Source organism: Xyrauchen texanus, chromosome 8 (genome assembly GCF_025860055.1).
Source record: "Xyrauchen texanus isolate HMW12.3.18 chromosome 8, RBS_HiC_50CHRs, whole genome shotgun sequence".
Classification (NCBI taxonomy): domain Eukaryota; kingdom Metazoa; phylum Chordata; class Actinopteri; order Cypriniformes; family Catostomidae; genus Xyrauchen; species Xyrauchen texanus.
Window position 1 is genome coordinate 49,631,735 of NC_068283.1, and position 72,089 is coordinate 49,703,823.

The 72,089-nt window shown below is 39.0% G+C and overlaps 2 protein-coding genes across 3 annotated transcripts; both read left to right on the forward strand.

The window, feature by feature from the left end:
* Positions 1–2,431: 2,431 nt before the first annotated feature.
* LOC127647593 (GTPase IMAP family member 7-like) lies at positions 2,432–57,303 on the forward strand. Of its 2 annotated transcripts, none has more exons than XM_052131950.1 (3): positions 2,432–2,533; positions 2,949–2,987; positions 55,283–57,303. In XM_052131950.1, the coding sequence occupies exons 1-3, from the start codon at positions 2,518–2,520 to the stop codon at positions 56,578–56,580; spliced, it is 1,353 nt and encodes a 450-aa protein (XP_051987910.1). In that variant the 5' UTR covers positions 2,432–2,517; the 3' UTR covers positions 56,581–57,303. The 2 variants fall into 2 exon arrangements, with proteins under 2 accessions (XP_051987910.1, XP_051987908.1); XM_052131948.1 differs by having other exon boundaries at positions 2,495–2,533; positions 2,946–2,987.
* A 3,034-nt stretch (positions 57,304–60,337) lies between these two features.
* On the forward strand, positions 60,338–64,897 carry LOC127648215 (uncharacterized). The gene is made up of 11 exons (XM_052132795.1): positions 60,338–60,722; positions 60,878–60,984; positions 63,015–63,130; positions 63,274–63,315; positions 63,391–63,462; positions 63,551–63,616; positions 63,817–63,905; positions 63,996–64,104; positions 64,193–64,301; positions 64,633–64,703; positions 64,877–64,897. Exons 2-11 carry the CDS (start codon positions 60,948–60,950, stop codon positions 64,895–64,897), a joined length of 732 nt encoding a protein of 243 aa, XP_051988755.1. The 5' UTR covers positions 60,338–60,722; positions 60,878–60,947.
* The last annotated feature ends 7,192 nt before the right edge of the window (positions 64,898–72,089 follow it).

Consider the following 72,089-nt stretch of genomic DNA (forward strand, 5'->3'; position numbering starts at 1 on the left):
TCCAAGCCTCAACTAATCCAATTCTTGCACAGAATCTCTTATCAACCTTAATTTCCCCAAATCATATACATGTAGAATAAACCACAAAACAACTATTGCATGAAAAGTTTATTTTTGTATATAAAAAATGAGGTCCTTTAGAAAATGAGAGTTTTGTTAATTTTGTGTTTTTTGTCCAGTGCACAGACAATGATCATAACTAAAAGTAAAATAAACTAAATTGAGCTCAAATAAATAAAATTAACACCTGCAACAGATAAAATGCAAATAATTAAATGTTTTCCAATTATCACAGTTATACATTTGCAGAGGAGACTCTCAGTCTTGCATTAATGTACGTTCATATTCTAAACAAATTAAAAGTTTAACAGATAAACAGATAAAAACGAAACATTTGTTTGATCACAGTAGCGATTTTATTGCCCACCCTAATAGCTGTATTTGTCTGTGTGTGTGTGTGTGTGTGTGTGTGTGTGTGTGTTTGTGTGTGCAGTGTTGGGGAGTAACTAACTACATGTAGTGATGCTACTAACTTAACTACATTCGTCAGTAGCTCAGCTGCTTTTAAAACAGAGCATATTTTCCAGTAGTGAAATACTTTTTCCAGTAAGCAGCGGTGTAGCGTGATCAAACTCTACATATTGTTGGTCAGATTATAACTAATAGTCTTTAGTTCCTTATTGCGTAGAAGCCAAACGTCAGACGATCTGGCAGCATGTTTCTGTCTGCTGATCAGAATCAGGCAGCGTCGTCTTCTTCTTTTGTAATGGCAGCACAAACAGAAACAGTGAATTACCGTCATCTACTGAGAGCTTATTACAGCTCACTTGGATAAGAAGAGATTGTCTGATGGTCATGTAAAGTGAGAAACCACAGTTTGTTTACCTTTATAAGATGTACAGGGGCGGGTAAATCTGAAAATGATAAAAGAACACCATTTTATTCTTCTATGTAATAAAGAATGTTTCAGACTCTTTGTTCTTAATAGATCACACGACAGCATATTTACATTTACTATTTTAAATAAAATCATTCAAAAAGTTATTATTGGCTTTTGAGGGATTTTGTTTCTGTTCTTAATATGTTTATTTAGTTTCTCGTCATCTGTGCGTTATAGCAGCGAGTGAATTATTATTATAATATTTATAAATATACAGTTTATATTATTATAATAATCACTATCAGCAGAACTATTTGATTTCTCCATTTAATTAACTTTATTATTTATTATTATTTTCATGTAAAATAAATAAACTGATTGGTAAATTAAATAATTCACGGAGACATAACTCGTCTGGAGGCTCATGCCATGCAGTAGTAGTTGAGCATGCTAGCTCAACTCACCACGTGCTCCCCGCCGAGAATGAAGCACATTATAGCGACCGCGAGGAGGTTACATCATGTGACTCTACCCTCCCTAGCAACCGGGCCAATTTGGTTGCTTAGGACCCTGACTGGAGTCACTCAGCACGATTCAAACTTGTGAACTAGTGAGCTCCGGTGGTGGTGTCTTTACCACTGAGATACCCAGAGCCTATTGACTATTCGTGCACATCCCTACATCTATACATAAATTCAACAGTAATATAAATGTATTTTTAAGATGTAGTTCAAAATACACAATTACTGAGCTGTATGGTAAGGACACACAATAAATACTTCAGAAGAAAAGATGATCTTTACCTCATTTTTCTGGATCTTGTGAGTGACCTAGTGTGGGAACCTGTCAGTCATGTGCACACACCCTTACGTTTCCATAGAAACTAGATTTACTATGACATTTGTTCAGTGTTGCGGTAGGGACTCAAAATGTGGGACAGACACATTTAGATAAAAAAAAATATATAAATGATCAGTAAAAAAAAAAGAAATAAAAAAATTATTTTATTATTTATTATATTTTTTTGGACTAACCAATACATTTTCGTTTCTGAAATGTACAGTATGTTTTAATAGTGTCATATGTCAATATATCATGGTAAGTTTGATTTTCAAATTCATGACATCTTTAAGGATGAAGGGAGATTACGTCATTCTCAGTGCGTCATGGGCGCTTACTCCGAGTCACGTGTCGTGGTTTACGTTCTCTGATTGGTGGATCTTTTTCTGCTGTATCATGGGTAATGTAGTTGTATACTATGAATTTCGCTATCAAACACAATTTTTTAACAATGAACCTGAAATAATGCAGACAGATAGATTCAACAGAAGCATATTATACCATCGATGAATCTCGTAGCTCACTGTAGGTCTGCCTTTGAAGGTTTATAAGTTATCATTAAAGTTCGTCTATGGGATAAATTAATGGGATTTTAACTTCTGGAACAGACTGTTGCGCTCTTTGTTTTTCTGTCACCAGATGTGGAAGAATAAGTCGCTAAAATGATCATTAGATGGTTATTTTAGGGACAAAACGTCGCTAAATTGGCAACATTGAGTGACGCAGGTGAGCTTCTTCATCCAGGAAACATTTCTGTTGTTTATTCTTTCGATTTCGAAACTTCAGAGTGCTGAAAAATGGCGTCCAGTTCAGGTAAGAATCACTTTAGACGTCTTCTCTTCAGTATTTATGAAATATAATCACCTTTGTTCATTCGTATAGTTCATCATTATATTTCACCATGTTTATATGTAAGAATTGCATATTGAATAATCGTTAAAAAGAGATAAAATATATTGCTTAGCATTGTGCTTTTATTTTACTAAGAGTATGCTTGTGTTTGGACATATGTATAAACATCGATGTATTTTGTGTTGATTTTTTGTATTTGTTTTTTCCACTTTAGAGAGTTTTAGAAGTCTATTTTTATATTAACTATAACTATTAAAAGTGAAAAATGATTACTTAATGTTTACATTATAATACGTTGGAGTATTTTTTTCTTAAATGAATATTCTGAAAGTATAATCACAGTAATTTCACTTATGTCATTAATGTCTTTCAGCAGCAGTTGGCAGACACAGTCCAGAGCTTGAGCGTCCCAACAGTAAGTGCATTAAATCACAGACAGTGTGTGATGTTAATACAGTATGTAAAATATGACGTATTTACAAGAGAGTCTTATATGATTGGCGTATTATTTATAGGGATGAACCGATAACAATTTTCTCTTCCGATATCGGAAATCTCAGTATTTACCGATCCCGATCCGATACCAGTGTTGTTGTTGTTTTGCATAATCAGTTTATGATATCTTTACATTATTGTGTGTAACTCAAATTGAAAAATGATTGACAGGCAGAAAGCGTCTGTTAACAGAGTCTAGAGCTGTCCCAGAGATTGTGAGATATCTCAACACGCTTATTTCATCAGTATCTTTTAGCGAGTAGAAAATATGTTTATTAATGTGTACAGACATGGAAGAATAAAGGTGAATCTTAAACAATATTCATCAGTGTTTACTTGTTGCATCAATGACATCACATTGTTGGTTATTGGATCGATAAATTGATCCAGATCGATGGATTGTCACACCCCTAATCAATGCAGCAAGTCCTACAGATATGAAAATGAACTATATTACAGTTCATTATGTTTATTTTTAATAATACATTGAACTGTTGTTATCGTTTTACAGTTGCTGCAATTTAATAAAAATAAGCCACTTGAGTTCATGTGTAACAGAGATAAAGACTTTGCTAAAATCACTATTGATGGGAAGATCGATTCTTTCTGACAGTTTCAGTGAATAAATACAAAAAACCAGTTCAGCAATTCTTTTACATCATTACATAATGACGTCACTAGTATGCATTGCTAACATCATCGTGGACTACACTTTCAAACATATTCAAATAAAGACATTTAAAAATGCAAACGGACGATTATATATATATATATATATATATATATATATACTGTATATATATCATAAAAAGCTTTATTGCCAAGTACGTTTTTTACGCATACAAGGAATTTGTTTTGGTGTTGTAGGCGCGTGTCACACATTCTCTAAATATAAGAAAGTTAAGAGAATCAAGTATTAAAATATAAGCAATATAAATATGTATACACAGTATATATTTTAAAGTAAATATAAAAAAAGAGAGCAGATACAGCATATATAAGTAAATAAACTAGAATCAAATCACAATTTGTACAGAAAGCATGATCCAGCTCTGCATAAAATCTGCAAGACTCCATAGTAACATTCATTTGCATCTCTCGGCTGAAAGGTTTTAAAGCTTACTAAATTGTGATCCAAGATGGTGGTGCGGTAGCACACAGCGGCCACTCCGTATCCAAAATGGTGCTATTTTTGTTACTTAGCCGACTTTTATGGCACATGGAGATCAGAGCAACGTGTGTTCATGTCTACAATCGCCAGACACTGCTCAAATATAAGACTCATGCAACAACCAAGCTGAAGGATGATCTGCAGGAGAAGCTACGCAAACTCTGCTTGCTGCAGAGACCAGACCTCCAATCCTTGGTGTCGCCTGATGCTGGTGGCCGGGGGAGGGGACGTCGTAAGCGGTGTGTGAGGAAGCAGAAGCTTGGTAAGAGGGCGGGGTCCATGCTAGGCTAAAAGCAAACCCTAGCCGGCCGGCTCTCCCGTCTATCCTGCTCTCAAATGTTCCTTAAACTGGACTACACCCGACTCCAGCAGGCTACGCAGCGTGAGTTTAGAGACTGCTGCGTCTTTGTTTTCACGGAAACGTGGCTCACCTACAGAGTTCCGGACGCCGCCATTCAGCTAGACGGGCTCGTCTCGTTTCGTGCCGACAGAAATGCTGCTCTGTGTGGTAAGAATCACGGTGGTGGCTTGTGTGTTTACATCAACACGGAATAGTGCAATAGTAACTCTTATGCTAGTCTCTAGTTACTGCTCATTGCTGGTGAAGCTTGTGACTGTTAGATGCAGACCTTTTTATTTACCACGGGAATTCACCACTGTTATTATAACCAGCATTTACATTCTCACCAGCCCTAATGCTAAGGAAGCACTCTGTGAACTGTATGGGGCTATTAGTGAATTGCAGAACGCTCACCCTGATGGACCGTTTATTACCGACGGAGATTTCAATCATGCAAATCTCAAGACAGTGCTCCCTAAATTCCATCAGTATGTGGACTTTGCAACGAGATGGGCGAACACGCTTGATATTTTTTACACAAACATCCCAGGCACGTACCGGGCGGAGCCCCGCCCCACCTCGGCTACTCAAACCACATCTCTGTTATGTTAATCCCAGCATCAAAACCGCTTCAGAAGCAGGTGAAAACCTGGCCAGCAGGAGCCATCTCTGCTCTTCAGGACTGTTTTGAGTGTACTGACTGGCACATGTTCAGGGAGTCTGCAACATATGGCGTCTCTACCAACTTGGAGGAATACACAGCATCAGTGACCAGCTACATCAGCAAGTGCATTGATGATGTCACTTTCTCCAAGACCCATCACCAGAAGCCGTGGATGATTGGGGAGGTGCGTGAGCTGCTGAGGACCCGAGACTCTGCCTTCAGAGCAGGTGACAAGGCGGCCCTAACAACAGCGAGGGCCAAACTGTCCCGGGCCATCAGAGAGGCAAAGCACGCACACGCCCAGGGAATCCACAGTCACTTCCAGGACAGCTTCGGCGCATGTGGCAGGGCAGCCTGGCCATCACCAACTACAGGATAACATCAGTTGCCTGTGACAAAGATGCCTCCCTTCCATATGCGCTGAATGACTTCAACGCTTGGTTTGAGGCGCAGAATGACATGGTAGTGAGGAAGACCACCCCTCCTTCTAACGACCATGTGCTCGGTCTTGCCACAGCTGATGTGAGGAAACTCTACGTAGAGTCAGCCCACGGAAGGCTGCTGGACCAGACAACATTCCTGGCAGAGTGCTCAGAGGATGTGCAGACCAGCTGGCAGATGTTCTTACCGACATCTTCAACATCTCTCTGAGCAGCGCCGTCGTTCCAACGTGCTTCAAGGCCACCACCATCATTCCCACGTGTCAAAGTCCTGCCTCAATGACTACGTGAAGATGCTTCGAGAGGCTCATCATTAGGCACATTAAGACCCAGCTGCCCCCCACACTAGTGCCCCCACTGCATTTTGCACATTGTCCAAACCGTTCAATTTACGATGCCATCGCCACCACCCTCCATCTGGCCCTCACCCATCTAGATAAAAAGGACTCATACTATTAAATGCTGTTCCTAGACTTCAGCTCAGCATTCAACACAATAATTCCTCAGCAACTGATTGGAAAGCTGAACCTACTTAGCCTGGACACCTCCCTCTGCACCTGGATCCTGGACTTCCTCACTGGGAGACCTCAGTCAGTCCAGATCGGGAACAGCATCTCCACCACCACCACACTGAGCACTGGGGCCCCCCAGGGCTGTGTGCTCAGTCCACTGCTGTTCACTCTGCTGACTCACGACTGTGCAGCAATGCACAGCTCGAACCACATCATCAAGGCCTCCCGAACAATGAAGTGAGTTTAATCAACAACGCACTCAATGCTCCAAGGTATGACACCTCTACACTACTTCCTAGTCATTCTACAAGAGTAAAAGAAACACCAATGTATCATGGAAACGCTTACCTGTGCCGAAATCCTGCAGTAAAAAGGCAGACATCATGTAAGATATTTCAGACTGCTAATCATGCGAAGGTCCTATGGGATCCGAAAGTGAAACCGAGAGGACTCTTTGGCGGTCACTTGAATATAAGAAGCATTGTTGCAAAGAGTGAACAGTTGTCTCATTTAATATCCAATTCAAACTTGGACTTCCTTTGTATCTCTGAAACGTGGTTGCAGCAATCATCATCTTCTAGTGTTTTTACTATGCCTGGATATCAATGTTTTAGACGGGATAGATCTTCTGGAAGGAGGGGAGTGTTAATTTATGTTAAAGATAGCATTAAGTGTGAACGTCTCATGTTTAACTCCGCTAATGATTTAGAATTTGTGGGGTTGAAAATGATTCTATCTCCTCAAATGTCATTTATTGTTTTATGTGTATATAGGCCCCCTTCTGCTAACAATACATTCTATGATCAACTTACAGGAATTTTAAAAGAATGTAATCTTAACAAAGAAATAATTCTTATGGGTGATTTTAATTTGAATTCGGAAGATAAATTAAAGAGGAAAAAATTAAATTTATCTGCGACAATTTTGAATCTAAATCAGTTAATTAAAGGGCCAACTAGAATTGCTAAATCTTCAAAGACACAGTTAGACTTAATATTTGCTAATAAACCTGAAAGGATAATCAAGAGTTATAATTTGATCACTGGGTTATCTGATCACAATTTAACCTTAGTTGCACGGAAACTAACGAAAAACAGATTTAAAAATAATATAGTAACTCCTACTAATGTTTTTCATTGTATACCTAAAGGAAAATTAGCAGCATTTGATGAAGAAATAGCAGAGCTAGAGTGGAATGATATTCTATCCTCCAAGGATATAGATTACGGTTGTAATACATTTTATAATATAATTAATTCTGTAAGAGAGAAATTTACTGTTGGTGTTCAGAAGAAATTCAAGCATAAGAATGTTTTACCGTGGTTCAATGAGAATTTATGGACGCTAATGAAGAGTAGGGATTCAGCATTGAAGAAAGCTATTAGGACTGGAAGAGACATTGATAGGCTTTGTTACAAGGGTCTGCGTAACAAAGTTATTCGAGAGCTGAGAGTAGCCAAATCTAATTATTATCTTCATCAAATGAGTGAGGCTAAAGGGAATAGTAAGCTAATTTGGAAAAACATAAATACTCTTTTACGAAAGGAACCAAATTTTATAGGAGATATCAATCTTAAAGTTGAGGGAAAGTTAATTGAAGATGATTCTGCCATTGCTACTATTTTTAATAATTAAGTTGGCTTGTGAAAGCCAACTTACTGAAATCCTATTTAAACTTATTATTATTATTAAGTTGGCTTGTGAGAGCCAACTTACTGAAATCCTACTTAAACTTATTATTATTCCGATTCTTCTTAGCGGTGAAATTTCTATATCTATCTCCTCCTAGAGCTTTAACTCCACATACTCCAAACTCGGCTCAGACACTCAAACTGTTCTGACTCGAAGTTGCTATATCTTTTCTAACTGATCGGACTTACGGTTTTCCTAAAAATGACGATCAAACTCGAAAAAATTCCCATTGACTTAACATTGCGGAATGTTCAGAAATTTAAATCTCAACTGACATTTTCACACACACAGACAAAAAGGGCCTGTCAGCCCTGCATCTCTCCCTCTCTCTCTCCCTCAGAGGATTTATTTTATCAAGCAGCCAAAAAGTAATGACCTAAAATCTTCATAGCCACACGCTTAAAACATGCTAAAAAATGCTATCATCATGCTAACACATGCTTAGCATTGACTAGCGAAGTGTTAAAACAAGCTAAAAATGTGCTAGCATCATGCTAAAATCGCCTAGCGAGTCGCTAAAACATGCTAAAAGCGTCGCTAGCATCATGCTTAACACAAGCTAGCATCGCCTAGCGAAGGGCTAAAACATGCTAAAAGCGTCTAGCATCGCCTAGCGAGTGCTAAAAAATGCTAAAAGCGTCTATAGCATCATGCTAACACATGCTAAGCATCGCCTAGCGGCGCTAAAACATGCTAAAAGCGTGCTAAGCATCATGCTAACACATGCTAGAATCGCCTAGCTGAGCGCTAAAACATGCTAAAACGCGTCTTAGCATCGCCTAGCGAAGTGCTAAAAAATGCTAAAAGCGTCTTAGCATCATGCTAACACATGCTAGCATAGCCTAGCGGCGTCTAACACATGCTAAAAGCGTCGCTAGCATCATGCTAACACATGCTAAGCATCGCCTAGCGAGTGCTAAAAATGCTAAAAACGTCTTAAGCATCATGCTAACACATGCTTAGCATCGCCTAGCGAAGTCGCTAAAACATGCTAAAAGCGTGGTAGCATCATGCTAACACATGCTTAGCATCGCCTAGCGAAGTGCTAAAACATGCTAAAAACGTCGTTAGCATCATGCTAACACATGCTAAGCATCGCCTAGCGAAGTGCTAAAACATGCTAAAATCGTGCTAGCATCATGCTAACACATGCTAGCATCGCCTAGCGGAGTGCTAAAACATGCTAAAAACATGTTAGCATCATGCTAACACATGTTAGCATCACCTAGCGAAGTGCTAAAACATGCTAAAAACGTGTTAGCATCATGCTAACACATGCTAGCATCGCCAAGCGAAGTGCTAAAAGATGCTAAAAACGTGCTAGCATCATGCTAACACATGCTAGCATCACCTAGCGAAGTACTAAAAAATGCTAAAAACGTGCTAGCATCTATCTGTCTGTCTTTCTATCTATCTATCTATCTATCTGAGGGTCAATATCTATCTTTCTATCTATCTATCTGAGGGTAAATATTTATCTATCTATATCTATCTATCTATCTATCTGAGTGTCTATCTATCTATCTATCTAGCAACTAAGTTAAACTTTTAACTACTTTAAACTACAAACTACTTTAAACTTTAAACTTATTTAAACTTTAGACTACTTTAAACTTTGAACTAATTTAATCTTCAAACTACTTTAAAATTCAAACTAATTTAAACTTTAGACTAATTTAAACTTTAAACTAATTTAAACTATAAACTACTTTAAAATTCAAACTAATTTAAACTTTAGACTAATTTAAACTTTAAACTACTTTAAACTTCAAACTACTTTAAACTTCAAACTTTCTGGTCCAAACTTTCACAAGCCAACTTAAAGTTTGTCTCGACGAACTTTTTCTAGTTAAGTTGGCTTGTGAAAGCCAACTTACTGAAATCCTATTTAAACTTATTATTATTATTAGTGGTGCTTGCAAAGCATCACTATTGTAATCTCACATACTTATTTTTATTTTTATACTTTTTATTATTCTATCTCCGTACAAAACTTCGGCACCTAACTCGTCCCGCACCGTTTGGCGTAGACCCACGAATGAGGTGTCAAATCGAACGACCTATTGAGGACACGTGTGCTATGACTTTTATAAGCGATCGGGGTACGGTAATTGCCCCAGGGGCAAAAAAGCGGCCGAAAAATCCCATAGACTTAACATTGCGACAAACTTTGACGCGTCACAGCTCCGAGCGAGGATTTCGCAGAAACGTGTGATTTGCCACATTTGAAGAGGCTGGCAGGCTCTGTAAGAGCATACCTCAAAATGGGGTAAAAGTTGCACCCCTGGGGGCAGGAGCTGCCCAAAAATGCCCCAATTGACTTACAATGGTGTAGGACGGCCCATGAAATGAAATGGCATTGGGATTTGTATTCAACATAGCTCTGGATCACAGTGTCATAGAGACAATGGGGCGGGCTCATTTTACTCAGACGACCAATCAGTATCTCAGGATCATTTTGAATCTATCAAGCCACGCCCTAGCAACAATTTAGAGCACCTTAGCAACAAGTCCCATACACTTCTAATGAAAGACATCAAAGGGATATCTCCGGATAGAAGTTTCATAGAAACACAAGGGTGGTCTCGTTTCACTCGGGGCAGCAAACAGCCAATCATGAATCACCTCAACACTTCCTAGCCCCTCCCTAGCAACCATTGTCGAGCACCTTAGCAACCAAAATCCATAGAGGATATCTTCCATTCTGAATGTCACAGAGGCATGGGAGTTGGTTTATATCATTCATACTGACAAGCAGCCGTTGGAGATTAATGATTGGCAGCTGCCAAGCCACTCCCTAGCAACTAAACAGAGTACCCTAGCAACCCTTTAGCAGTAACTATATCTCTGCACCAGAAAATCAGAGAAACTTCTGGGTTGATTTATTTCAATCAGGATGGCAAGGACACTTCATTAGTATCACTAAGGTAACTGCCTAGCAACCAGATGGGGTTACCCTAGCAACCGAGTAACAAATCACATATCTCTGCATCAGAAAAGCGTAGAGACTTCCGGGTTGACTTATTTCAATCAGGATGGCAAGGACACTTGATTACTATCACTATGATTACTGCCTAGCAACCAGATGGGGTTACCCTAGCAACCGAGTAACAAATCACATATCTCTGCACCAGAAAATAGTACTGACTTCCGGGTTGATTTATTTCACTCAGGATGGCAAGGACACTTCATTACTATCACTATGGTAACTGCCTAGCAACCAGATGGGGTTACCCTAGCAACCGAGTAACAAATCACATATCTCTGCATCAGAAAAGCGTAGAGACTTCCGGGTTGACTTATTTCAATCAGGATGGCAAGGACACTTGATTACTATCACTATGATTACTGCCTAGCAACCACATGGGGTTACCCTAGCAACCGAGTAACAAATCACATATCTCTGCACCAGAAAATAGTACTGACTTCGGGTTGATTTATTTCACTCAGGATGGCAAGGACACTTGATTACTATCACTATGGTAACTGCCTAGCAACCAGATGGGGTTACCCTAGCAACCGAGAAACACATCACATATCTCGGCACCAGAAAAGAGTACAGACTTCCAGGTTGATTTATTTCAACCAGGATGGCAAGGACACTTCATTAGTATCAATATGGTAACTGCCTAGCAACCACATGGGGTTACCCTAGCAACCGAGTAACAAATCACATATCTCTGCATCAGAAAAGCGTAGATACTTCTGGGTTGACTTATTTCAATCAGGATGGCAAGGACACTTGATTACTATCACTATGGTAACTGCCTAGCAACCAGATGGGGTTACCCTAGCAACCAAATAACAAATCACATATCTCTGCATCAGAAAAACGTAGAGACTTCGGGTTGACTTATTTCAATCAGGATGGCAAGGACACTTGATTACTATCACTATGATTACTGCCTAGCAACCAGATGGGGTTACCCTAGCAACCGAGTAACAAATCACATATCTCTGCACCACAAAATAGTACTGACTTCCGGGTTGATTTATTTCACTCAGGATGGCAAGGACACTTGATTACTATCACTATGGTAACTGCCTAGCAACCAGATGGGGTTACCCTAGCAACCGAGAAACACATCACATATCTCGGCACCAGAAAAGAGTACAGACTTCCAGGTTGATTTATTTCAACCAGGATGGCAAGGACACTTCATTAGTATCAATATGGTAACTGCCTAGCAACCACATGGGGTTACCCTAGCAACCGAGTAACAAATCACATAGCTCTGCATCAGAAAAACGTACATACTTCTGGGTTGACTTATTTCAATCAGGATGGCAAGGACACTTGATTACTATCACTATGGTAACTGCCTAGCAACCAGATGGGGTTACCCTAGCAACCGAGTAACAAATCACATATCTCTGCACCAGAAAATAGTACTGACTTCCGGGTTGATTTATTTCACTCAGGATCGCAAGGACACTTGATTACTATCACTATGGTAACTGCCTAGCAACCAGATGGGGTTACCCTAGCAACCGAGAAACAAATCACAGATCTCGGCACCAGAAAAGAGTACAGACTTCCGGGTTGATTTATTTCAACCAGGATGGCAAGGACACTTCATTAGTATCAATATGGTAACTGCCTAGCAACCAGATGGGGTTACCCTAGCAACCAATTAACAAATCACATATCTCTGCATCAGAAAAGCGTAGAGACTTCTGGGTTGGTTTATTTCACTCAGGATGGCAAGGACACTTCATAAGTATCACTATGGTAACTTCCTAGCAACAAGGAGGGGTTACCCTAGCAACCAAATAACAAATCACATATCTCTGGATCAGAACATCGTAGAGACTTCCTGGTTGACTGATTTTACTCTGGATAGCAAGGAGACTTGATAAGTATCACTATGGTAACTGCCTAGCAACCACATGGGGTTACCCTAGCAACCGAGTAACAAATCACATATCTCTGCACCAGAAAATAGTACAGACTTCCGGGTTGACTTATTTCAATAAGGATGGCAAGGAGACTTCATTACTATCACTATGGTAACTGCCTAGCAACCAGATGGGTTTACCCTAGCAACCGAGTAACAAATCACATATCTCTGCATCAGAAAAACGTAGAGACTTCTGGGTTGATTTATTTATGACCATAATTTTTGTTCTTTTCAAGCATGCTATTTCACGAGTTTTGCCACGGCAAGCACCACTCACATTTTCTTCAGGAAATGTACCTATCTAGTTTTTATTTTTATTTTTATTTTTATATCTCTTAACAAAACTTCGGCACCTAACTCGTCCCGCACCGTTTGGCGTAGACCCACGAATGAGGTGTCAAATCGAACGGCCTATTGAGGACACGTGTGCTATGACTTTTATAAGCTGATCGGGTACGGTATTTGCCCCAGGGGCAAAAAAGCGGCCGAAAAATCACATAGACTTAACATTGACACAAACTTTGACGCGTCACAGCTCCAAGCGAGGATTTCAGAGAAACGTGTGATTTGCCACATTTGAAGAGGCTGGCAGGCTCTGTAAGAGCATACCTCAATATGGGGTAAAAGTTGCACCCCTGGGGGGCAGGAGCTGCCCAAAAATGCCCCAATTGACTTATAATGGTGTAGGACGGCCCATGAAATGAAAAGGCATAGGGATTTGTATTGAACATAGCTCTGGATCACAGTGTCATAGAGACGAGGGGGTGGGCTCATTTTACTCAGACGACCAATCAGTCTCTCAGGATCATTGTGAAGCTATCAAGCCACGCCCTAGCAACCATTAAGAGCACCTTAGCAACAAGTCCCATAGACTTCTATTGAAACATATCAAAGGGATATCTCCGGATAGAAGTGTCATAGAAACACAAGGGTGGTCTCGTTTGACTCGGGACAGCAAACAGCCAATCATGCATCAAATCAACACTTCCTAGCCCCTCCCTAGCAACCATTGTCGAGCACCTTAACAACCAAAATCCATAGAGGGATATCTTCCATTCTGAATGTCACAGAGGCATGGGAGTTGGTTTATATCATTCATACTGACAAGCAGCCTTTGGAGATTCATGATTGGCAGCTGCCAAGCCACTCCCTAGCAACTAAACAGAGTACCCTAGCAACCGTTTAGCAGTAACTATATCTCTGCACCAGAAAATCAGAGAGACTTCTGGGTTGATTTATTTCAATCAGGATGGCAAGGACACTTGATTAGTATCACTATGGTAACTGCCTAGCAACCACATGGGGTTACCCTAGCAACCGAGTAACAAATCACATATCTCTGCATCAGAAAAACGTAGAGACTTCCGGGTTGACTTATTTCAATCAGGATGGAAAGGAGACTTCATTAGTATCACTATGGTAACTGCCTAGCAACCAGATGGGCTTACCCTAGCAACCGAATAACAAATCACATATCTCTGCATCACAAAAACATAGAGACTTCCGGTTTGACTTATTTCAATCAGGATGGCAAGGACACTTGATTAGTATCACTATGGTAACTGCCTAGCAACCACATGGGGTTACCCTAGCAACCGAGTAACAAATCACATATCTCTGCATCAGAAAAACTTAGATACTTCTGGGTTGACTTATTTCAATCAGGATGGCAAGGACACTTGATTACTATCACTATGGTAACTGCCTAGCAACCAGATGGGGTTACCCTAGCAACCGAGTAACAAATCACATATCTCTGCACCAGAAAATAGTACTGACTTCCGGGTTGATTTATTTCACTCAGGATCGCAAGGACACTTGATTACTATCACTATGGTAACTGCCTAGCAACCAGATGGGGTTACCCTAGCAACCGAGAAACAAATCACATATCTCGGCACCAGAAAAGAGTACAGACTTCGGGTTGATTTATTTCAACCAGGATGGCAAGGACACTTCATTAGTATCAATATGGTAACTGCCTAGCAACCAGATGGGGTTACCCTAGCAACCGAGTAACAAATCACATATCTCTGCACCAGAAAACAGTAGTGACTTCCGGGTTGACTTATTTCACTCAGGATGGCAAGGACACTTCATTAGTATCACTATGGTAACTGCCTAGCAACCATATGGGGTTACCCTAGCAACCAAGTAACAAATCACATATCTCTGCATCAGAAAACGTAGAGACTTCTGGGTTGCTTTTTTCATTCAGGATGGCAAGGACACTTGATAAGTATCACTATGGTAACTACCTAGCAACCAGATGGGGTTACCCTAGCAACCGAGTAACAAATCACATATCTCTGCACCAGAAAATAGTACTGACTTCGGGTTGATTTATTTCACTCAGGATCGCAAGGACACTTGATTACTATCACTATGGTAACTGCCTAGCAACCAGATGAGGTTACCCTAGCAACCGAGAAACAAATCACATATCTCGGCACCAGAAAAGAGTACAGACTTCCGGGTTGATTTATTTCAACCAGGATGGCAAGGACACTTCATTAGTATCAATATGGTAACTGCCTAGCAACCAGATGGGGTTACCCTAGCAACCGAGTAACAAATCACATATCTCTGCACCAGAAAACAGTAGTGACTTCCGGGTTGACTTATTTCACTCAGGATGGCAAGGACACTTCATTAGTATCACTATGGTAACTGCCTAGCAACCATATGGGGTTACCCTAGCAACCAAGTAACAAATCACATATCTCTGCATCACAAAAACGTAGAGACTTCTGGTTTGGTTTATTTCACTCAGGATGGCAAGGAGACTTCATAAGTATCACTATGGTAACTGCCTAGCAACAAGGAGGGGTTACCCTAGCAACCAAATAACAAATCACATATCTCTGGATCAGAACATCGTAGAGACTTCCTGGTTGACTGATTTTACTCTGGATAGCAAGGAGACTTGATAAGTATTACCTTGCTAACTGCATAGCAACCACATGGGCTTACCCTAGCAACCTAGTAACAAATCACATATTTCTGCACCAGAAAATTATACAGACTTCTGGGTTGATTTATTTATGACCACAATTTCTGTTCTTTTCAAGCAGGCTATTTCACGAGTTTTGCCACGGCAAGCACCACTCACATTTTCTTCAGGAAATGTACCTATCTAGTTATTATTATTATTCTTACTAAGAAATTTCTATACACTACTCCTCCTAGAGCTTTAACTCCACATACTCCAAACTCGGCACAGACCTTCAGACTAATCCCGAATAGTGTGCTATATCTTTTCTAACTGATCGGACTTACGGTTTTCCTAAAAATGATGATCAAACTCGGAAAAAACTCCCATTGACTTAACATTGCGGAATGTTCAGAAATTCAAATTCCAACTGACATTTTCACACACACACAGACAAAAAGGGCCTGTCAGCCCTGCATCTCTCCCTCTCTCTCTCCCTCAGAGGATTTCTTTTATCAAGCAGCCAAAAAGTAATGACCTAAAATCTTCCTAGCCACACGCTAAAACATGCTAAAAACATGCTAGCATCTATCTGAGGGTCAATATCTATCTATCTATCTATCTATCTATCTATCTATCTATCTGTCTATCTATCTATCTATCTATCTATCTATCTATCTATCTATCTATCTATCTATCTATCTATCTATCTATCTATCTGAGGGTAAATATCTCTCTCTCTCTCTCTATCTATCTGAGGATAAATATCTATCTATCTATCTATATCTATCTCTCTATATATCTAAGGGTAAATATCTATCTATCTATCTATCTATCTATCTATCTATCTATCTATCTATCTAGCAACTAAGTTAAACTTTTTTAACACTACACTGTAGAACTGGCTCATTAGAGTCATTAATTTGGGAATCAGACTACACTGGTCACACTGTATGTTTCACATTGTAGATTCAAAAGAACCGGCTCATTAGAGTCATTAATTTGGGAATCAGACTAAACTGGTCACACTGTATGTTTCACATTGTAGATTCAAAAGAACCGGCTCATTAGAGTCATTAATTTGGGAATCAGACTACACTGGTCACACTGTATGTTTCACATTGTAGATTCAAAAGAACCGGCTCATTAGAGTCATTAATTTGGGAATCAGACTAAACTGGTCACACTGTATGTTTCACATTGTAGATTCAAAAGAACTGGCTCATTAGAGTCATTAATTTGGGAATCAGACTACACTGGTCACACTGTATGTTTCACACTGTAGAGTCAAAAGAACTGGCTCATTAGAGTCATTAATTTGGGAATCAGACTAAACTGGTCACACTGTATGTTTCACACTGTAGATTCAAAAGAACCGGCTCATTAGAGTCATTAATTTGGGAACACACACAGACAAAAAGGGCCTGTCAGCCCTGCATCTCTCCCTCTCTCTCTCCCTCATTGCATAGGGATTTTGTATTGAACATAGCTCTGGATCACAGTGTCATAGAGACAAGGGGGCGGGCTCATTTTACTCAGACGACCAATCAGTCTCTCGGGATCATTGTGAAGCTATCAAGCCACGCCCTAGCAACAATTTCAAGCACCTTAGCAACAACTCCCATAGACTTCTAATGAAAGACATCAAAGGGATATCTCCGGATAGAAGTGTCATAGAAACACAAGGGTGGTCTCGTTTGACTCGGGGCAGCAAACAGCCAATCATGAATCACCTCAACACTTCCTAGCCCCTCCCTAGCAACCATTGTCGAGCACCTTAACAACCAAAATCCATAGAGGGATATCTTCCATTCTGAATGTCACAGAGGCATGGGAGTTGGTTTATATCATTCATACTGACAAGCAGCCTTTGGAGTTTCATGATTGGCAGCTGTCAAGCCACTCCCTAGCAACTAAACAGAGTACCCTAGCAACCGTTTAGCAATAACTATATCTCTGCACCAGAAAATCAGAGAGACTTCTGGGTTCATTTATTTCAATCAGGATGGCAAGGAGACTTGATAAGTATCACTATGGTAACTGCCTAGCAACCACATGGGGTTACCCTAGCAACCGAGTAACAAATCACATATCTCTGCACCAGAAAATCAGAGAGACTTCTGGGTTGATTTATTTCGATCAGGATGGCAAGGAGACTTGATAAGTATCACTATGGTAACTGCCTAGCAACCACATGGGGTTACCTTAGCAACCGAGTAACAAATCATATATCTCTGCTTCAGAAAAACGTAGAGACTTCCGGATTGACTTATTTCAATCAGGATGGCAAGGAGACTTCATTAGTATCACTATGGTAACTGCCTAGCAACCAGATGGGGTTACCCTAGCAACCGAGTAACAAATCACATATCTCTGCACCAGATAATCGAAGAGACTTCTGGGTTGATTTATTTCAATCAGGATGTCAAGGAGACTTGATAAGTATCACCTATGGTAACTGCCTAGCAACCAGATGGGGTTACCCTAGCAACCGAGTAACAAATCACATATCTCTGCACCAGAAAATCAGAGAGACTTCTGGGTTGATTTATTTCAATCAGGATGGCAAGGAGACTTCATTAGTATCAATATGGTAACTGCTTAGCAACCAGATGTGGTTACCCTAGCAACCGAGTAACAAATCACATATCTCTGCACCAGATAATCGTAGAGACTTCTGGGTTGATTTATTTCAATCAGGATGTCAAGGAGACTTGATAAATATCACTATGGTAACTGCCTAGCAACCACATTGGGTTACCCTAGCAACCGAGTAACAAATCAAATATCTCTGGACCAGAAAATCGTAGAGACTTCTGGGTTGGTTTATTTCAATCAGGATGTCAATAAGACCTGATAAGTATCACTATGGTGACTGCCTAACAACCATATGGGGTTACCCTAGCAACCGAGTAACAAATCACATATCTCTGCACCAGAAAATCAGAGAGACTTCTGGGTTGATTTATTTCAATCAGGATGGCAAGGAGACTTGATAAGTATCACTATGGTAACTGCCTAGCAACCACATGGGGTTACCTTAGCAACCGAGTAACAAATCACATATCTCTGCATCAGAAATACGTAGAGACTTCCGGATTGACTTATTTCAATCAGGATGGCAAGAAGACTTGATAAGTATAACTATGGTAACTGCCTAGCAACCATATGGGGTTACCCTAGCAACCGAGTAACAAATCACATATCTCTGCAACAGAACAACATAAAGACTTCTGGCTTTGTTCATGGGACTCAGGGTAGCAAGGATCAGTCCATCTCTCTATCTATCTATCTATCTATCTATCTATCTATCTATCTATCTATCTGAGGGTCAATATCTATCTATCTATCTATCTATCTATCTATCTGTCTATCTCTCTCTCTGTCTGTCTGTTGTCTATCTATCTATCTGAGGGTCAATGTCTATCTATCTATCTATCTCTCTATCTATCTGAGTGTCTGTCTGTCTATCTATCTATCTATCTATCTACCTATCTATCTAGCAACTAAGTTAAACTTTAAACTACTTTAAACTAATTTAAACTAAACTAATTTAAACTATAAACTACTTTAAACTATAAACTACTTTAAACTAATTTAAACTTCAAACTAATTTAAACTACAAACTAATGTAAACTTCAAACTAATTTAAACTATAAACAAATTTAAAATTCAAACTACTTTAAACTTCTTCAAACTTTCTGGTCCAAACTTTCACAAGCCATCTTAAAGTTTGTCTCGACGAACTTTTTCTAGTTATTATTATTAAGTTGGCTTGTGAAAGCCAACTTACTGAAATCCTATTTAAACTTATTATTATTATTATTATTCTTCTTCTTACTAAGAAATTTCTATACGCTACTCCTCCTAGAGCTTTAACTCCACATACTCCAAACTCGGCACAGACCTTCAGACTAATCCCGAATAGTGTGCTATATCTTTTCTAACTGATCGGACTTACGGTTTTCCTAAAATGACGATCAAACTCAGAAAAAACTCCCATTGACTTAACATTGCTGGAATGTTCAGAAATTTGAATCCCAACTGACATTTTCACACACACAGACAAAAAGGGCCTGTCAGCCCTGCATCTCTCCTCTCTCTCTCCCTCAGAGGATTTATTTTATCAAGCAGCCAAAAAGTAATGACCTAAAATCTTCCTAGCCACACGCTAAAACATGCTAAAAACGTGCTAGCATCTATCTGAGGGTCAATATCTATCTATCTATCTATCTATCTATCTATCTATCTATCTATCTATCTGAGGGTAAATATCTCTCTCTCTCTCTATCTATATCTATCTCTCTATATATCTAAGGGTAAATATCTATATCTATCTATCTATCTATCTATCTATCTATCTATTTATCTATCTATCTATCTATCTATCTATCTATCTATCTGAGGGTAAATATCTCTCTCTCTCTCTCTATCTATATCTATCTCTCTATATATCTAAGGGTAAATATCTATCTATCTATCTATCTATCTATCTATCTAGCAACTAAGTTAAACTTTTTTAACACTACACTGTAGAACTGGCTCATTAGAGTCATTAATTTGGGAATCAGACTACACTGGTCACACTGTATGTTTCACACTGTAGATTCAAAAGAACCGGCTCATTAGAGTCATTAATTTGGGAATCAGACTACACTGGTCACACTGTATGTTTCACACTGTAGATTCAAAAGAACTGGCTCATTAGAGTCATTAATTTGGGAATCAGACTACACTGGTCACACTGTATGTTTCACACTGTAGATTCAAAAGAACTGGCTCATTAGAGTCATTAATTTGGGAATCAGACTACACTGGTCACACTGTATGTTTCACACTGTAGATTCAAAAGAACTGGCTCATTAGAGTCATTAATTTGGGAATCAGACTATACTGGTCACACTGTATGTTTCACACTGTAGATTCAAAAGAACTGGCTCATTAGAGTCATTAATTTGGGAATCAGACTACACTGGTCACACTGTATGTTTCACATTTTAGATTCAAAAGAACCGGCTCATTAGAGTCATTAATTTGGGAATCAGACTACACTGGTCACACTGTATGTTTCACACTGTAGATTCAAAAGAACTGGCTCATTAGAGTCATTAATTTGGGAACACACACAGACAAAAAGGGCCTGTCAGCCCTGCATCTCTCCCTCTCTCTCTCCCTCATTGCATAGGGATTTTGTATTGAACATAGCTCTGGATCACAGTGTCATAGAGACAAGGGGCAGGCTCGTTTTACTCAGACGACCAATCAGTCTCTCGGGATCATTGTGAAGCTATCAAGCCACGCCCTAGCAACAATTTAAAGCACCTTAGCAACAACTCCCATAGACTTCTAATGAAAGAGATCAAAGGGATATCTCCGGATAGAAGTGTCATAGAAACACAAGGGTGGTCTCGTTTGACTCGGGGCAGCAAACAGCCAATCATGAATCACCTCAACACTTCCTAGCCCCTCCCTAGCAACCATTGTCGAGCACCTTAACAACCAAAATCCATAGAGAGATATCTTACATTCTGAATGTCACAGAGGCATGGGAGTTGGTTTATATCATTCATACTGACAAGCAGCCTTTGGAGTTTCATGATTGGCAGCTGTCAAGCCACTCCCTAGCAACTAAACAGAGTACCCTAGCAACCGTTTAGCAATAACTATATCTCTGCACCAGAAAATCAGAGAGACTTCTGGGTTCATTTATTTCAATCAGGATGGCAAGGAGACTTGATAAGTATCACTATGGTAACTGCCTAGCAACCACATGGGGTTACCCTAGCAACCGAGTAACAAATCACATATCTCTGCACCAGAAAATCAGAGAGACTTCTGGGTTGATTTATTTCAATCAGGATGGCAAGGAGACTTGATAAGTATCACTATGGTAACTGCCTAGCAACCACATGGGGTTACCCTAGCAACCGAGTAACAAATCACATATCTCTGCACCAGAAAATCAGAGAGACTTCTGGGTTGATTTATTTCAATCAGGATGGCAAGGAGACTTCATTAGTATCAATATGGTAACTGCTTAGCAACCAGATGTGGTTACCCTAGCAACCGAGTAACAAATCACATATCTCTGCACCAGATAATCGTAGAGACTTCTGGGTTGATTTATTTCAATCAGGATGTCAAGGAGACTTGATAAATATCACTATGGTAACTGCCTAGCAACCACATTGGGTTACCCTAGCAACCGAGTAACAAATCAAATATCTCTGGACCAGAAAATCGTAGAGACTTCTGGGTTGGTTTATTTCAATCAGGATGTCAATAAGACTTGATAAGTATCACTATGGTGACTGCCTAACAACCATATGGGGTTACCCTAGCAACCGAGTAACTAATCACATATCTCTGCACCAGAAAATCAGAGAGACTTCTGGGTTGATTTATTTCAATCAGGATGGCAAGGAGACTTGATAAGTATCACTATGGTAACTGCCTAGCAACCACATGGGGTTACCTTAGCAACCGAGTAACAAATCACATATCTCTGCATCAGAAATACGCAGAGACTTCCGGATTGACTTATTTCAATCAGGATGGCAAGGACACTTCATTAGTATCACTATGGTAACTGCCTAGCAACCAGATGGGGTTACCCTAGCAACCGAGTAACAAATCACATATCTATGCACCAGAAAATCATAGAGACTTCTGGGTTGGTTTATTTCAATCAGGATGTCAAGAACACTTGATAAGTATCACTATGGTGACTGCCTAACAACCAGATGGGGTTACCCTAGCAACCGAGTAACAAATCACATATCTCTGCAACAGAAAATCGTAGAGACGTCTGGGTTGATTTATTTCAATCAGGATGGCAAGAAGACTTGATAAGTATCACTATGGTAACTGCCTAGCAACCATATGGGGTTACCCTAGCAACCGAGTAACAAATCACATATCTCTGCAACAGAACAACATAAAGACTTCTGGCTTTGTTCATGGGACTCAGGGTAGCAAGGATCAGTCCATCTCTCTATCTATCTATCTATCTATCTATCTATCTATATATCTATCTATCTGAGGGTCAATATCTATCTATCTATCTATCTATCTATCTGTCTATCTGTCTCTCTGTCTGTCTGTTGTCTATCTATCTATCTGAGGGTCAATGTCTATCTATCTATCTATCTCTCTATCTATCTGAGTGTCTGTCTGTCTATCTATCTATCTATCTACCTATCTATCTAGCAACTAAGTTAAACTTTAAACTACTTTAAACTAATTTAAACTAAACTAATTTAAACTATAAACTACTTTAAACTATAAACTACTTTAAACTAATTTAAACTTCAAACTAATTTAAACTACAAACTAATTTAAACTTCAAACTAATTTAAACTATAAACAAATTTAAAATTCAAACTACTTTAAACTTCTTCAAACTTTCTGGTCCAAACTTTCACAAGCCAACTTAAAGTTTGTCTCGACGAACTTTTTCTAGTTATTATTAGTGGTGCTTGCAAAGCATCACTATTGTAATCTCACATACTTATTTTTATTTTTCTTCTTTTTATTATTATTCTATCTCCGTACAAAACTTCGGCACCTAACTCGTCCCGTACCGTTTGGCGTAGACCCACAAATGAGGTGTCAAATCGAGCGGCCTATTGAGGACACGTGTGCTATGACTTTTATAAGCGTATCGAGGTGCGGTATTTGCCCCAGGGGCAAAAAAGCGGCGAAAAATCCCATAGACTTAACATTGTGACAAACTTTGAGGCGTCACAGCTCCGAGCGAGGATTTCACAGAAACGTGTGATTTGCCACATTTGAAGAGGCTGGCAGGCTCTGTAAGAGCATACCTCAATATGGGGTAAAAGTTGCACCCCTGGGGGCAGGAGCTGCCCAAAATGCCCCAATTGACTTATAATGGTGTAGGACGGCCCATGAAATGAAAAGGCATAGGGATTTGTATTGAACATAGCTCTGGATCACAGTGTCATAGAGACCAGGGGTGGGCTCATTTTACTCAGACGACCAATCAGTCTCTCAGGATCATTGTGAAGCTATCAAGCCACGCCCTAGCAACCATTAAGAGCACCTTAGCAACAAGTCCCATAGACTTCTATTGAAACAGATCAAAGGGATATCTCCGGATAGAAGTGTCATAGAAACACAAGGGTGGTCTCGTTTGACTCGGGACAGCAAACAGCCAATCATGCATCAAATCAACACTTCCTAGCCCCTCCCTAGCAACCATTGTCGAGCACCTTAACAACCAAAACCCATAGAGGGATATCTTCCATTCTGAATGTCACAGAGGCATGGGAGTTGGTTTATATCATTCATACTGACAAGCAGCCTTTGGAGATTCATGATTGGCAGCTGCCAAGCCACTCCTAGCAACTAAACAGAGTACCCTAGCAACCGTTTAGCAGTAACTATATCTCTGCACCACAAAATCAGAGAGACTTCTGGGTTGATTTATTTCAATCAGGATGGCAAGGAGACTTGATTAGTATCACTATGGTAACTGCCTAGCAACCAGATGGGGTTACCCTAGCAACCGAGTAACAAATCACATATCTCTGCATCAGAAAAACGTAGAGACTTCGGGTTGACTTATTTCAATCAGGATGGAAAGGACACTTCATTAGTATCACTATGGTAACTGCCTAGCAACCACATGGGCTTACCCTAGCAACCGAGTAACAAATCACATATCTCTGCATCACAAAAACATAGAGACTTCGGGTTGACTTATTTCAATCAGGATGGCAAGGACACTTCATTAGTATCACTATGGTAACTGCCTAGCAACCAGATGAGCTTACCCTAGCAACCGAGTAACAAATCACATATCTCTGCATCAGAAAAACGTAGAGACTTCGGGTTGACTTATTTCAATCAGGATGGCAAGGACACTTGATTAGTATCACTATGGTATCTGCCTAGCAACCAGATGGGCTTACCCTAGCAACCGAGTAACAAATCACATATCTCTGCATCACAAAAACATAGAGACTTCGGGTTGACTTATTTCAATCAGGATGGCAAGGAGACTTGATAAGTATCACTATGTTAACTGCCTAGCAACCAGATGGGGTTACCCTAGCAACCGAGAAACAAATCACATATCTCGGCACCAGAAAAGAGTACAGACTTCGGGTTGATTTATTTCAATCAGGATGGCAAGGACACTTGATTACTATCACTATGGTAACTGCCTAGCAACCAGATGGGGTTACCCTAGCAACCGAGAAACAAATCACATATCTCGGCACCAGAAAAGAGTACAGACTTCGGGTTGATTTATTTCAATCAGGATGGCAAGGACACTTGATTACTATCACTATGTTAACTGCCTAGCAACCAGATGGGGTTACCCTAGCAACCGAGAAACAAATCACATATCTCGGCACCAGAAAAGAGTACAGACTTCCGGGTTGATTTATTTCAATCAGGATGGCAAGGACACTTGATTACTATCACTATGGTAACTGCCTAGCAACCAGATGGGGTTACCCTAGCAACCGAGAAACAAATCACATATCTCGGCACCAGAAAAGAGTACAGACTTCGGGTTGATTTATTTCACTCAGCATCGCAAGGACACTTGATTACTATCACTATGGTAACTGCCTAGCAACCAGATGGGGTTACCCTAGCAACCGAGTAACAAATCACATATCTCTGCACCACAAAATAGTACTGACTTCGGGTTGATTTATTTCACTCAGGATCGCAAGGACACTTGATTACTATCACTATGGTAACTGCCTAGCAACCAGATGGGGTTACCCTAGCAACCGAGAAACAAATCACATATCTCGGCACCAGAAAAGAGTACAGACTTCGGGTTGATTTATTTCACTCATCATCGCAAGGACACTTGATTACTATCACTATGGTAACTGCCTAGCAACCAGATGGGGTTACCCTAGCAACCGAGAAACAAATCACATATCTCGGCACCAGAAAACAGTACAGACTTCTGGGTTGATTTATTTCAACCAGGATGGCAAGGACACTTCATTAGTATCAATATGGTAACTGCCTAGCAACCAGATGGGGTTACCCTAGCAACCGAGTAACAAATCACATATCTCTGCACCAGAAAACACTACAGACTTCCGGGTTGACTTATTTCACTCAGGATGGAAAGGAGCCATGTATTGTATTACCTTGGTAACTGCATAGCAACCACATGGGCTTACCCTAGCAACCGAGTAAAAAATCACATATTTCTGCACCAGAAAATCGTACAGACTTCTGGGCTGATTTATTTATGACCATAATTTTTTTCTTTTCCAGTTACAACATGCTGTTTGATCGAGTTTTGCCACGGCAAGCACCACTCACATTTTCTTCAGGAAATGTACCCATCTAGTTATTATTATTCTTCTTACTAAGAAATTTCTATACGCTTACTCCTCCTAGAGCTTTTAACTCCACATACTCCAAACTCGGCACAGACCTTCAGACTAATCCTGAATAGTGTGCTATATCTTTTCTAACTGATCGGACTTACGGTTTTCCTAAAAATGACGATCAAACTCAGAAAAAACTCCCATTGACTTAACATTGCGGAATGTTCAGAAATTTGAATCCCAACTGACATTTTCACACACACAGACAAAAAGGGCCTGTCAGCCCTGCATCTCTCCCTCTCTCTCTCCCTCAGAGGATTTATTTTATCAAGCAGCCAAAAGTAATGACCTAAAATCTTCATAGCCACACGCTAAAACATGCTAAAAACGTGCTAGCATCTATCTGAGGGTCAATATCTATCTATCTATCTATCTATCTATCTATCTATCTATCTATCTATCTATCTATCTATCTGAGGGTAAATATCTCTCTCTCTCTCTCTATCTATATCTATCTCTCTATATATCTAAGGGTAAATATCTATCTATCTATCTATCTATCTATCTATCTATCTATCTATCTATCTATCTGAGGGTAAATATCTCTCTCTCTCTCTATCTATATCTATCTCTCTATATATCTAAGGGTAAATATCTATCTATCTATCTATCTATCTATCTATCTATCTACTAAGTTAAACTTTTTTAACACTACACTGTAGAACTGGCTCATTAGAGTCATTAATTTGGGAATCAGACTACACTGGTCACACTGTATGTTTCACACTGTAGATTCAAAAGAACTGGCTCATTAGAGTCATTCATTTGGGAATCAGACTACACTGGTCACACTGTATGTTTCACATTGTAGATTCAAAAGAACTGGCTCATTAGAGTCATTCATTTGGGAATCAGACTAAACTGGTCACACTGTATGTTTCACATTGTAGATTCAAAAGAACTGGCTCATTAGAGTCATTAATTTGGGAATCAGACTACACTGGTCACACTGTATGTTTCACACTAGATTCAAAAGAACCGGCTCATTAGAGTCATTAATTTGGGAATCAGACTACACTGGTCACACTGTATGTTTCACACTGTAGATTCAAAAGAACTGGCTCATTAGAGTCATTAATTTGGGAATCAGACTACACTGGTCACACTGTATGTTTCACACTGTAGATTCAAAAGAACCGGCTCATTAGAGTCATTCATTTGGGAATCAGACTACACTGGTCACACTGTATGTTTCACATTGTAGATTCAAAAGAACCGGCTCATTAGAGTCATTAATTTGGGAACACACACAGACAAAAAGGGCCTGTCAGCCCTGCATCTCTCCCTCTCTCTCCCTCATTGCATAGGGATTTTGTATTGAACATAGCTCTGGATCACAGTGTCATAGAGAAAAGGGGCGGGCTCATTTTACTCAGATGACCAATCAGTCTCTCGGGATCATTGTGAAGCTATCAAGCCACGCCCTAGCAACAATTTAAAGCACCTTAGCAACAACTCCCATAGACTTCTAATGAAAGATATCAAAGGGATATCTCCGGATAGAAGTGTCATAGAAACACAAGGGTGGTCTCGTTTGACTCGGGGCAGCAAACAGCCAATCATGAATCACCTCAACACTTCCTAGCCCCTCCCTAGCAACAATTGTCGAAGCACCTTAACAACCAAAATCCATAGAGGGATATCTTCCATTCTGAATGTCACAGAGGCATGGGAGTTGGTTTATATCATTCATACTGACAAGCAGCCTTTGGAGTTTCATGATTGGCAGCTGTCAAGCCACTCCCTAGCAACTAAACAGAGTACCCTAGCAACCGTTTAGCAATAACTATATCTCTGCACCAGAAAATCAGAGAGACTTCTGGGTTCATTTATTTCAATCAGGATGGCAAGGAGACTTGATAAGTATCACTATGGTAACTGCCTAGCAACCACATGGGGTTACCCTAGCAACCGAGTAACAAATCACATATCTCTGCACCAGAAAATCAGAGAGACTTCTGGGTTGATTTATTTCAATCAGGATGGCAAGGAGACTTGATAAGTATCACTATGGTAACTGCCTAGCAACCACATGGGGTTACCTTAGCAACCGAGTAACAAATCACATATCTCTGCATCAGAAAAGCGTAGAGACTTCCGGATTGACTTATTTCAATCAGGATGGCAAAGAGACTTCATTAGTATCACTATGGTAACTGCCTAGCAACCAGATGTGGTTACCCTAGCAACCAAGTAACAAATCACATATCTCTGCACCAGATAATCGTAGAGACTTCTGGGTTGATTTATTTCAATCAGGATGTCAAGGAGACTTGATAAATATCACTATGGTAACTGCCTAGCAACCACATTGGGTTACCCTAGCAACCGAGTAACAAATCACATATCTCTGCACCAGAAAATCAGTAGAGACTTCTGGGTTGGTTTATTTCAATCAGGATGTCAAGAAGACTTGATAAGTATCACTATGGTAACTGCCTAGCAACCACATGGGGTTACCTTAGCAACCGAGTAACAAATCACATATCTCTGCATCAGAAAAGCGTAGAGACTTCCGGATTGACTTATTTCAATCAGGATGGCAAAGACACTTCATTAGTATCACTATGGTAACTGCCTAGCAACCAGATGGGGTTACCCTAGCAACCGAGTAACAAATCACATATCTATGCACCAGAAAATCATAGAGACTTCTGGGTTGATTTATTTCAATCAGGATGTCAAGGAGACTTGATAAGTATCACTATGGTAACTGCCTAGCAACCACATTGGGTTACCCTAGCAACCGAGTATCAAATCACATATCTCTGGACCAGAAAATCGTAGAGACTTCTGGGTTGGTTTATTTCAATCAGGATGTCAAGAACACTTGATAATTATCACTATGGTGACTGCCTAACAACCAGATGGGGTTACCCTAGCAACCGAGTAACAAATCACATATCTCTGCAACAGAAAATCGTAGAGACGTCTGGGTTGATTTATTTCAATCAGGATGGCAAGAAGACTTGATAAGTATCACTATGGTAACTGCCTAGCAACCATATGGGGTTACCCTAGCAACCGAGTAACAAATCACATATCTCTGCAACAGAACAACATAAAGACTTCTGGCTTTGTTCATGGGACTCAGGGTAGCAAGGATCCATCCATCCATCCATCCATCCATCCATCCATCCATCCATCTATCTGAGGGTCAATATCTATCTATCTATCTATCTGTCTCTCTGTCTGTCTGTTGTCTATCTATCTATCTGAGGGTCAATGTCTATCTATCTATCTATCTATCTATCTATCTATCTATCTGAGGGTAAATATCTATCTATCTATCTCTCTATCTATCTGAGTGTCTGTCTGTCTATCTATCTATCTATCTATCTATCTAGCAACTAAGTTAAACTTTAAACTACTTTAAACTAATTTAAACTAAACTAATTTAAACTATAAACTACTTTAAACTATAAACTACTTTAAACTAATTTAAACTTCAAACTAATTTAAACTACAAACTAATTTAAACTTCAAACTAATTTAAACTATAAACAAATTAAATATTCAAACTACTTTAAACTTCTTCAAACTTTCTGGTCCAAACTTTCACAAGCCAACTTAAAGTTTGTCTCAGCGAACTTTTTTTCTAGTTAGTGGTGCTTGCAAAGCATCACTATTGTAATCTCACATACTTATTATTTTTATTTTTATTTTTATTTTTATATCTCTTAACAAAACTTGGCACCTAACTCGTCCCGCACCGTTTGGCGTAGACCCACGAATGAGGTGTCAAATCGAACGGCCTATTGAGGACACGTGTGCTATGACTTTTATAGCTTATCGGGGTCGGTATTTGCCCCAGGGGCAAAAAAGCAGCCGAAAAATCCCATAGACTTAACATTGAGACAAACTTTGACGCCACAGCTCCAAGCTGAGGATTTCAGTAGAAACGTGTCATTTGCCACATTTGAAGAGGCTGGCAGCCTCTGTAAGAGCATACCTCAATATGGGGTAAAAGTTGCACCCCTGGGGGGCAGGAGCTGCCCAAAAATGCCCCAATTGACTTATAATGGTGTAGGACGCCCATGAAATGAAAAGGCATAGGGATTTGTATTGAACATAGCTCTGGATCACAGTGTCATAGAGACGAGGGGTGGGCTCATTTTACTCAGACGACCAATCAGTCTCTCAGGATCATTGTGAAGCTATCAAGCCACGCCCTAGCAACCATTAAGAGCACCTTAGCAACAAGTCCCATAGACTTCTATTGAAACAGATCAAAGGGATATCTCCGGATAGAAGTGTCATAGAAACACAAGGGTGGTCTCGTTTGACTCGGGACAGCAAACAGCCAATCATGCATCAAATCAACACTTCCTAGCCCCTCCCTAGCAACCATTGTCGAGCACCTTAACAACCAAAATCCATAGAGGGATATCTTCCATTCTGAATGTCACAGAGGCATGGGAGTTGGTTTATATCATTCATACTGACAAGCAGCCTTTGGAGATTCATGATTGGCAGCTGCCAAGCCACTCCTAGCAACTAAACAGAGTACCCTAGCAACCGTTTAGCAGTAACTATATCTCTGCACCAGAAAATCAGAGAGACTTCTGGGTTGATTTATTTCAATCAGGATGGCAAGGACACTTGATTAGTATCACTATGGTAACTGCCTAGCAACCAGATGGGGTTACCCTAGCAACCGAGTAAGAAATCACATATCTCTGCACCAGAAAACACTACAGACTTCCGGGTTGACTTATTTCACTCAGGATGGAAAGGAGCCATGTGTTGTATTACCTTGGTAACTGCATAGCAACCACTTGGGCTTACCCTAGCAACCGAGTAACAAATCACATATTTCTGCACCAGAACATCGTACAGACTTCTGGTTTGATTTATTTATGACCACAATTTTTGTTCTTTTCAAGTTATAGCATGCTGTTTCACGAGTTTTGCCACGACAAGCACCACTCACATTTTCTTCAGGAAATGTACCCATCTAGTTAGTGGTGCTTGCAAAGCATCACTATTGTAATCTCACATACTTATTATTTTTATTTTTATTTTTATATCTCTTAACAAAACTTGACACCTAACTCGTCCCAGCACCGTTTGGCGTAGACCCACCTAATGAGGTGTCAAATCGAACGACCTATTGAGGACACGTGTGCTATGACTTTTATAGCGTATCGAGGTGCGGTATTTGCCCCAGGGGCAAAAAAGCGGCTGAAAAATCACATAGACTTAACATTGACACAAACTTTGACGCGTCACAGCTCCAAGCTAGGATTTCAGTAGAAGCGTGTGATTTGCCACATTTGAAGAGGCTGGCAGGCTCTGTAAGAGCATACCTCAATATGGGGTAAAAGTTGCACCCCTGGGGGCAGGAGCTGCCCAAAAATGCCCCAATTGACTTATAATGGTGTAGGACGGCCCCTGAAATGAAAAGGCATAGGGATTTGTATTGAACATAGCTCTGGATCACAGTGTCATAGAGACGAGGGGTGGGCTCATTTTACTCAGACGACCAATCAGTCTCTCAGGATCATTGTGAAGCTATCAAGCCACGCCCTAGCAACCATTAAGAGCACCTTAGCAACAAGTCCCATAGACTTCTATTGAAAAAGATCAAAGGGATATCTCCGGATAGAAGTGTCATAGAAACACAAGGGTGGTCTCGTTTGACTCGGGACAGCAAACAGCCAATCATGCATCACTTCAACACTTCCTAGCCCCTCCCTAGCAACCATTGTCGAGCACCTTAACAACCAAAATCCATAGAGGGATATCTTCCATTCTGAATGTCACAGAGGCATGGGAGTTGGTTTATATCATTCATACTGACAAGCAGCCTTTGGAGATTCATGATTGGCAGCTGCCAAGCTACTCCCTAGCAACTAAACAGAGTACCCTAGCAACCGTTTAGCAGTAACTATATCTCTGCACCAGAAAATCAGAGAGACTTCTGGGTTGATTTATTTCAATCAGGATGGCAAGGAGACTTGATTAATATCACTATGGTAACTGCCTAGCAACCAGATGAGGTTACCCTAGCAACCGAGAAACAAATCACATATCTCGCACCAGAAAAGAGTACAGACTTCCGGGTTGATTTATTTCAATCAGGATGGCAAGGAGACTTGATTAGTATCACTATGGTAACTGCCTAGCAACCAGATGGGGTTACCCTAGCAACCGAGTAACAAATCACATATCTCTGCATCAGAAAACGTAGAGACTTCGGGTTGACTTATTTCAATCAGGATGGCAAGGAGACTTGATTAGTATCACTATGGTAACTGCCTAGCAACCAGATGGGGTTACCCTAGCAACCGAGTAACAAATCACATATCTCTGCATCAGAAAAACATAGAGACTTCCGGGTTGACTTATTCCAATCAGGATGGCAAGGACACTTGATTAGTATCACTATGGTAACTGCCTAGCAACCAGATGGGGTTACCCTAGCAACCGAGTAACAAATCACATATCTCTGCATCACAAAAACGTAGAGACTTCCGGGTTGACTTATTTCAATCACGATGGCAAGGAGACTTGATTAGTATCACTATGATAACTGCCTAGCAACCAGATGGGGTTACCCTAGCAACCGAGTAACAAATCACATATCTCTGCATCAGAAAACATAGAGACTTCCGGGTTGACTTATTTCAATCAGGATGGCAAGGAGACTTGATTAGTATCACTATGGTAACTGCCTAGCAACCAGATGGGGTTACCCTAGCAACCGAGTAACAAATCACATATCTCTGCATCAGAAAAACATACAGACTTCCGGGTTGACTTATTTCAATCAGGATGGCAAGGACACTTGATTAGTATCACTATGCTAACTGCCTAGCAACCAGATGGGGTTACCCTAGCAACCGAGTAACAAATCACATATCTCTGCACCAGAAAACACTACAGACTTCCGGGTTGACTTATTTCACTCAGGATGGAAAGGAGCCATGTATTCTATTACCTTGGTAACTGCATAGCAACCACATGGGCTTTCCCTAGCAACCGAGTAACAAATCACATATTTCTGCACCAGAAAATCGTACAGACTTCTGGGTTGGTTTATTTATGACCATAATTTTTGTTCTTTTCCAGTTACAACATGCTGTTTGACGAGTTTTGCCACGGCAAGCACCACTCACATTTTCTTCAGGAAATGTACCCATCTAGTTATTATTATTCTTCTTACTAAGAAATTTCTATACGCTACTCCTCCTAGAGCTTTAACTCCACATACTCCAAACTCGGCACAGACCTTCAGACTAATCCCGAATAGTGTGCTATATCTTTTCTAACTGATCGGACTTACGGTTTTCCTAAAATGACGATCAAACTCAGAAAAAACTCCCATTGACTTAACATTATGGAATGTTCAGAAATTTGAATCCCAACTGACATTTTCACACACACAGACAAAAAGGGCCTGTCAGCCCTGCATCTCTCCTCTCTCTCTCCCTCAGAGGATTTATTTTATCAAGCAGCCAAAAGTAATGACCTAAAATCTTCATAGCCACACGCTAAAACATGCTAAAAACGTGCTAGCATCTATCTGAGGGTCAATATCTATCTATCTATCTATCTATCTATCTATCTATCTATCTATCTATCTATCTATCTGAGGGTAAATATCTCTCTCTCTCTCTCTATCTATATCTATCTCTCTATATATCTAAGGGTAAATATCTATCTATCTATCTATCTATCTATCTATCTATCTGAGGGTAAATATCTCTCTCTCTCTCTATCTATATCTATCTCTCTATATATCTAAGGGTAAATATCTATCTATCTATCTATCTATCTATCTATCTATCTATCTATCTATCTATCTATCTACTAAGTTAAACTTTTTTAACACTACACTGTAGAACTGGCTCATTAGAGTCATTAATTTGGGAATCAGACTACACTGGTCACACTGTATGTTTCACACTGTAGATTCAAAAGAACTGGCTCATTAGAGTCATTCATTTGGGAATCAGACTACACTGGTCACACTGTATGTTTCACATTGTAGATTCAAAAGAACTGGCTCATTAGAGTCATTCATTTGGGAATCAGACTACACTGGTCACACTGTATGTTTCACATTGTAGATTCAAAAGAACCGGCTCATTAGAGTCATTAATTTGGGAACACACACAGACAAAAAGGGCCTGTCAGCCCTGCATCTCTCCCTCTCTCTCCCTCATTGCATAGGGATTTTGTATTGAACATAGCTCTGGATCACAGTGTCATAGAGAAAAGGGGCGGGCTCATTTTACTCAGATGACCAATCAGTCTCTCGGGATCATTGTGAAGCTATCAAGCCACGCCCTAGCAACAATTTAAAGCACCTTAGCAACAACTCCCATAGACTTCTAATGAAAGATATCAAAGGGATATCTCCGGATAGAAGTGTCATAGAAACACAAGGGTGGTCTCGTTTGACTCGGGCAGCAAACAGCCAATCATGAATCACCTCAACACTTCCTAGCCCCTCCCTAGCAACAATTGTCGAGCACCTTAACAACCAAAATCCATAGAGGGATATCTTCCATTCTGAATGTCACAGAGGCATGGGAGTTGGTTTATATCATTCATACTGACAAGCAGCCTTTGGAGTTTCATGATTGGCAGCTGTCAAGCCACTCCCTAGCAACTAAACAGAGTACCCTAGCAACCGCTTAGCAATAACTATATCTCTGCACCAGAAAATCAGAGAGACTTCTGGGTTCATTTATTTCAATCAGGATGGCAAGGAGACTTGATAAGTATCACTATGGTAACTGCCTAGCAACCACATGGGGTTACCCTAGCAACCGAGTAACAAATCACATATCTCTGCACCAGAAAATCAGAGAGACTTCTGGGTTGATTTATTTCAATCAGGATGGCAAGGAGACTTGATAAGTATCACTATGGTAACTGCCTAGCAACCACATGGGGTTACCTTAGCAACCGAGTAACAAATCACATATCTCTGCATCAGAAAAACGTAGAGACTTCGGATTGACTTATTTCAATCAGGATGGCAAAGAGACTTCATTAGTATCACTATGGTAACTGCCTAGCAACCAGATGTGGTTACCCTAGCAACCAAGTAACAAATCACATATCTCTGCACCAGATAATCGTAGAGACTTCTGGGTTGATTTATTTCAATCAGGATGTCAAGGAGACTTGATAAATATCACTATGGTAACTGCCTAGCAACCACATTGGGTTACCCTAGCAACCGAGTAACAAATCACATATCTCTGGACCAGAAAATCGTAGAGACTTCTGGGTTGGTTTATTTCAATCAGGATGTCAAGAAGACTTGATAAGTATCACTATGGTGACTGCCTAACAACCCGATGGGGTTACCCTAGCAACCGAGTAACAAATCACATATCTCTGCACCAGAAAATCAGAGAGACTTCTGGGTTGATTTATTTCAATCAGGATGGCAAGGAGACTTGATAAGTATCACTATGGTAACTGCCTAGCAACCACATGGGGTTACCTTAGCAACCGAGTAACAAATCACATATCTCTGCATCAGAAAAGCGTAGAGACTTCCGGATTGACTTATTTCAATCAGGATGGCAAAGACACTTCATTAGTATCACTATGGTAACTGCCTAGCAACCAGATGGGGTTACCCTAGCAACCGAGTAACAAATCACATATCTATGCACCAGAAAATCATAGAGACTTCTGGGTTGATTTATTTCAATCAGGATGTCAAGGAGACTTGATAAGTATCACTATGGTAACTGCCTAGCAACCACATTGGGTTACCCTAGCAACCGAGTATCAAATCACATATCTCTGGACCAGAAAATCGTAGAGACTTCTGGGTTGGTTTATTTCAATCAGGATGTCAAGAACACTTGATAATTATCACTATGGTGACTGCCTAACAACCAGATGGGGTTACCCTAGCAACCGAGTAACAAATCACATATCTCTGCAACAGAAAATAGTAGAGACGTCTGGGTTGATTTATTTCAATCAGGATGGCAAGAAGACTTGATAAGTATCACTATGGTAACTGCCTAGCAACCATATGGGGTTACCCTAGCAACCGAGTAACAAATCACATATCTCTGCAACAGAACAACATAAAGACTTCTGGCTTTGTTCATGGGACTCAGGGTAGCAAGGATCCATCCATCCATCCATCCATCCATCCATCCATCCATCCATCTATCTGAGGGTCAATATCTATCTATCTATCTATCTGTCTCTCTGTCTGTCTGTTGTCTATCTATCTATCTGAGGGTCAATGTCTATCTATCTATCTATCTATCTATCTATCTGAGGGTAAATATCTATCTATCTATCTCTCTATCTATCTGAGTGTCTGTCTGTCTGTCTATCTATCTATCTATCTATCTAGCAACTAAGTTAAACTTTAAACTACTTTAAACTAATTTAAACTAAACTAATTTAAACTATAAACTACTTTAAACTATAAACTACTTTAAACTAATTTAAACTTCAAACTAATTTAAACTACAAACTAATTTAAACTTCAAACTAATTTAAACTATAAACAAATTAAATATTCAAACTACTTTAAACTTCTTCAAACTTTCTGGTCCAAACTTTCACAAGCCAACTTAAAGTTTGTCTCGACGAACTTTTTTTTCTAGTTAGTGGTGCTTGCAAAGCATCACTATTGTAATCTCACATACTTATTATTTTTATTTTTATTTTTATTTTTATATCTCTTAACAAAACTTCGGCACCTAACTCGTCCCGCACCGTTTGGCGTAGACCCACGAATGAGGTGTCAAATCGAACGGCCTATTGAGGACACGTGTGCTATGACTTTTATAGTCGATCGGGGTCCGGTATTTGCCCCAGGGGCAAAAAAGCAGCCGAAAAATCCCATAGACTTAACATTGAGACAAACTTTGACGCGTCACAGCTCCAAGCGAGGATTTCGTAGAAACGTGTCATTTGCCACATTTGAAGAGGCTGGCAGCCTCTGTAAGAGCATACCTCAATATGGGGTAAAAGTTGCACCCTGGGGGGCAGGAGCTGCCCAAAAATGCCCCAATTGACTTATAATGGTGTAGGACGGCCCATGAAATGAAAAGGCATAGGGATTTGTATTGAACATAGCTCTGGATCACAGTGTCATAGAGACGAGGGGGTGGGCTCATTTTACTCAGACGACCAATCAGTCTCTCAGGATCATTGTGAAGCTATCAAGCCACGCCCTAGCAACCATTAAGAGCACCTTAGCAACAAGTCCCATAGACTTCTATTGAAACAGATCAAAGGGATATCTCCGGATAGAAGTGTCATAGAAACACAAGGGTGGTCTCGTTTGACTCGGGACAGCAAACAGCCAATCATGCATCAAATCAACACTTCCTAGCCCCTCCCTAGCAACCATTGTCGAGCACCTTAACAACCAAAATCCATAGAGGGATATCTTCCATTCTGAATGTCACAGAGGCATGGGAGTTGGTTTATATCATTCATACTGACAAGCAGCCTTTGGAGATTCATGATTGGCAGCTGCCAAGCCACTCCCTAGCAACTAAACAGAGTACCCTAGCAACCGTTTAGCAGTAACTATATCTCTGCACCAGAAAATCAGAGAGACTTCTGGGTTGATTTCTTTCAATCAGGATGGCAAGGACACTTGATTAGTATCACTATGGTAACTGCCTAGCAACCAGATGGGGTTACCCTAGCAACCGAGTAAGAAATCACATATCTCTGCACCAGAAAACACTACAGACTTCCGGGTTGACTTATTTCACTCAGGATGGAAAGGAGCCATGTGTTGTATTACCTTGGTAACTGCATAGCAACCACTTGGGCTTACCCTAGCAACCGAGTAACAAATCACATATTTCTGCACCAGAACATCGTACAGACTTCTGGTTTGATTTATTTATGACCACAATTTTTGTTCTTTTCAAGTTATAGCATGCTGTTTCACGAGTTTTGCCACGTACAAGCACCACTCACATTTTCTTCAGGAAATGTACCTATCTAGTTAGTGGTGCTTGCAAAGCATCACTATTGTAATCTCACATACTTATTATTTTTATTTTTATTTTATATCTCTTAACAAAACTTCGGCACCTAACTCGTCCCAAGCACCGCTTGGCGTAGACCCACCTAATGAGGTGTCAAATCGAACGGCCTATTGAGGACACGTGTGCTATGACTTTTATAAGCTTATCGGGTACGGTATTTGCCCCAGGGGCAAAAAAGCGCCGAAAAATCACATAGACTTAACATTGACACAAACTTTGACGCGTCACAGCTCCAAGCTTAGGATTTCAGTAGAAACGTGTGATTTGCCACATTTGAAGAGGCTGGCAGGCTCTGTAAGAGCATACCTCAATATGGGGTAAAAGTTGCACCCCTGGGGGCAGGAGCTGCCCAAAAATGCCCCAATTGACTTATAATGGTGTAGGACTGCCCCTGAAATGAAAAGGCATAGGGATTTGTATTGAACATAGCTCTGGATCACAGTGTCATAGAGACGAGGGGTGGGCTCATTTTACTCAGACGACCAATCAGTCTCTCAGGATCATTGTGAAGCTATCAAGCCACGCCCTAGCAACCATTAAGAGCACCTTAGCAACAAGTCCCATAGACTTCTATTGAAACAGATCAAAGGGATATCTCCGGATAGAAGTGTCATAGAAACACAAGGGTGGTCTCGTTTGACTCGGGACAGCAAACAGCCAATCATGCATCAAATCAACACTTCCTAGCCCCTCCCTAGCAACCATTGTCGAGCACCTTAACAACCAAAATCCATAGAGGGATATCTTCCATTCTGAATGTCACAGAGGCATGGGAGTTGGTTTATATCATTCATACTGACAAGCAGCCTTTGGAGATTCATGATTGGCAGCTGCCAAGCCACTCCCTAGCAACTAAACAGAGTACCCTAGCAACCGCTTAGCAGTAACTATATCTCTGCACCAGAAAATCAGAGAGACTTCTGGGTTGATTTATTTCAATCAGGATGGCAAGGACACTTGATTAGTATCACTATGGTAACTGCCTAGCAACCACATGGGGTTACCCTAGCAACCGAGTAACAAATCACATATCTCTGCATCAGAAAAACGTAGAGACTTCCGGGTTGACTTATTTCAATCAGGATGGAAAGGACACTTCATTAGTATCACTATGGTAACTGCCTAGCAACCAGATGGGCTTAGCCTAGCAAACGAGTAACAAATCACATATCTCTGCATCACAAAAACATACAGACTTCCGGTTTGACTTATTTCAATCAGGATGGCAAGGACACTTGATTAGTATCACTATGGTAACTGCCTAGCAACCACATGGGGTTACCCTAGCAACCGAGTAACAAATCACATATCTCTGCACCACAAAATAGTACTGACTTCCGGGTTGATTTATTTCACTCAGGATCGCAAGGACACTTGATTACTATCACTATGGTAACTGCCTAGCAACCAGATGGGGTTACCCTAGCAACCGAGAAACAAATCACATATCTCGCACCAGAAAAGAGTACAGACTTCCGGTTGATTTATTTCAACCAGGATGGCAAGGACACTTCATTAGTATCAATATGGTAACTGCCTAGCAACCAGATGGGGTTACCCTAGCAACCGAGTAACAAATCACATATCTCTGCACCAGAAAACAGTAGTGACTTCCGGGTTGACTTATTTCACTCAGGATGGCAAGGAGACTTCATTAGTATCACTACGGTAACTGCCTAGCAACCATATGGGGTTACCCTAGCAACCAAGTAACAAATCACATATCTCTGCATCAGAAAACGTAGAGACTTCTGGGTTGTTTTTTTCCATTCAGGATGGCAAGGAGACTTGATAAGTATCACTATGGTAACTACCTAGCAACCAGATGGGGTTACCCTAGCAACCGAGTAACAAATCACATATCTCTGCACCAGAAAATAGTACTGACTTCGGGTTGATTTATTTCACTCAGGATCGCAAGGACACTTGATTACTATCACTATGGTAACTGCCTAGCAACCAGATGAGGTTACCCTAGCAACCGAGAAACAAATCACATATCTCGGCACCAGAAAAGAGTACAGACTTCGGGTTGATTTATTTCAACCAGGATGGCAAGGACACTTCATTAGTATCAATATGGTAACTGCCTAGCAACCAGATGGGGTTACCCTAGCAACCGAGTAACAAATCACATATCTCTGCACCAGAAAACAGTAGTGACTTCCGGGTTGACTTATTTCACTCAGGATGGCAAGGAGACTTCATTAGTATCACTATGGTAACTGCCTAGCAACCATATGGGGTTACCCTAGCAACCAAGTAACAAATCACATATCTCTGCATCAGAAAAACGTAGAGACTTCTGGGTTGGTTTATTTCACTCAGGATGGCAAGGAGACTTCATAAGTATCACTATGGTAACTGCCTAGCAACAAGGAGGGGTTACCCTAGCAACCAAATAACAAATCACATATCTCTGGATCAGAACATCGTAGAGACTTCCTGGTTGACTGATTTTACTCTGGATAGCAAGGACACTTGATAAGTATCACTATGGTAACTGCCTAGCAACCACATGGGGTTACCCTAGCAACCGAGTAACAAATCACATATCTCTGCACCAGAAAACAGTACAGATTTTTGGGTTGACTTATTTCACTCAGGATGGAAAGGAGCCATGTATTGTATTACCTTGCTAACTGCATAGCAACCACATGGGCTTACCCTAGCAACCTACTAACAAATCACATATTTCTGCACCAGAAAATTATACAGACTTCTGGGTTGATTTATTTATGACCACAATTTCTGTTCTTTTCAAGCAGGCTATTTGACGAGTTTTGCCACGGCAAGCACCACTCACATTTTCTTCAGGAAATGTACCTATCTAGTTAAGTTGGCTTGTGAAAGCCAACTTACTGAAATCCTACTTAAACTTATTATTATTCCGCTTATTCTTCTTAGCGGTGAAATTTCTATATCTAACTCCTCCTAGAGCTTTAACTCCACATACTCCAAACTCGGCTCAGACACTCAAACTGTTCTGACTCGAAGTTGCTATATCTTTTCTAACTGATCGGATTTACGGTTTTCCTAAAAATGACGATCAAACTCGGAAAAACTCCCATTGACTTAACATTGCGGAATGTTCAGAAATTTAAATCCCAACTGACATTTTCACACACACAGACAAAAAGGGCCTGTCAGCCCTGCATCTCTCCCTCTCTCTCCCTCAGAGGATTTATTTATCAAGCAGCCAAAAAGTAATGACCTAAAAATCTTCATAGCCACACGCTAAAACATGCTAAAAACATGCTAGCATCATGCTAACACATGCTAGCATTGACTAGCAAGTGTTAAAACAAGCTAAAAATGTGCTAGCATCATGCTAAAATCGCCTAGCGAAGGGCTAAAACATGCTAAAAGCGTCATTAGCATACGCCTAGCGAGGCGCTAAAAATGCTAAAAACATGCTTAAGCATCATGTTAACACATGCTTAGCATCGCCTAGCAGGCGCTAAAACATGCTAAAAACGTGCTAAGCATCATGCTAACACATGCTTAGCATCGCCTAGCTAAGTGTTAAAACATGCTAAAACGCGTGCTAAGCATCATGCTGACACATGCTAGCATCGCCTAGCGAGCGTCTAAAACATGCTTAAAAATGTGCTTAGCATCATGCTAACACATGCTAAGCATCGCCTAGCCAGTGCTAAAAAATGCTAAAAGCGTGCATAGCATCATGCTAACACATGCTAGCATCGCCTAGCAAAGTGCTAAAACATGCTTAAAACGTGTTAGCATCATGTTAGCATCGCCTAGCCGAGTGCTAAAAAATGCTAAAAGCGTGCATAGCATCATGCTAACACATGCTAAGCATCGCCTAGCTGAAGTGTTAAAACATGCTAAAAGCGTGCTAAGCATCATGCTAACACATGTTAGCATCGCCTAGCTGAGTGCCAAAACATGCTAAAAACAACGTAGCATCATGCTAACACATGTTAGCATCGCCTAGCTAAGTGTTAAATCATGCTAAAAACATGTTAGCATCATGCTAACACATGTTAGCATCACCTAGCTAAGTACTAAAAATGCTAAAAACGTGCATAGCATCTATCTGTCTGTCTATCTATCTATCTATCTATCTGAGGGTCAATATCTATCTATCTATTTGAGGGTCAATATCTATCTATCTATCTATCTATCTATCTATCTATCTATTTGAGGGTCAATATCTATCTATCTATCTATCTATCTGAGGGTAAATATCTATCTATCTATATCTATCTATCTATCTGAGGGTAAATATCTATCTATCTCTCTATCTATCTATCTGAGTGTCTGTCTATCTATCTATCTATCTATCTATCTATCTATCTATCTAGCAACTAAGTTAAACTTTTAACTACTTTAAACTACAAACTACTTTAAACTTTAAACTAATTTAAACTTTAAACTCATTTAAACTTTAGACTAATTTAAACTTTAAACTAATTTAAACTATAAACTAATTTAAACTTCAAACTACTTTAAAATTCAAACTAATTTAAACTTTAGACTAATTTAAACTTTAAACTAATTTAAACTATAAACTACTTTAAACTTCAAACTACTTTAAAATTCAAACTAATTTAAACTTTAGACTAATTTAAACTTTAAACTAATTTAAACTATAAACTACTTTAAACTTCAAACTACTTTAAAATTCAAACTAATTTAAACTTTAGACTAATTTAAACTTTAAACTAATTTAAACTATAAACTACTTTAAACTTCAAACTACTTTAAAATTCAAACTAATTTAAACTTTAAACTAATTTAAACTATAAACTACTTTAAACTTCAAACTACTTTAAAATTCAAACTAATTTAAACTTTAGACTAATTTAAACTTTAAACTAATTTAAACTATAAACTACTTTAAACTTCAAACTACTTTAAAATTCAAACTAATTTAAACTTTAGACTAATTTAAACTTTAAACTAATTTAAACTATAAACTACTTTAAACTTCAAACTACTTTAAACTTCAAACTAATTTAAACTTTAGACTAATTTAAACTTTAAACTAATTTAATCTATAAACTAATTTAAACTTCAAACTACTTTAAACTTCAAACTTTCTGGTCCAAACTTTCACAAGCCAACTTAAAGTTTGTCTCATCTAACTTTTTCTAGTTATTATTATTCTTCTTACTAAGAAATTTCTATACCTACTCCTCCTAGAGCTTTAACTCCACATACTCCAAACTCGGCACAGACCTTCAGACTAATCCCGAATAGTGTGCTATATCTTTTCTAACTGATCGGACTTACGGTTTTCCTAAAAATGACGATCAAACTCAGAAAAACTCCCATTGACTTAACATTGCGGAATGTTCAGAAATTTGAATCCCAACTGACATTTTCACACACACAGACAAAAAGGGCCTGTCAGCCCTGCATCTCTCCCTCTCTCTCTCCCTCAGAGGATTTATTTTATCAAGCAGCCAAAAGTAATGACCTAAAATCTTCATAGCCACATGCTAAAACATGCTAAAAACGTGCTAGCATCTATCTGAGGGTCAATATCTATCTATCTGTCTGTCTGTCTGTCTGTCTGTCTGTCTGTCTGTCTATCTATCTGAGGGTAAATATCTATCTCTCTCTCTCTCTCTATCTATATCTATCTCTCTATATATCTAAGGGTCAATATCTATCTATCTATCTGTCTGTCTGTCTGTCTGTCTGTCTGTCTGTCTGTCTATCTATCTATCTGAGGGTAAATATCTATCTCTCTCTCTCTCTCTATCTATATCTATCTCTCTATATATCTAAGGGTCAATATCTATCTATCTGTCTGTCTGTCTGTCTGTCTGTCTGTCTATCTATCTATCTATCTATCTGAGGGTAAATATCTATCTCTCTCTCTCTCTCTATCTATATCTATATCTATCTCTCTATATATCTAAGGGTAAATATCTATCTATCTATCTATCTATCTATCTAGCAACTAAGTTAAACTTTTTTAACACTACACTGTAGAACTGGCTCATTAGAGTCATTAATTTGGGAATCAGACTACACTGGTCACACTGTATGTTTCACACTGTAGATTCAAAAGAACTGGCTCATTAGAGTCATTAATTTGGGAATCAGACTACACTGGTCACACTGTATGTTTCACATTGTAGAGTCAAAAGAACTGGCTCATTAGAGTCATTCATTTGGGAATCAGACTACACTGGTCACACTGTATGTTTCACATTGTAGATTCAAAAGAACTGGCTCATTAGAGTCATTAATTTGGGAATCAGACTACACTGGTCACACTGTATGTTTCACATTGTAGAGTCAAAAGAACTGGCTCATTAGAGTCATTCATTTGGGAATCAGACTACACTGGTCACACTGTATGTTTCACATTGTAGATTCAAAAGAACTGGCTCATTAGAGTCATTAATTTGGGAATCAGACTACACTGGTCACACTGTATGTTTCACATTGTAGATTCAAAAGAACCGGCTCATTAGAGTCATTAATTTGGGAACACACACAGACAAAAAGGGCCTGTCAGCCCTGCATCTCTCCCTCTCTCTCTCCCTCATTGCATAGGGATTTTGTATTGAACATAGCTCTGGATCACAGTGTCATAGAGAAAAGGGGGCGGGCTCGTTTTACTCAGATGACCAATCAGTCTCTCGGGATCATTGTGAAGCTATCAAGCCACGCCCTAGCAACAATTTAAAGCACCTTAGCAACAACTCCCATAGACTTCTAATGAAAGAGATCAAAGGGATATCTCCGGATAGAAGTGTCATAGAAACACAAGGGTGGTCTCGTTTGACTCGGGGCAGCAAACAGCCAATCATGAATCACCTCAACACTTCCTAGCCCCTCCCTAGCAACCATTGTCGAGCACCTTAACAACCAAAATCCATAGAGAGATATCTTACATTCTGAATGTCACAGAGGCATGGGAGTTGGTTTATATCATTCATACTGACAAGCAGCCTTTGGAGTTTCATGATTGGCAGCTGTCAAGCCACTCCCTAGCAACTAAACAGAGTACCCTAGCAACCATTTAGCAATAACTATATCTCTGCACCAGAAAATCAGAGAGACTTCTGGGTTCATTTATTTCAATCAGGATGGCAAGGAGACTTGATAAGTATCACTATGGTAACTGCCTAGCAACCACATGGGGTTACCCTAGCAACCGAGTAACAAATCACATATCTCTGCACCAGAAAATCAGAGAGACTTCTGGGTTGATTTATTTCAATCAGGATGGCAAGGAGACTTGATAAGTATCACTATGGTAACTGCCTAGCAACCACATGGGGTTACCCTAGCAACCGAGTAACAAATCACATATCTCTGCACCAGAAAATCAGAGAGACTTCTGGGTTGATTTATTTCAATCAGGATGGCAAGGAGACTTCATTAGTATCAATATGGTAACTGCTTAGCAACCAGATGTGGTTACCCTAGCAACCGAGTAACAAATCACATATCTCTGCACCAGATAATCGTAGAGACTTCTGGGTTGATTTATTTCAATCAGGATGTCAAGGAGACTTGATAAATATCACTATGGTAACTGCCTAGCAACCACATTGGGTTACCCTAGCAACCGAGTAACAAATCAAATATCTCTGGACCAGAAAATCGTAGAGACTTCTGGGTTGGTTTATTTCAATCAGGATGTCAATAAGACTTGATAAGTATCACTATGGTGACTGCCTAACAACCATATGGGGTTACCCTAGCAACCGAGTAACAAATCACATATCTCTGCACCAGAAAATCAGAGAGACTTCTGGGTTGATTTATTTCAATCAGGATGGCAAGGAGACTTGATAAGTATCACTATGGTAACTGCCTAGCAACCACATGGGGTTACCTTAGCAACCGAGTAACAAATCACATATCTCTGCATCAGAAATACGTAGAGACTTCGGATTGACTTATTTCAATCAGGATGGCAAGGACACTTCATTAGTATCACTATGGTAACTGCCTAGCAACCAGATGGGGTTACCCTAGCAACCGAGTAACAAATCACATATCTATGCACCAGAAAATCATAGAGACTTCTGGGTTGATTTATTTCAATCAGGATGTCAAGGAGACTTGATAAGTATCACTATGGTAACTGCCTAGCAACCACATTGGGTTACCCTAGAAACCCAGTATCAAATCACATATCTCTGGACCAGAAAATCGTAGAGACTTCTGGGTTGGTTTATTTCAATCAGGATGTCAAGAACACTTGATAAGTATCACTATGGTGACTGCCTAACAACCAGATGGGGTTACCCTAGCAACCGAGTAACAAATCACATATCTCTGCAACAGAAAATCGTAGAGACGTCTGGGTTGATTTATTTCAATCAGGATGGCAAGAAGACTTGATAAGTATCACTATGGTAACTGCCTAGCAACCATATGGGGTTACCCTAGCAACCGAGTAACAAATCACATATCTCTGCAACAGAACAACATAAAGACTTCTGGCTTTGTTCATGGGACTCAGGGTAGCAAGGATCTATCTATCTATCTATCTGAGGGTCAATATCTATCTATCTATCTATCTATCTATCTGTCTATCTGTCTCTCTGTCTCTCTGTCTGTCTGTTGTCTATCTATCTATCTGAGGGTCAATGTCTATCTATCTATCTATCTCTCTATCTATCTGAGTGTCTGTCTGTCTATCTATCTATCTATCTACCTATCTATCTAGCAACTAAGTTAAACTTTAAACTACTTTAAACTAATTTAAACTAAACTAATTTAAACTATAAACTACTTTAAACTAATTTAAACTTCAAACTAATTTAAACTACAAACTAATTTAAACTTCAAACTAATTTAAACTATAAACAAATTTAAAATTCAAACTACTTTAAACTTCTTCAAACTTTCTGGTCCAAACTTTCACAAGCCAACTTAAAGTTTGTCTCGACGAACTTTTTCTAGTTATTTTATTGACTCCGTTAAAGAATTAGGGGATACATTTTCAAAAAGGGAAATAAATATCAGTCCAGTTGAGGATGTATGTAAAAGTTTTAATCTAATCAAGGTAAATGAAACGCAAGTTAATAAAGTTATTAGCTCATTGAAAAATTCAAAATGTAAAGATGCTCATTATTTTGGATACTATGTTTGTTAAAACTCACAAAGATAGTTTAACCCCGGTCGTTACTCATTTAATTAATCTGTCATTTGAAAGTAGTGTTTTTCCCACTGCGTGGAAAAAAGCTATTGTTACTCCTATTTTTAAATCTGGAGACCATTATAAAGTTAGTAACTACAGACCCATAAGCATACTGCCAGTACTCTCTAAGATTGCAGAGAAGATTGTTTTTGAACAGCTGACATCCCATCTTAACACCATTGAGGTTGGCCTACATTGTATGCAGTTTGGTTTCAGAATAAATCATTCAACCGAAACAGCTACTTTACATTTAATAGAGCAAATAAAATCTAAAGTTGACAAAGGAGGATTTGTTGGGGCTATATTTTTAGATCTACGTAAGGCCTTTGATACTGTTAATCATACAGTTCTCCTTTCTAAATTGTCTACTTTCCACTTTTCACCTGAATCTTTGGCATGGGTATCCTCATACTTATTTAACAGAGAACAATGTGTAAAAATTAAAGGGGTCAAGTCCTGTGATCTGCATTGTACAATGGGTGTACCCCAAGGATCAGTACTAGGTCCTTTACTATTTAGTTTGTATATTAATGATCTTCCGCAACAGTGTGAAGGGATACAAGTACAAATGTATGCTGATGATACTGTTATTTTTACACATGCGAAAACAGCAGAATTAGCGGCTGAGAAGTTAAAAGCTGCTACAGAAAGGATCACACAGTGGCTGGAACAGTCATGTCTTAGCTTAAACATCAGTAAAACAAAGGGAATTTTTTTCTCTAAAACAAATGTTAAATCTCCTGATGTTGATATTTTTATTAACGGTGAAAAGTTAGAAATAGTAAATGAGCTCAATTACCTTGGTATAATATTGGACTCAAATCTCAGTTTTAAAAAACATGTAAAGAAAATGGTGAGGAATATTAAATATAATATGGCAAATTTTAGACAAATTAGACAGTGTCTTTCTTTTGATGTAGCTAAGGCTTTTATGCATGCTACAATCTTTTCTCACATGTCTTACTGTTTGACATGTTGGGGTCAAGCGGGTGAAACTGTTATTAAACCCTTAAAATCTCTATATAAACAGACATTAAAAATTTTAGATAAAAAACCTAACCATTTTCATTTTTGTAGGATCATAGAGAAACATAATTTTCTAACCTTTGACAACTTTAGACTTTATTCAAGTTTGTGTATGGTTCATAAAATCCTTAATGGTCTGGCTCCTTCTGTATTATGTGACTTTATTAATCTTCGCTGTGAAACCTCTGTGAGATCTACCAGACTATCACTTATGAGTAATTGTCTGGTTCCCTTTCGTCGTTCCGCATTTGGACTATTATCTTTCGCAGTGAAAGCCACTAATCAATGGAATGCCCTACCAGAGGACATAAAAGGGTGTAAAGCTCATGGTCTTTTTAAATTGAAGTTAAAATCCTTTTTAATACTGAACCAATTATGTAACCATTGAGATTGTTGTAGTTAAATTGATTGATTTATTAATGTTTTTCTATGGCTTTGACAGTATGTGTGTATGTATGTATTGTATGTGAATATAGGTATTGTTTGTGTAATGTTTTGTTAGCTTTGTCTCGTTTGGGGGACTACGGATGAAAAATAGCCTTTGGCAAAATCCGGTACAATACATGAAATGGACATTTTATGTTAAAAATTGTGCATGGTCCCTACATAAATAAATAAATGAAATGAAATGAAGTTCGCCGATGACACAACCGTGGTGGGTCTCATCAGCAAGAACGACGAGTCAGCATACAGAGAGGAGGTGCAGCGGCTAACGGACTGGTGTTGAGCCAATAACCTGTCCCTGAATGTGGACAAAACAAAAGAGATGGTTGTTGACTTTAGGAGAGCACAGAGTGACCGCTCTCCGCTGAACATCGACGGCTCCGCTGTGGAGATAGTCAAGAGCACCAAATTCCTTGATGTTCACCTGGCGGAGACCCTCACCTGTTCCCTCAACACCAGCACCAGAAAATCCAGCAACGTCTCTACTTTCTTCGAAGGCTGAGGAAAGCACATCTCCCAACCCCCATCCTCACTACATTCTATAGAGGGACTATTGAGAGCATCCTGAGCAGCTGCATCACTGCCTGGTTTGGGACCGCTTCGGACCGCAAAACCCTGCTGAGGATAGTGAGGACAGCTGAGAAGATCATCGGGGTCTTTCTTCCCTCCATCAAAGACATTTACTCAAAACACTGCATCCGCAAAGCAACCAGCATTGTGGATGACCCCACACACCCCTCACACAAACTCTTCTCCCTCCTGCCATCTGGCAAGAGGTACTGCATTCGGGCCCTCATGGCCAGACTGTGTAACCGCTGCTTCCCCCAAGCCATCAGACACCTCAATACTCAGGGACTGGTTTGACACACACACACACACACACAGACACACACACACACACAGACACACACAGACATGTGTACACTGTCCAACTTGTGAACATGTCCAGAGTGACACTTTAATTTATTGTCACTTTACCTGGCTGCAACCTCAATAACTGCTATGGGTTAGGGTTAGGACAACATGTTTACATTTGGCATTTTTAGAAAGTGTCATCTTTTTGCACTACTCAGATTACAAATGTGTACTGGTCTGTTACTGTGTCTATTGTCCTGTTCCTTTTAGTAATTTATTGTACTGTCCCATACTTTTTTGCACACATTTGCGCGTGCACTTTTTGTAGAAATATTATGTAGAAATGTTATTTAGTCTATGTAGTCTCATGTGGTTCTGTGTTTGACCTATGTTGTTATATGTAGCGTAAATGCAGGCTGTGGTCTCTCTCGTTCTAATCGCAGGACAGCTCTCCCGTTCATTTGGAACAGACATGGAGGGCACATGTTCAAATGCTTTTCTGTACCATTCTTGTGGTGTATGTCAATATTAAATCCCTGGATTACCAAAGACCATTGTATCAACCTTTGATTGGTGTTTGAAATGTGCATAAGGAAAACAAGGGGATAATGATTGGCACTTCACACTGAATGCTGAAGGGCATGGAGTAAATTTAGGGCTTCCTTCTCAATTCCCTTTTTTGGGAGAAATGGCACACTGGATGGTCAATTCCAGACTCATTACCCTGCAGCGAAGCTGCACCCACTCCTAAATCATTTGTGTCCACTTCAGTGTTTAAAAGGATGTGAACAATTAGGGGCGGCAAGAACTGGAGCACTACATATAAGGTCCTTAGCAGCATTGAAGGCTATGTCACACTTTGAAGTCCAGTTAAATGTTCGGGAACCACTCAATAACTCAGTTAGGGGAGCCACCACAGATGATACAATTTTACAGAATCCCTGATAATAACCCACCATCCCCAAGAACCTGCACAACTCGTGCTTGGACTTAGGGGTGAAAAAATCAACAATTGCAGCGACCTTAGCAACTTAACTGGGCACATCTGAACTTTTGCCCAATTAATTATCAAGGAACTCACATTTTGCCAAGTTTGTTGTTAACGATGTTTTCGCTAGCTGACTAAACACTGTACGCGGTGACTTAATATGCTCACTCCATGCATTTGAATCATCATGTCGTCAAGATAAGCGTCAGAATGCGTCTGGTGGACAACACATTCCGAAGGCCATAACCGAGTATTTTAAAAAGTTATATTGGCTAGTTGATTTTACGAAAGTTCCATGATTGTCAGACGTCACTGGTGGGCGATGGTATTTCCGGTCTAACGCTACGTTAGCTTCATCGACGACGCCGGTAACTGTCAGGTAAGACTAGGACCAGATAAACATGGCTTTCTACACCAGATCCCTTCAACATCTGCCAAGGATAACGATAAATGAATAATTCATTTATCGTAATTCAATACACCGAATAATTCAAGCGTCATCATCGGCTCCCAAGAGCAAGAGGGAAAAGGGTTTCAAGATATACGTCTCTTCATTCATTGACAATTATGAAGGTAAGTTATGCTTTGTCTTTAGCTAGCTGTAGCCCTAACCTTAGCGATGATGCTAGGTGACGTTAGGCTAGAAAGTAACCTTTACAAAATACTTATTAAACGATTAATTTTAGTTGTTGGTCACATGTGGTTTATTATATGTTCATTTTACTATCTGACATTGAATAAATGTATGGGCGTTTCTTCAACAAGGGGCACTTTTAGGCTTGTGAAGTTGAATAAAAAAACTTGTTCAAAAGTCACGTAACACCGTCTCATAAGTTTAAATTATTTGTCTAGTTTTAAGGTCTGTAAGAGGACAAACTTAGATTACAAGAGAAGTTATGAGACTGTGTTAGTCTCATAACTAAGAAGTTATGAGTTATTCTGTTTTTAGATAACAGCAGTGAAATGTCATTTCCACCACATCTCAATGCTGTTATTTAAAAACAGAATAACTTATGTCAGTCAAGAATTGTCTAAGATCATTTTTGTAACTAGTTTTATCAGTTTTTCCACAATGTACAATAATTATACATTTGTCAATGAGATAAATTAACTGCCCTAAGGACCAAACGGTGAACTGTACACCTGTCACACTCTGACATGTAATATTGGTTTGGGCAAGAGCTTATTAGAAAATAAATGACTTGCATTTTTATATTAAGTAGAGCATGATCTCGTAAATTGTGGATACATTTTTAATGTGTGATGAGAACTTTTTAAATATTTTTAAAAAATGTGGGTGGTGATGGAAATGACAATGAATTAACGTGAATGTAGAGAAACAGTGGAGATGTTTATTAGAAAAACAATTAAACTCATCACACTCAGTAAACTCAATTCACAAAGCCATTAAATATAACCACAACTGTTTTTAGTGTAGTGCTGAGTTTGATGTATACAACTGATTTGTCTCACAGATGAACGGTTACAGTGCGTGTAAATAACTGACACAACTTATGGCAAGGCAAAAATATGAGCAATAAATGATGCAACAAAATTGAATTTTCATTCATCTAAATGAAATCAATTAATATAAAAGTATAATTTAGAATAATATTATAATCTAAATATAAAAAGTATTGTAATGTATTATAATACAAAAAGTATTACACAAATCTACTCTTGCAATCCATATCAATTGTACTTTGGTCATATTTTTAAAAAATGGCATTTTTGGTTACAAAGTACATAAAAGTGCCCATAGTCTAAGAATCACCCATATACTAATGACTTGTGTTGTTCAGTTACATGTATTGACAGTATTTGGTTATCCCCAGTATCAAGTAAAGACAGACAGGGAGAGTCAGCATCCGTGCTACCTGTCATAGATCTTTGAGGAAACATGAGAAACCTCACACCATCAGAGTAGGATGAAAGACAGTTCAGTTGTTCGTCTGATCCAACCAGTTCTGTTCTGGGGCTTCAATTTGGCAATGATGGGTTAAACTGGCAAACAAATGTATAATTACCTAAACAAGTTGAACATCTTGGACAACTATCTAGCTAGCCAAACATTTGAAGTAGGTAACACTATGATGACACGTGCCTGCCCTATTAGTGTTCTAGTAGACCTACCATTCCTATATGAAACCCCAGAAGCTGGTTGTTGAGACATTTGCTTTGCTGTTTATATTGTGTTGTGTTTAACTTACTTACTTTCTTACTAACCCTAAAGTAACCTCATTCTCTAACTCATAGTAGCTAACTTGAAAAATAATGCAAAATGCACCTTTGACTTTGAGATATCTGATCAGTTTGTGATCTCTGTTGATTATAACACACTTTTTTGTTTTTTAAAAGATTGTCCTTGAAGACTCCACTCCTGTTCAGCTCTATGAGGTCGAGTGCTCCTGTGTGGCTGGCAGAGCCTTAATCATAATGTTGCATTACTGCATCAGACTGTACAAAACATGTGTTTGTGTGAAAATCAATGTAAATAGTTCTCTTTAAGAAATGCACATGTATATACATAAACAACAAACCTATACAAGGTACCTTTTGTTATTATGAATTCAGTGTTAGTAGTTATTAGATTACATTTTATTGTCATTTAGCAGAGTACAGGTACAGAGCCAATGAAATGCAGTTGACATCCAACCAGAAGTGCAAAGAAGCATTAAAGTACTGTTGAGTACTGTATTATGTGCAGTTATGTGGACTAGTTATCTACAAACTCATAACTCATACAAAATGTCAAACGTTGCATCACAATGTTACAATTATAGGAGCCATGTTATTGTTGAGTGTAGTATGACAGCTTGTGTCTTTGTATAATAAATGTCTGAATTAACTCATGTATTTGTGTTCCTCCTGGCAGTGTAAAGACAATAAATGACAAATGTAAACATTGTCAATATTTCAGACAATTTTCTGAAATGTATATCACAAGATACAAAAAACAAACAGCATAGTAAATTACAAAATATATAAGCAGTATATGGAAGCTCATAGAGAAAAATACAGTCCTTGGCGCTGGTAAACAAAAATTGTTCCACTCAAAAGACATGGCACAGCTCCTTGAACAAGTTTTCAGGTCCTGTGTTGTTATGATGAAATCTTCTAGCTTAAAATGTCGACTGCAGACCGGGTGTTATCGGTAGGAGTGAAGTTCTGGCGTCTTATCTTGACTAGCCACTGAGCTCGTACCTCAGGCTGATGCGGAAAACGATGAAAACTTCAGAATTATACATCGAGGAACACTACAATGTAATTTAGAGTTGCCAATTTGATACTGATATGTAAGACGTTTCTTATTTACTGTTAACATTTTACATACGGCACTCACTGATAGCTTGCCACTCACTCTTCTACAACATCTACATCGGAAATACCGGTAGTAACCTAAACCGGAAGTCCCCCCGCCCACCACGCAGATTTCGAACGTTCGTCGCGTCACCTGTGCACATAGCGAATTGTGTGAAAAACACAAAAATCTCTGAAGCATGGGCTGTTTAAGACAGTGGCCCATAACCCTTTAACTGGTCCAGTTTTGTCACAAACGAAGCTGCACCAACACAATCTACAAAATCGTCCATCATTGACACAGTGAAGGAATCAGGTTTCATGACACTTCACCTTCCTGTAATCAGAGTAAAACCTGACCAACCCGCCTGGTTTAGGCACAATAAGACAGGGGGGAACTCCACGGACTAGAACTGGGCATTGCAAGACCGTGTTCTAGCAGGTACTCTTCCTCTCTCATCTCACGGGTTCACGAGATGCGGATGTTGCGTGATAAGAGTAGAAAATTCTCTGATCTGTGACAATATCTGACCGGTGATATTTAGGAAGGGGTACAACCCAGCAGCACACTCATCATTTCACAGTATTTCAGACATGTCCAAAAGATATTTCTCAGTTCAGTGTTCTGGTGACTCGAGAACTGTTGTCACTGACTCAGTGGACTTGAAAGCTGCTACCACCAGATCATCATCATACTTTGATAAAATGGTAAAACAATCGAATAGGAAACATATTTCCAGTATATTTTATTTGTTATGCTTTCTGCTGTTCAGCAAAATACACACAAAGAAAAACAACATTTCGCTTCCCTTCAATGACACGGCACACGCATGCACAATATTAGCAGCTCATCAGTTCTCTGTATGTTGGACACCTCTGAAAGAGGCGATACTCAGTTCAATGGACTGGTGACTCGAGCTGTTGCAACTGACTCATTGTACTATTACTCTTGAACTGCTGACACAATATCATCATGCTTTTGCCTCGAGATCTGTTGTGACTGGATACGATGTTAGAATGTAGAAGTTTATTGCAAATTGGAGATAGGAAAAGCAGATATCACCAGCTCATTTCAAGAAGGAGTGTCAAGTATGTCCGAGAGACAGGTCATGATTGAGTAATGTGTGGATCAGTGTTGACTCGAGACGCAAACTCTTTCAAACAATTCAGTCCGATTTCGAGAGCTGGTTTGACTTGTGCACTGAAAAAACGTTTCAATAGAATGATTAGTTTATGAACCGGACATCACTAAAAATCACTATATTTTCCTTTACTGTTATATATCATAGCAGATTATGCTTCTCATAAGTGTATTGACATTGAGATTTCAATATAAAATGGGAATAATGGCATTTTTATGGTGATCTCCAAACTGTGTATTTAGGGTTTTCTTTTCTTTCTTTCTTTAGTGAACTTGACAAGAATTGTACTCCTGGGGAAGAGTGGTGTTGGAAAGAGTGCCGTTGGAAACACAATACTGGGACAGGAAGTGTTTAAATCTGAGATGAGCAGAAGTTCAGTGACCCGTGAATGTTCAGAGAAACACGGCAATATTTCAGACAGAAATGTGTCTGTAGTTGATACACCTGGATTATTTGATACACACATGAATCCTGAAGATTTCGTGACTGAGATTGGGAGAAGTGTTTATTTATCCAGTCCTGGACCGCACGCTTTTCTCATCGTGTTTCCTCTGAATATAGGATTCATTCAGCAGTATGAGAAGATTCTTCCTATGATTGAAACACTGTTTGGAAAAGAAGTGTTAAAATACTCCATCATTCTCTTCACTCATGCTGAACATTTGAGAGGACAAAACATAGAAAAAACCATTGAGAGAATCTATTCATTAAGATCAGTAGTTGATCAGTGTGGAGGCGGATATCATGTGTTTAATAATAAATATCAGAATAACAGAGATCAGGTGACTGAACTACTGCAGAAGATTGACACAATGATACAGCAGAATGGAGGAGGACATTACACTCATCAGATGTATCGAGATGCTCAGAGATTTAAACCAGAGAAAGAGAAGAGACTGAGAGAGGAAGATGAGAGAAGACAACAGGAGGAGAGACAAAGACAAAAGAGGATTGAGAGAATGAGGGAGGAGATGGAGGAAAACTTAAGAGAAGAGTTAGAAGATAAATCTACATCACACAGTCAGAAGGAAGCAAGCAGTGGATATAAATCCTTTTTTTTCAAGTTAAAGGACTATATTTATGCAAATGGCAGTGGAGCTGTTGCTGTAGCTGTTGCTGTAGCTGTTGCTGGTGGAGCTGGAGCTGCTGGAGCTGGAGCTCTTTGTGGAGCTGCTGCTGCTGGAGCTGCTGCTGGAGCTGTTGCTGTAGCTGTTGCTGCTGTTGGTGGAGCTGCTGCTGCTGCTGGAGCTGTTGGTGGAGCTGGAGCTGTTGGTGGAGCAGCTGGAGCTGTTGGTGGAGCTGCTTTAGCTGGAGCTCTTTGTCGAGCTGCTGCTGCTGGAGCTGTTGGTGAAGCTGCAGCTGTTCGTGGAGCTGCTGGAGCTGTTATTGGGGCTGTTATTGGGGCTGTTATTGGGGCTGTTATTGGAGCTGTTATTGGAGCTGTTATTGGAGCTGTTCGTGGAGCTGTTGATGGTACTTTTGATGGTGAAACTTTTGCTGACCCTGTTCATGGAGCCAGTGGTGTGCACAGACCTCAGTATGGACGGGGGCAGAAGGATGAATAAATGGCACTGATTTGATATAGGGACAAACCACAAACCAGCGACAGGGTGTTGGGTGCCCAAGGCTCATTAAGCACGAGGGCAATGAAGTCTGTCCGTTCTGTTTTGACTCGTGTACTGTATTTATGTGTGTGCATTTTCCATTTCCCTGTTTGATTTTTATCTAGTTGCAAATAAACATGAAATCTTTGTCTAAGTGTCCTTAAAGCTGCACTATGAAATATTTTTAGGTTAAAAATTAAAAATAAAATAAAAATCCATTATTGAGTGAGAACATAAAAACAAATCAGCGTTCAAACCCGTCATTGCCTTACCCAGATTTACAACACTAAGCCTACTTAAATTATTTGATTTATGAGTATTTATACCCAGATAGAAAAATTGTTGTGGCCCAGATCCGGCCCACACTTGACACTTTCATCTGGCCCACATACCACGTGGAATGATGGCACTTGGGCGGTCCGCTCCTGTTTGCCAGATTTGGGCCACAATCAAGCCGTAGCAATGCCGCATGTCAGCCATGAACAAAACAAATGAAGCAGAACTGGCCCACATCTGGGCAACAGGTTATTTTAATTCTGGCCCAGATCCAGCCCAGACCTAAAACCTTGCTCTGGCCCACATACCGCATGGAATGATGGCACTTCAGTGGCCCACTCCTGTTTGCCAGATATGGGCCAGAATCGAGCCATTGCAATGCCGCATTTCAGCCATAAACAAAACAAATGAAGCAGAACTGGCCCACATCTGGCACAGACACCAAAATTGTTGTGGCCCAGATCCAGCCCACACTTGACACTTTCATCTGGCCCACATACCCCGTGGAATGATGGCACTTGGGCGGTCCGCTGCTGTTTGCCAGATTTGGGCCACAATTAAGCCATAGCAATGCCGCATGTCAGCCGAGAACAAAACAAATAAGGTACAACTGGCCCAAATCTGTGCCACAGTTCATTTCAATTCTGGCCCAGATCTTACAACTTACTCTGGCCCACATAACACATGGAATGTTGGCAATTGTGCAACCCGGTCCTGTTTTCCACATTTGGGCCTCAAGAAAGCCTTAGCAATGCCACAACAAACCAAATAAACCACACCTGGCCACAGTTGATTATACAAACCCTGGTCTTTCCCAAAATTCCTCATGTGGGCCACATGCAGCATGGAATGGTGGCACTTTTGCAGTGCACACCTGTTTGCCAGATCTGGTCCACAAGCAGGCCATTTGTTTAGCCACATGTTAGCCAAGAATTAACTAAATAAACCATAACTCTGTGTGTGTGTGTGTGCGTGCGTGCGTCACTGACGTGCGGTCTGGGTAGGCAAACTAGGCACTGCCTACCCTGCCAAAATTCAAAAATAAAATGTTTATTAAATAATAAACTTGTATTTATATTTTTATTATATTTTATTCTTGTGATTTATATATGCAATATGTGTGTTATTCCAATTGTTTAGACGTTATGATGACAAATGTAGCAGTTACGCATAATCAACAAAAACAAATGGTAGAATAAGCAGTGCTTTTACGGTCCATTCATTGCAGACGACAAGCGGAAAACCCATGTTGCGCATGCGCACTTCGATCCTGTATTCTTTAACATGTACGGCAAAAAGCACAAATCTGCTGTGCCTTTTGAAGTAAATATGTTATGCCCGTAATCATCTCCGTTACGTATCAGACATGGACCAATTAAAATCGAGATATTCCTGGACATTTGCGTAGCTAACGTCATTACACCACAGCTAGCCAAATTCAAAATCAAAATGACAGCACCGGTGTCCTGACATTCCATCCCATAGACATAATAATACATAGACGCCCTATTGGCCGCTTTGGAACGTTGCTGCGATACGTCAACGCGTCCGCCATTTTGCGGAGGGCAAGACTGCGCTGTAATCAAATGCAAGTAAACGGGCGAGTTGCGGTTTTTCTGGATAAAAACAAAAATAACGTTTACATTTATCAACCGATTTCAGTGGTTCGTACATGGTGTAACCAGTACTTGTCATAAAAGTCGGTTTTAAGAAAATATTTAGATTTTCAGGAAACTTACTTTATAATATAAAATATAAGATAAAACTATACTATAAATCATGTCAACTCATGTCTCAACTTTCACAGCTGGCAAGCAAGCTATTTTAGTCTGACTAACTCCGGTGGCCAACTAACGTTACTATTACTAATTATATAACGACCAAATACAACCAAAAACAAATGTTCAGTCTTACTTGTGAAAAGTAATTCCCCGAGACCTGTTTTCAATAGTGCGGCGATTTGTACAGCCCCAAGCAGCACATGAGGCAGGCATTTTTCCTGAACTCCCGTTATGGGAGAAATGGGAATGTTGCCCTCCGCAATATGGCGGCCCGTTGACGTACGCTCCAGCGGCCAATAGGGCGTCTATGTATTTATTATGTCTATGTTCCATCCTACCCGTCAGATTGTCCTACCAGGGCTTACTGCGCATGCGCACATCAATAGCGCGTCATTTTTGTCACGCTGAACAACACGCCCATAATTCTTTACTACGTGTGAGAACTTCTTCATGTGAGGTAAGTTTTTTTACTATTTATGTTAATTTTTATTATACCAAGATATATAGCAGTAATGAGAACTGTTTACGGTCACATTCATATAAAGCCAGCTAGCACCATTGATCATCTTGTAGCATTTTTCATGAAAACGTTAGGCTAGATATGGGCGGGGCATATGATTTGATTGTTTGGTGTAAAATATAAACACACACAATTATGCCAAAATGTCCGTTTTGTCGAGTGTCCCCATAAGATCAGTCTTAAATTAATTAAATAAAGTATCAAATGAACGTAAAGAGTGTGAGGCGTGTGAGATCCGCGTCTCTGTGAGGAGCGGCAGGTTTTAAAGTGACAGCAGTTTTCATTCATAAAAATACGCCAAATATTTAAATTATACTCTATGTTGTTTCTGCATTAATATGAGATCAACTGTGAAATTATTACATTATAAAATATATTACATTTTTATGTAATGTTTGTAATTACAATTAATCACATCAAACATTTGATTCATCTAGTTAATTTTCCCCATTGATTTACAGCACTGTGTATATATATATATATATATATATATATATATATATATATATATATATATATATATATATATATATTTGTGTTTTGTTTTTTCTTTATTGCATTTTTTTGACAGCTATGGAAGATAAGTGGGAAGCACTGTATAATCTTCTGTCAGTGGGATCGTACCCATCAGGGTATGATAAGTCCAAAAGGCAGAACATGCGAAGATATGCACTTAAATTCAACCTAAAGGGTAGTTATTTTAACTTTACATTTCAATTATGTTTATTTTATTAGGCTATTCATTTGTTGCCATCATGATTTTCTTTTCCAACAATGCCAAATGTCCTTTTAGTCTACTTCTGTCATAGTCATGTTTTCTCTTTAATGTAGATGGAGAGCTTTTTTATGGAAGTAAAAGAGTGATCAAAACCAAAGAGGAAGCCAGGATGCTCTTTGAAGAATTCCATTCCTCTCCCATTGGTGGACACACAGGGATTGGTAAAACACGTGCTGCCATCCGTGCCAGATTTTACTGGCATGGCATGTCAGTTGACATTGAAAATTGGGTATGTGTTATTCATTTTATATAGTTATTTTAGTTTATATATATATATATATATATATATATATATATATATATATATATATATATATATATATATATACAACCATTTCTAAAAGGTATTGGAATGTGATCAATGTCAAAAAGTTGGAAAGCCTTTGACTGCTGTGCAGACCTTACAGTGCATCAAGGTAAATAAGTGCAGTAACATACAGTATAGGCCTACATATACTAGCCTAAACCTACTTTATACACACTAAACTTACTTTACATTTTATTTACTTGATAGGTTTCTGCTGTTTGGGAGCTTGTTGGCATTGATTTAACTGGACCATTACCTGAAACTGCAGATGGCTTTAAATACATCCTCACAGCCACAGACTATTTCTCTAAGTGGGTTGAGGCTTTTCCTTTAAAAACCAAGACAGCTGCTGAAGTTGGAAGACATCTCTGTTCCATCATTTATAGGCATGGTTGTCCCCAGAGAATTCTCTCAGATCAGGGAAGGGAATTTGTAAATGATGTAAGTGTATTTAAAATGATCAGTATTAAGGTGATTTAGGTTTAGCCTCAATGTCTTTGTTTTTAGATTTTCAAGAGTTGTTATTTCCTTTGCACATACAGTACATGTATTCAATTACTTTTACTCACAGTGATTTTTTCCCTTTATTTTGTAAGCTTAACCACAGGCTTTGTGAAATGTTGTGCATCAAAAGAAGTGTGACAGCAGCTTATCATCCTCAAACGAATGGCCTGGATGAAAAGACCAACGACAACATTAAACGGTACGTTTTTTTATTGTATGTACCTAGGTCAGGAAAAGTTAAGGCACCCCGCCCCCATGACATTTTGACCCATCTTCTGCTTCAAGGCACCAAATAAGTTATAAATGCGTTCCTAAAAAGGCTTTCATACGCCAAGTTTATAAGCCTTCTAAAAAACAAAAACAATTCCCCCTTATGTTTCATTTTAGAGCCCTCAAGAAATTGGTTAACGACCAGCAGAATGACTGGGATGTCTATCTGGATGCCACCTTGTTTTCTTTAAGATCAAAGGTCCACACCACCACAAAACACTCCCCTTTTCTTTTAATGTATGGGAGAGAGGCAGTATTCCCTGCAGAGATTCCTGTTGAAATGCCGGTGAGTGTGCTTATGGAGTCATTTCAGCAATGTTGTCATACTAGCGTCAGAAGAATTGTGCTTAAAGTAAATTTAGCCTTGGAATCATTTCCAATGGGTACTGTAGTAGATGATGCAAAACTTATTTTTTTTTTTTTTTTGCAAAACTATTCATACAGTAAATATCGTTTTTAGTATTGGTACCCTGGATTGATTAACTGTATTAAATTTTAACATCTGTTATAAAACCTTTGATCTTAAACTGGTAATGATCATATTTGTTGGACCTTGTTCCACAACAGACAATAAGGGTCACTAATATTCCTAACAGTTTGTTGTGAATAGAAAACAACCATGTTTTTAGCAAAGGACCTCTTCTCATGCTACCATGGGCTTTTCATCACATGCACATGTGAAATTTTAAATAGTTCAAAATTGAATTTATATTGCTTCAATTATATTGCCTTGTTTTTAGCTTTCCACCATCAGTCTCCCTGTGGAATCAAGTTTTAGTGATTATGTAGTTTGCGATAAAAAAAGAGAGATGAGGCCAAAAAACAGGCAGAAGAAAACATTGGTAAATCACAGGAGAAACAGAAGGAAGCATATGCTATAAAGGTCCAGAAGAAGTACAAAGACTTGATTTACAATGTTGGTGATGAGGTTCTTCTGATGAATATGAGGAAGCGTGGAAGAAAAGGAGGAAGGATTGAACCTGACTTCTCAGGACCCTACATCATTGAGAGACTCAGTGGCAAACTTGTCACATTAAACAAACCTGGAGGGATTACTTTAAAAACTAAATATAGCATTGGTCACATTAAACCATACAGAAGAAGCCAAATTGGAAAGGTGCCTGATGACTGTTCTGGTATCTCAGTCTCCAGTGGGTCTACAGAGAGTAACAGTTCTTGCAAGATGCCTCCTTGCACTGTTGCACCTACACTCAGCCCTCAGCATTCTGTGACCAAGGTAAATTATTCTGAGAAGTTCCAAGAAGATTCAGCATTACAAAGACCTTCTGTTATTCAAGTTGCCCCTAAAATGCTTGACCAAACAAATGGGTACATCAAGGAGGTAAAATTAACCCCAACAGATGAAGAGCCAGCAATAAAGTTCCCATCAGATGCAAACCAAATCTCAGAGGAACAAGGTTTTATATTTACAGAGATCTCAGTTCACCCTTAGTTGCCAGTTTGGCCTACCTGACCAGTTTGGTCTTGTTGTCATGGTTGCTTGCTTGCAGTGTTTAAATCATGGTGGCCATTTTGACCTGTTGGTCACAGGTCACCGTTATTTATAGGAAGTGGACATAATAACCAATAAATCATAAAAAAGACACAGCCCCATTACATTTTTTTTTTATATATATATTTTGATATGATGACTGTTTGCAAGGGCGTAGGTTTGCATATGGATGGTAGGGAGAGACATGTCCCTACCAATATTTTAGGAGGACAGAATTGTCCTTCCTAATACTTCAGAGAACTCGATCACATTATTTTTCATATTATACACTACCGATGTGGGGGTAGGGGGTGGATTGTTGTCTTCCAACGTAAAGACCAAACCTACGGCCTTGACTGTTTGGCACGTTCATTTTGCCAAATTCATTTTATGTTGGCTCGTTGGCCCTGTAAAGTTGATTAATTAGAAAAATTATTGACAACACTAACTTTGTCTTTCTTTTTCAGTAATGAAGGTCTGGGCTGCAAATGTCACTGGTCAGGTTGAAGCAGTTGTTGGGCCATATAAGCTCTATGACTCTTCTTTTCACTCACTGCAAGGGACCGAGTGGCTTTCTGATGAAGTAAGTTATTTATGCTATGGGTGGCCTTTCTTTCCAATCGGCTGGTTGTCTAAATGACTTATAAACCTAGAACTTGATTTTAAGAGTCACCTAATTGAAAAAGTTTATTTTGTTTATATTCATGTTTATTTTTCTTAATTTAGGTCATTGATGCATACCTGCACCTGGTCGTTGAAAAACAACAGGTGTGTATAGAATGTCTACTTATTTAGGAACACTAATTTAATTTGATGTACTTACAAAATTTTTTTTTTTTTCAGAACCACGTACACCAGCTTTGTGCAGTTGTTGCTCGTTCGTTGTTTGCTGGACAGTTCAGATGCCTAGGGAAGGTAATTTAGCTTTCCAGAAAGTAATAAAGTAGATATTATTTACGTGTTTTGGAACCATCACAAACTTGTTATTAAACACTTTTCACAGATGAAGTTTCCCATTGAGGACATTTGGCTGTGCCCTGTGAATGTTGGAGCACATTGGATTCTTGTGGTGTGTGTGTATTTTTCAAAGTACATTGCAAGTGAGATTATAGAAAATATTTTATACTTTACTGATTTAGTGATCTTGGGCTATTGTCCAATAGAATACTCGGGATTCATTTTAAAGCTAGATGGTGGGAGAGTTCGAGTTGTTAGTGATCTAAAAATATTTCAAAACCTTATTTATGATTACATGACATTATATTCTAGATTATCAACATGCCTGAAAAAACGCTCCTCCTGATTGACCCAATGGGAAATGAATGTTCTTATGAACATAAAATTCTGCGGAACTGGAGGTAACCTTGTTAGAACTGTTTCATCTTTTTTTAATTCTTTTTTTTTAATGCTATTCGATTCTAAACAGTACAAATGTCTCGACCAAATAGGAATTTTTTAAAACTGAGGTGTGATGGGCAAACAGCCCAGTGGCAATTACGGACCCTGAAGCACGACCAGCAGATGGATTCCAGCAGTTGTGGAGTATTGGTATTGAATGTATGTGTTCATATATTTGCACAAGTGGCTTCAGGTCTGGAAATGTTATAATGAATTGAGTTAAATCATCTGTCAATTAATGTTTCAGTTTGCTGAACGATACCTGCTGACAGGAGCGATCAGCGATGTTCAGACTACGCCTGAAGCTGTCAGCTCAGCACGCATTAAAGTAGCCTGCGCACTTCTTGGATGTCGAGGTGAGTGCTGTTTTAATTCTGTAATACCGTAGTAATGCATGTATTGTAATGTACAGTATGTCATGTAGTACACCTCTGTAGATGCTATCTTCACTCTGAAACATGTATTTAATCAAGTAAGAATATCCAAATATACAGAGGGATAGAGAAGAAAATCATAGAGTAGAAAATAACTTCAAGGATTCAAAAAGTAATGCAAGAATGATTTAATGTAATTTCAGAACAGGTCTGAGATAGTATTTTTCATGGTGTTTATGGTGACATTTAGTGCATTATGATATGATTGTCCAATGAATTCATATTTATCTTTTTAATGTTACCAAATTTATAGGTAATGCAGAGGAGTACTGTGTGCTTTGCAGCATGCTGGAAGACGACCCCAATGAAAGCATGATTGAAATGGTATACAACTTATAATACACACACAAAAAGCAATAGTTTAACTTTATGTGCCATGTTTTTTTTTTTTGGTAGAATTTTGGTATTTAAATGAAAAGGTAAATTTTTTTAATTTTTCTTTTCATATTGTTTTAAAAGTACTAATTTACAAATATATTCATCTCTTTTATTTCCAGGTACAGTGTGAGCTGCAATAGATGGGCACATTTTAAATGTTGCAACTTTAATAGCCTAAATGTATTTATGTGCAAAAAATGTGTAGTATAGTTTGAGTGTATTTCCCTTTATCATTTGCATTGATAACAGTCTGCAGCACAATGTGGTCTTATTTAGTTCATATTTATATTAATAACTAATTTTATTGTTTTACTTGTTTTGTATTGTGCCTCAATGAATTTGATTAATAATCTCTTTTCTATATTGTTCTGCTTGATTATAAATTATCTCAATAACTAATCTTATTTATTCAATTTACATCATCAATTTACATTATCATCTGTTTTAGGGTAAGTTTGTAACATCTGTCCAGGGACTACAGATTAAAAACGTAGACTGTCAAATCATCCTGTCTGTTTATTTATTACTGGTACAATCTGATGAGGTATTCTGCACCGTAAAATCGTTCTACCCGTTTATTTATTTATTACAATATGATGAGGTACCGTTACTTTGCGCTGTAAAATCACCCTACCATGGCCTAATAAGAATAATTCGGCAAAGTTACACTGAATTATTTTATGTAGTCACAGAGGCGAAGCAGAAATGCGCAGTAGGATTTTACGATGTGGTAGGATGAACCGATAGATATGGCTATAATTTTGCGTTACGTTAGGAAAAACTGACAAGGTAGGACAGATCGACAGAACACCGGCCGTAATCACGGAATTAAGAAATTTTTCCAAACTCGATTTTAATTCCAAATATGAGTTAATTGCAAGAGGGAGGTCTACGCCAGCCTTAGATGGACTAGCACAGCAAAAGGGCCCAAAAATTATCCGATCATTTCAAACTGATTGGTATGTAAGAAAAGATTGGCTATGTGGCTGTGCGCTTGTGTGTGTGTGTGCATGAGAGAGAGAGAGAGAGAGAGTGTGTGTGTGAGAGAGAGAGAGTGTACACGATATACATCCTGATTTGTACATTTCTTGATATGCCGCGCTTGTGCGTAACGTTCATTACGTATTATTAGCTTAAACAATAAATCAGGTAATCTGGCTTTCATAACTCAGTGCCTAGCCTCTTTAAGACATCACCGCACGTCACTGGTGTGCGTGCGTGTGCGCATGCTGTGCCATTAAAACTGGAAAACTCAGTGGCTGAATATCACTGACACTAAGTGAACTGCATCAACAATATCCAACATACAGTAAAGAGAAATGGCCCCTCTTTATGCTAAGATAAGTTACAACAAATGATCTAAAGACATTTCTGAAAACATTTGCATAATTTATTAATATTGCCAAAGAACAACCCACTGCAAGTTTACATTTTCAAAACTGGAAACCAATTAAAAAAAAACAATAATAAACAAAAAGCATTGTAGAAACTAAATAAAAACAAAACATATTTCCAGTAGCCTTGGTCATCCAAAAAAACAAACAGACAACGCAGAAGTGAACACACTACAAAACCTTGGCAAATGGAACCATCCAAAATTATAGAATTTGACCTTCTTGACTGGGCCCATCTGCGTCATGGCAATCTTGCAAGCCTTTATTGGATACACAAATGAAAAAACTGTTGACTCAGTAACAGAACGCTGATTATACAATAGTGTTTAAGTACAACACACACACACACAACTATTTAGAAGCCAAATTAAATAAAAAACCCTAAACAAAATATAATTTAATAAATAAATAAATAAATAAATAACACAAAACAAAAAAGGCACTGCAGTGAGAGATGCATTCAGGAATTACCTGCGTCTGTGCACTGTCTTTTTACTAATAGTGAAGCTGCAAGTTTTAAAAACTTTAAAAACAGCTGTCTCTGTGCTTTAATGAAAGCAGCACATTAATATTGAATGGTGAATAAATGGACTGGAACTATCAGTGCATTAAACGGTTTGGTAACACTACAAGGTCTTATTTGTTAACATTAGTTTATTTATTAACTAGTAAATGAACTACATTATTTATTAAGCTTTTTTAATGTTACAGTAGGGCAGGGACGGTATGGATTTTTTTTAACCGCGGTTGAAAAGAAAGAAATTCCCGCGGAATAGCGGTAAACATCCCCCCCCCCCCACATACTTTCGCACACACACCAGCGCACACACCAAAGGTCGTTTTTGCTAGACAGGCTTTAAATATTGTTACCTACATCCAGGAAAAAACGAGCACACTTTGAAATAGTCAAATTTTCATCAGGCAGTAATTTGGCATGGACCAATCACCGAATAGATTTCCTTATTTAAGAATATTCTCAGATACATTCGCATTGAATGTTAAATTCCTAAGAGTTTACATTCAGTATACATTTGACAATACATCATTTTCAGGAGAATACATTATGATGTTCACATTGGAAATGAAAGATAAACACCTTTTCCAACATGTCTTAATTACTAAAATTATATTCCATATTTATGTTTACATAATATAATGTTATTTTTTAATTTAATCTATGTTGATTATATGAAAAGTGAACAGCATGAGTAAGATAGGATCATAAGATGATCAGACATGATTTTGACCACTTTATTAAGTTTTGTTTTGTAGAAAGCTTTTCTTTAAATTGAATTTCGTTTTGTATAAAATGTATCTTAATTTTAATCACTGTTTTATCAACCAATTGCCTGGAATTAATAAATAAGAAGCAAATACAGCAGATATAATCAAGACATGGAGGCGCCAGTGTGATCTCTTGCATTGCTCGTGAACTGGAGCTCGTCTCATAAATGAACCGAAACTCAGCGTATAGGCTACTTGCTTCACAGACATGAGAAATAAATAGAAAGCTTGAAATGTCTACTTTTAAACAAAATTCAAAACGAAATTATACAATTGCACAGTATTTATTTTTGTGCCTGTGCGCCGATCTGAATTCTGGGGATACAGCATAGCCAATAGGCTATGTTAGCCTTTAAATATCTTTGATGCATTGGATCAGTCTACTTTCTAGAACAGCCAAGAGCTTTCTAGCCTTGCGGCATGCTAACTAAAGTAGTTAACTAATGCTGACTTGTAAAGTGTTACAAATGTTTTAATGCACACCTTGCAGCCAATCAAAATCAAGTATTCAGACACACCATGGTATTATACACGTATAGTAAAAACACAATGTAACTGACTTACAGGTGTCTTGGACCCTCCTCCATTTCTCTCTTTCTCTTCTCCCTCCGTCTCGGTCACTTGAAAGATGAAGCCATTTTTTAATAAATGATTCGATCTCTTGATCGGTGGCCTCAGCTGTCAGTCTGTTGTTTCTGACAGTTCCTAAAAAAATATAACATTGTAAATGCAAGGATGGATTACACAACTTTTAAAATCTTAGAACACAGTTAGGGAACACAAGCTGGGTGACTCTTTTAACAGCCCTTTTCCTTAAATTGCTGCGAGTGATATTCAACTTTTCTCTCTCCATGACACAGTAATTACACCTACAATTACATGCAGTACAGCCAATAACCAGGTGAGCATTTTACATTGATACTTTTTTATTTTGTACCACAGCATGAAATGTATTAGCAGCTTACCTTAATGGTGACACTGAATTTTAAACTGTAGGCTATTTTATTCCCACCAGCAGTTTTCTGTAGCAAATCACATTGACACATGTTATTAAGGTGAAAAACATCCTGACTCAAAACAGTACATGACAACAACAAAAAACATAGGCTAATGCATGCTAAATAATTTTATAATTCCTGTATAATAAAAATGTGAAACAGAATAATCCCTGAACAAACTTGCTACAAATAAAAAATATATTATTGTTATTTTGTAATAATCATCTCAAAAGCTTTTATTGTAAGAAAAAGCATGTAGTAATTGTGCATTATTGCTAGGGTTAATGAAACATTGCTGTTACAAAGTAAAACAAGTAGTTCAGTATTATGGCCAATGTATAAACATGAATGTCAAATTACAGTACACTATATTATATTTACTTTTTAATTGTTGTGCCAAAATAAGACATGAGTTAAATGATTTCACCATGCAGAACTGATGGTTGGGAGACAAGAGTTCTAGGGAGCAACATGAGCAAATCTAAATGTAGCCTAATGGCGCGCAGCGCAATCGATACTTGTTCATTTCGCATTCGTGACAACATAGCTTAGAGTTGAACTGCCAAAATAATGTAACTTCGAATATAAATTATTCCATCAACTCTATATATCACACAGCATGCGGACTCCAACTAGATATAACAAAGCAATCGCTAACAAAAAGAAACATTTATCGATTATATCTTACCTTGACTTTATGCAGTATCCGTCCTCCCTCCAACTGACAATCTTCTGACGTTGTGGTTTTTAGCGCCTTTTTTCCGGCTACGTTTAAATTTAAAGTGCGCGAACAGGAAAATCGTCAGTTAGATTTTTTTCACAGACAACTACAAATGCAGTAAATATTTTATTTAAACAAAATAGAGATCTTATTTCGAATATAGTAAGCTGAAGAAGAAAAAGTGGAAAATTTTGTCATGAATGCAGAGGGGTGAAAAAGTTCATATCAAAATAATAATATTTTCTCAGCTTCTGCTGATTTGTCGTACATTTATTCTATTAGAATTATAATTTTTTAATCTAAGAAAGATTATTTATAGCCTAAAGATGACAGTTGTATAAATGTAAATTATATTTAGCCAGAAATGTAAGAAAAATTAAAGGTTTATTTATTTAAAATAACATATTTTTTTATTTTAAAATATAATTTTTTTTTATATTTAAATATTTTAAGGGGGTTTAAAATATTACCCTTTGTGGGGTCACTTGACACACTAGGAACAGTGAATCGCAACCTTTTTGACTTCAATGTCCCCTTATATTTTCCACAACAAATCCTGTACATTTGTTATAAAAATAGCCAAATAATAAGAAATATCTTGATTTTTGGTGGTTTTAGTTTTGTCATCATTTTAAGTCATCCTGAGGCCCCATTGGAAGTTTGTCCAGGTCTGCTATAGAAGTTAGATGACACAGCAAGCAAGCAAGGTTTCAAGGCTACATGTTCCTGGCTCAACATCTTTGTTGATCCTGGAACAGCATTCAAATCGACCAATTAGTTTTGAAGTTTGCAGTTAAACCATGTTTCTAGATCAGATCATTTCCCTCTGATTGTAGGTTTAGGGGTAGGTTTAAGGGTAGGGTTAGGGTTAGGGCTATTTTTATGGACAGGAATGTTGTTCCAAGATCAACAACATATGTTGATACAGGAACATGTACTTGGCATAATCACTGTGCCCCAAGCTTTGCACAAACAGCAACTAAAGTATCTTCTTGCACATCCCAAAACCATAAACACTTTTCATAAGTTTAGACACTTGAACTTTTCTAGAAACTACAGAACATATTTCAGCAATAGCATAGGCTATAGATGTAAGTACATGTAGCCTCACATCCAGCCTAAGTGTCTGCTGCATCCATACCAAAATGTATTGTTAAATGTTTAAAAATAAATGTCTTAAAAAATATTCAGGCTATTACAGTTTCAAACTCTGTCCTTTTTAAGCTAAGCCATTGTCAGAAGTGTTGCATCCAAGCCAGAAATGGACTTACCCCGTAGGTTTTAATTGTTTTGGGGCATTTGCCACGTCGAATGTGGGCCAAGTTAGGCTTACACCCTGATTAGCCATGCTGACTGTGCCGTATATTTCCCAAACGTGGCCCAAATTGTTATGAATTAGGGCCATATTTGCCATGTCATAGTCAAGTCAAGTCACCCTTATTCATATAGCACTTTTTACAATACAAATTGTTTCAAAGCAGCTTTACAGAGATAACAGGAAAATAATGTTGTAATAGTATTGTTAAATTCAAAATGAAATGTCCTCAATGGGGGCCACTTTCGGCTCACACCTAGATGAGCCAGTGCTTACTTTACCAAAAGTGGCCCAGATACGTTTTAAGATAACTGGGCCACATTTGCAGCATTATATGTGGGCCACTTTTGGCTCACATCCAGATGAGCCGGTGCCACTAAGCCACATCTTTGCCAAAACTGGCCCAGATATGTTTTAAGATAACTGGGCCACATTTGCAGCATTATATGTGGGCCACTTTTGGCTCACATCCAGATGAGCCAGTGCGACTGTGCCTTATCTTTGCCAAAACTGGCCCAGATATGTTTTAAGGTAACTGGGCCACATTTGCTGCAACATATGTGGGCCACTTTTGGCTCACATCCAGATGAGACAGTGCTGACTGAGACGGGCCACTTTTGGCTCACATCCAGATGAGCCAGTGCGACTGTGCCATATCTTTGCCAAAACTGGCCCAGATATGTTTTAAGGTAACTGGGCCACATTTGCTGCAACATATGTGGGCCACTTTTGGCTCACATCCAGATGAGACAGTGCTGACTGAGCCATATCTTTGCCAAAACTGGCCCAGATATGTTTTAAGATAACTGGGCCACATTTGCTGCAACATATGTGGGCCACTTTTGGCTCACATCAAGATGAGCCAGTGCGACTGTGCCATATCTTTGCCAAAACTGGCCCAGATATGTTTTAAGATAACTGGGCCACATTTGCTGTAACATATGTGGGCCACTTTTGGCTCACATCCAGATGAGCCAGTGCGACTGTGCCATATCTTTGCCAAAACTGGCCCAGAAATGTTTTAAGATAACTGGGCCACATTTGCTGTAACATATGTGGGCCACTTTTGGCTCACATCCAGATGAGCCAGTGCGACTGTGCCATATCTTTGCCAAAACTGGCCCAGAAATGTTTTAAGATAACTGGGCCACATTTGCAGCATTATATGTGGGCCACTTTTGGCTCACATCCAGATGAGCCAGTGCAACTGTGCCATATCTTTGCCAAAACTGGCCCAGATATGTTTTAAGGTAACTGGGCCACATTTGCTGCAACATATGTGGGCCACTTTTGGCTCACATCCAGATGAGACAGTGCTGACTGAGCCATATCTTTGCCAAAACTGGCCCAGATATGTTTTAAGATAACTGGGCCACATTTGCTGAACATATGTGGGCCACTTTTGGCTCACATCCAGATGAGCCAGTGCGACTGTGCCATATCTTTGCCAAAACTGGCCCAGATATGTTTTAAGATAACTGGGCCACATTTGCAGCATTATATTTGGGCCACTTTTGGCTCACATCCAGATGAGCCAGTGCGACTGTGCCATATCTTTGCCAAAACTGGCCCAGATATGTTTTAAGATAACTGGGCCACATTTGCAGCATTATATGTGGG

Excerpts from the sequence above, each read along its gene's own strand:
- LOC127647593 (XM_052131948.1), top strand. Across the intron at positions 2,988-55,282 it reads AGAGCTTGAGCGTCCCAACA|TGAACTTGACAAGAATTGTA; the intron begins GTAAGTGCATTA and ends TTCTTTCTTTAG.
- LOC127648215 (XM_052132795.1), top strand. The coding sequence starts at position 60,948 with ATGGCCTGGATGAAAAGACCAACGACAACATTAAACG. Across the intron at positions 63,131-63,273 it reads CCGAGTGGCTTTCTGATGAA|GTCATTGATGCATACCTGCA; the intron begins GTAAGTTATTTA and ends TTCTTAATTTAG. Across the intron at positions 63,316-63,390 it reads TGGTCGTTGAAAAACAACAG|AACCACGTACACCAGCTTTG; the intron begins GTGTGTATAGAA and ends TTTTTTTTTCAG.